The sequence below is a fragment of the Candoia aspera genome, chromosome 7 (genome assembly GCF_035149785.1).
Source record: "Candoia aspera isolate rCanAsp1 chromosome 7, rCanAsp1.hap2, whole genome shotgun sequence".
NCBI classification, from domain to species: Eukaryota; Metazoa; Chordata; class Lepidosauria; order Squamata; family Boidae; genus Candoia; species Candoia aspera.
In genome coordinates this window covers 12,267,122-12,339,210 of record NC_086159.1, presented here as the reverse complement: position 1 = coordinate 12,339,210, position 72,089 = coordinate 12,267,122, and the positions used below count along the sequence as shown (strand labels likewise).

Below are 72,089 nucleotides of genomic sequence, written 5' to 3'. Positions count from 1 at the left end.
GGTGGCCCCTGTAACGACTGAACCACCAAAACCAACAACAGACCCACAAGCTTCAGGTGTTGCACCAGCAGCAAAGCAAGCAGAGGAAGCCCAATCTGCAAAGGACAAGAAACCAGAAAGCCCTGGTAAAACCAAGATAAAACTCAAATTGCTTGCCAGGGGCACTCTAGCTCCCTTTAATGACACAAGTGGGACCATGCCTTAACACACACAGACTCTTCTGCTTGGCTTAGATCTTGGCTGACATCTTAGCCAACACGTTGACGAACTTTTGTTGAGGGTATTTTGGTCTTCTCCCTCTGTAAGTGCTTAAAAAGATATAGAAGGCACACAGCAAATTATTTCTATCTACAGGGGACTTACCTAGTGATGCCTGGCATCTGAGGGAAACGTGTCATACCCATAAGACAGGGTGGGCAACATTTGCTGGACTGCAGGTCTCAGTTCAGCCTGTCAACCTTCTGAAGCATCTGATGATGTGATGATGCCACAAGAAGAGGTTGGGATGAACATTTTCATTTGTTTTGTGGAGGAGGTTAAGGGTAAAAATAGGAGTGTGTAACTTCAGGGATGAAAATCATTCCCATTCCCACTTGCATCCCAACCTTCACACCAGATGGTCCCAAAACACCACTTTGAGGCTGAGTTGGGGCCTTTAAGAGAGTTTTGTGGGATTTAAGAAAGAAATGATGACAAGCTCTTTCCAGAGGCCTCCTACTTGCTGGTAACCTTCTGTCTCTGTCCAAAATACACCATTAAATGGGCTGAAGTTGACTTCTCTCTACCATTCCTACTCTGAATTGCATATTTTAAAAAGTCATATCAACACAATTGTCTATTTTGCCAACACATTTCAGCAGCATAACTTTGTGGTGCTTGGTATGACTGCACATGGGATGATGGAGACCACCCCTTACATATTGTTTTATGAATAATTTGATTGTTTGCACTTTGCTTGTTGGATGAAATTCGGCACTGCTGCTGATTCCCAGGAAGGAAGGAATGCATTCCAACCTGATAAGAGGGCTTGTAGTCTAGAGAGCCTTGGTAGGGGTTCAAAGAGAGTCAGGGTAGCACCTCCCTAGACTCTCCTTGGTTAGTTCCCCATAGTTTAGTTAGGATAGCTCTAGTCTGGCAAGATTCTGTCTATACAGTGGGAACAATAAAGAACTAGAGTGCAGAACACATTGACTTGGCATCATTCTTGGTCTGGTCCTGACAGTTTGTAAGATCGGCATGCTCAAACATCTTGCAATTTCTCATCTACAGGTACTGTGAGTGACGCAAAGGTCCCTCCAAAACCTGTCAGTGATCAGCCCCCAGACAAGAAGTCCACTCCAGAACCATCTCAGCCTCAACAGGAAGTTAAAGCGCAAGGTGGGGTGGGGGGTTTGACATTCCAAATTGTCTGGATTTTCATTCTAACTACAGAAAACATGAAAGGCAGCATACCATCTCACAATCATTATTTTTGCTTCCTTTTCCTTTCTTTTCAAGTTTCAATATACAAGTCCTAATATATTTTTCTTGTGTTATTTCTTCTGGCAAATTCCCTTGGAAACAAATCCTCGAACAGCTCAACCACCGGCAACAACCGTCAGTCCCCAGGCTCCTGGTAAATCACCTCTAATCCCTTAATTGGAGATAAGAGCCTTCCTTCTTTTTTCTTTGTGGGTTGTTGTTATTCTTTGTGTTTTTCATCTCTATCCATCCATCTATTGCAGGTCCCACCGTTCCTCCTGTGGCGGCCCCTGTAACGACTGAACCACCAAAACTGACAACAGAACCACCAGCTTCAGGGGTTGCACCAGCAGCAAAGCAAGCAGCAGATGCCCAAACTGCAAAGGACAAGAAACCAGGAACCCCTGGTAAATCCAAGGCAAATCTCAGGTTGCTCTTCAGGGGCACTCTAGTTACCCTTAATGATACAAGTGGGATCATTAGCTAACTCATTAATTATCTCACTAACTCTCCTGCTTTTTCTTAGATTTTGGCTGACATCCTAGCCAATAAGTTGAGGACTATCTGGTGAGGGTATTTGGGTCTCATCCCTCTGCAGGTGCTTAAAAAGATGTGGAATGCACACAGGAAATTATTTCTATCTATGGGAGATTTAAGCAGTGATGCCTGGCATCTGAGGGAAAGTTGTCATACCTGTAAGACAGGGTAGGCAACATTTGTGGGATTGAAAGTCTCAGTTCAGCCTGTCAACCTTCTGGAGGGTCTCAGTAAGACATCTGATCATGAGATGATGCCACAAGAAGAGGTTGGAATGAATATTGTCACTTGTTTTGTGGAAGAATGTACTAGTGAAAAATAGAAGTAGGTGACCTTTGGGGTGAAAACCATTCTCATATCTACTTTCACTCCCAACCTTCACACCAGATGGTCCCAAAACACCACTTTGAGGCTGATTTAGAGCCTTTAAGAGAGTTTTGTGGGATTTAAGAATGAGATGATGACAAGCTCTTTCCAGAGGCTTCCTACTTGCTGGTAACCCTCTGTCTCTGTACAAAATATACCATTAAATGCGCTGAAGTTGGCTTCTCTCTACCATTCCTACTCTGAATTGCATATTTTAAAAAGTCATATCAACACAATTGTCTATTTTGCCAACACATTTCAGCAGCATAACTTTGTGGTGCTTGGTATGACTGCACATGGGGTGATGGAGACCACCTCTTACATATTGTTTTATGAATAATTTGGGCCATTGTTTGATTCTTTGTGCTTTGTAACATAAATTATTTGTAAGATCAGCATGCTCAAACAACTTGCAAGTTCTCATCTACAGATATGTGAGTGACACGAAATTCCCTCCCAAACCTATCAGTGATCAGCCCGCAGACAAGAAGTCCACTCCAGAACCATCTCAGCCTCAACAGGAAGTTAAAGTGCAAACTGGGGTGGGGGCCTTGACATTCCAAATTGTCTAGATTTCCATTCTAACTACAGAAATCTGAAAGGCAGAATGTTGTTGTTTATTCGTTTAGTCGCTTCCGACTCTTCGTGACTTCATGGACCAGCCCACGCCAGAGCTTCCTGTCGGTCGTCAACACCCCCAGCTCCCCCAGGGACGAGTCCGTCACCTCTAGAATATCATCCATCCACCTTGCCCTTGGTCGGCCCCTCTTCCTTTTGCCTTCCACTCTCCCTAGCATCAGCATCTTCTCCAGGGTGTCCTGTCTTCTCATTATGTGGCCAAAGTATTTCAGTTTGGCCTTTAATATCGTTCCCTCAAGTGAACAGCCTGGCTTGATTTCCTGGAGGATGGACTGGTTTGACCTTCTTGCAGTCCAAGGCACTCTCAGAATTTTCCTCCAACACCACAGTTCAAAAGCATCGATCTTCCTTCTCTCAGCCTTCCTTATGGTCCAGCTCTCGCAGCCATATGTTACTACGGGGAACACCATTGCTTTAACTATGCGGGCCTTTGTTGTCAGTGTGATGTCTCTGCTCTTAACTATTTTATTGAGATTTGTCATTGCTCTTCTCCCAAGGATTAAGCGTCTTCTGATTTCCTGACTGCAGTCAGCATCTGCAGTAATCTTTGCACCTAGGAATACAAAGTCTTTCACTGCTTCTACATTTTCTCCCTCTATTTGCCAGTTATCAATCAAGCTGGTTGCCATAATCTTGGTTTTTTTGAGGTTTAGCTGCAAGCCAGCTTTTGCACTTTCTTCTTTCACCTTCATCATAAGGCTCCTCAGTTCCTCTTCACTTTCAGCCATCAAAGTGGTATCATCTGCATATCTGAGATTGTTAATGTTTCTTCCAGAGATTTTAACTCCAGCCTTGGATTCCTCAAGGCCAGCTTGTCGCATGATGTGTTCTGCATACAAGTTGAATAGGTAGGGTGAGAGTATACAGCCCTGCCGTACTCCTTTCCCAATCTTAAACCAGTCCGTTGTTCCGTGGTCTGTTCTTACTGTCGCTACCTGGTCGTTATACAGATTCTTCAGGAGGCATACAAGATGACTTGGTATCCCCATACCACTAAGAACTTGCCACAATTTGTTATGGTCCACACAGTCAAAGGCTTTAGAATAGTCAATAAAACAGAAATAGATGTGTTTCTGAAACTCCCTGGCTTTTTCCATTATCCAGCAGATATTGGCAATTTGGTCTATACTTCCTCTGCCTTTTCTAAACCCAGCTTGTACATCTGGCAATTCTCGCTCCATGAACTGCTGAAGTCTACCTTGCAGGATCTTGAGCATTACCTTACTGGCATGTGAAATGAGTGCCACTGTTCGATAGTTTGAACATTCTTTAGTGTTCCCCTTTTTTGGTATGGGGATATAAGTTGATTTATTCCAATCTGATGGCCATTCTTGTGTTTTCCAAATTTGCTGGCATATAGCATGCATTACCTTGACAGCATCATCTTGCAAGATTTTGAACAGTTCAGCTGGGATGCCGTCGTCTCCTGCTGCCTTGTTATTAGCAATGCTTCTTAAGGCCCACTCAACCTCATTCTTCAGGATGTCTGGCTCTAGCTCACTGACCACACCATCAAAGCTATCCCCGATATTGTTATCCTTCCTATACAGGTCTTCTGTATATTCTTGCCACCTTTTCTTGATCTCTTCTTCTTCTGTTAGGTCCTTGCCATCTTTGTTTTTGATCATACCCATTTTAGCCTGGAATTTACCTCCAATGTTTCTAATTTTCTTGAAGAGGTCTCTTGTCCTTCCTATTCTATTGTCTTCTTCCACTTCCGCACATTGCTTCTTTAAAAATAATTCCTTATCTCTTCTGGCTAACCTCTGGAATTTTGCATTTAATTGGGCATATCTCCCCCTATCACTGTTGCCTTTTGCTTTCCTTCTTTCTTGGGCTACTTCTAGTGTCTCAGCAGACAGCCATTTTGCCTTCTTGGTTTTCTCTTTCTTTGGGATGTATTTTGTTGCCGCCTCCTGAACAATGCTGCCAACTTCTGTCCAGAGTTCTTCCGGGACCCTATCTACTAAGTCCAGTCCCTTAAATCTATTCTTCACCTCCACTGCATATTCCTTAGGAATATTAGTGAGCTCATATCTAGCTGATCTGTGGGTCTTCCCTAATCTCTTTAGTCTGATCCTAAATTGTGCAAGAAGAAGTTCGTGAACGGAACTACAGTCCGCTCCAGGTCTTGTTTTTACCAACTGTACAGATGTCCGCCACCTTTGGCTGCAAAGGATGTAGTCAATCTGATTTCGGTGTTGTCCATCTGGTGAAGTCCATGTATAAAGCCGTCTCTTAGGTTGCTGGAAGAGAGTGTTTGTTATGCAGAGTGAATTGTCTTGGCAAAATTCTATCAGCCTATGTCCGGCTTCGTTTTGTTCTCCCAGGCCATACTTACCTGTAATTCCAGGTGTCATTTGACTGCCCACCTTAGCATTCCGGTCTCCTGTGATGAAAATAACATCTCTTTTAGGCATGTTGTCCAGTAGGTGCTGCAGATCCTCATAGAACTGCTCTACTTCAGCTTCTTCAGCATTTGTGGTTGGGGCGTATATTTGGATCACTGTGATGTTAGATGGCTTGCCCTGAATTCGAACTGAGATCATTCTGTCATTTTTTGGATTGTATCCAAGCACTGCTTTCGCCACTTTACTATTAATTATGAAGGCTACTCCATTTCTTCTATGGTCCTCTTGTCCACAGTAGTAGATCTGGTGGTCATTTGATGTGAAGTGGCCCATTCCAGTCCATTTCAGTTCACTGACGCCCAAAATGTCTATAATCTTGACATCTCACCAATAACCACATCCAATTTGCCCTGGCTCATAGATCTTACATTCCAGGTTCCAATGGTGTGTTGATCCTTAGAACATCGGATTCGCCGTTCACCACCAGCACCGTCGGCCGCTAGCCGTCCTTTCGGCTTTGAGCTAGCTGCGTCATCACGTCTGTGGCTAGTTGAACTCATCCTCTGTTCCTCCCCAGTAGCATTTTGACCATCTTCCGACCTGGGGGTCTCATCTTCCGATGGTATACCGACATATCTCTGGTTGTACTGATCCATTTAGTTTTCACGGCAAGAATACTGGGGTGGGTTGCCATTACCTTCCCCAGGGATCGCATTTAGTCTGACCTCTCTGTCACGATCTTCCCATCTTGGGTGGCCCTTCACGGTTTAGCTCATGGCATCATTGAGGTGCTCAAGCTCCAGCACCACGACAAGGTAACGATCCTTTGCTGAAGGAAAGGCAGAATACCATCTCACTATCATTATTTTTGCTTCCTTTTCCTTTCTTTTCAAGTTTCAATATATAAGTCCTAATATATTTTTCTTGTGTTATTTCTTCTGGCAAATTCCCTTGGAAACAAACCCACGAACAGCTCAACCACTGGCAACCGTCAGTCCCCAGGCTCCTGGTAAATCACCTCTAATCCCTTAATTGGAGATAAGAGCCTTCCTTCTTTTTTCTTTGTGGGTTGTTGTTTTTCTTTGTGTTTTTCATCTCTATCCATCCATCTATTGCAGGTCCCACCGTTCCTCCTGTGGCGGCCCCTGTAACGACTGAACCACCAAAACCGACAACAGAACCACCAGCTTCAGGGGTTGCACCAGCAGCAAAGCAAGCAGCGGATGCCCAAACTGCAAAGGACGAGAAACCAGGAACCCCTGGTAAATCCAGGGCAAAACTCAGGTTGCTCTTCAGGGGCACTCTAGCTATCCTTAATGACAGAAGTGGGACCATGCCTTAACACACACAGACTCTTCTGCTTGGCTTAGATCTTGGCTGATGACGAGTTGACGAACTTTTGTTGAGGGTATTTTGGTCTTCTCCCTCTGTAAGTGCTTAAAAAGATATAGAAGGCACACAGCAAATTATTTCTATCTACAGGGGACTTACCTAGTGATGCCTGGCATCTGAGGGAAAGGTGTCATACCCATAAGACAGGGTGGGCAACATTTGCTGGACTGCAGGTCTCAGTTCAGCCTGTCAACCTTCTGAAGCATCTGATGATGTGATGATGCCACAAGAAGAGGTTGGGATGAACATTTTCATTTGTTTTGTGGAGGAGGTTAAGGGTAAAAATAGGAGTGTGTAACTTCAGGGATGAAAATCATTCCCATTCCCACTTGCATCCCAACCTTCACACCAGATGGTCCCAAAACTCCACTTTGAGGCTGAGTTGGGGCCTTTAAGAGAGTTTTGTGGGATTTAAGAAAGAAATGATGACAAGCTCTTTCCAGAGGCCTCCTACTTGCTGGTAACCTTCTGTCTCTGTCCAAAATACACCATTAAATGGGCTGAAGTTGACTTCTCTCTACCATTCCTACTCTGAATTGCATATTTTAAAAAGTCATATCAACACAATTGTCTATTTTGCCAACACATTTCAGCAGCATAACTTTGTGGTGCTTGGTATGACTGCACATGGGATGATGGAGACCACCCCTTACATATTGTTTTATGAATAATTCAGGCCATTGTTTGATTCTTTGTGCTTTGTACATAAATTATTTGTAAGGTCGGCATGCTCAAACAACTTGCAAGTTCTCATCTACAGATACTGTGAGTGACACAAAATTCCCTCCCAAACCTCTCAGTGATCAGCCCGCAGACCAGAAGTCCACTCCAGAACCATCTCAGCCTCAACAGGAAGTTAAAGTGCAAACTGGGGTGGGGGCCTTGACATTCCAAATTGTCTAGATTTTCATTCTAACTACAGAAATCTTGAAAGGCAGAATACCATCTCACTATCATTATTTTTGCTTCCTTTTCCTTTCTTTTCAAGTTTCAATATACAAGTCCTAATATATTTTTCTTGTGTTATTTCTTCTGGCAAATTCCCTTGGAAACAAACTCACGAACAGCTCAACCACCGGCAACCGTCAGTCCCCAGGCTCCTGGTAAATCACCTCTAATCCCTTAATTGGAGATAAGAGCCTTCCTTCTTTTTTCTTTGTGGGTTGTTGTTTTTCTTTGTGTTTTTCATCTCCATCCATCCATCTATTGCAGGTCCCACCGTTCCTCCTGTGGCGGCCCCTGTAACGACTGAACCACCAAAACCGACAACAGAACCACCAGCTTCAGGGGTTGCACCAGCAGCAAAGCAAGCAGCAGATGCCCAAACTGCAAAGGACGAAAAACCAGGAACCCCTGGTAAATCCAGGGCAAATCTCAGATTGCTCTTCAGGGGCACTCTAGCTATCCTTAATGACAGAAGTGGGACCATGCCTTAACACACACAGACTCTTCTGCTTGGCTTAGATCTTGGCTGACGATGAGTTGACGAACTTTTGTTGAGGGTATTTTGGTCTTCTCCCTCTGTAAGTGCTTAAAAAGATATAGAAGGCACACAGCAAATTATTTCCATCTACAGGAGACTTACCTAGTGATGCCTGGCATCTGAGGGAAACGTGTCATACCCATAAGACAGGGTGGGCAACATTTGCTGGACTGCAGGTCTCAGTTCAGCCTGTCAACCTTCTGAAGCATCTGATGATGTGATGATGCCACAAGAAGAGGTTGGGATGAACATTTTCATTTGTTTTGTGGAGGAGGTTAAGGGTAAAAATAGGAGTGTGTAACTTCAGGGATGAAAATCATTCCCATTCCCACTTGCATCCCAACCTTCACACCAGATGGTCCCAAAACACCACTTTGAGGCTGAGTTGGGGCCTTTAAGAGAGTTTTGTGGGATTTAAGAAAGAAATGATGACAAGCTCTTTCCAGAGGCCTCCTACTTGCTGGTAACCTTCTGTCTCTGTCCAAAATACACCATTAAATGGGCTGAAGTTGACTTCTCTCTACCATTCCTACTCTGAATTGCATATTTTAAAAAGTCATATCAACACAATTGTCTATTTTGCCAACACATTTCAGCAGCATAACTTTGTGGTGCTTGGTATGACTGCACATGGGATGATGGAGACCACCCCTTACATATTGTTTTATGAATAATTTGGGCCATTGTTTGATTCTTTGTGCTTTGTAACATAAATTATTTGTAAGATCGGCATGCTCAAACAACTTGCAAGTTCTCATCTACAGATATGTGAGTGAAACAAAATTCCCTCCCAAACCTCTCAGTGATCAGCCCGCAGACCAGAAGTTCACTCCAGAACCATCTCAGCCTCAACAGGAAGTTAAAGTGCAACGTGGAGTGGGGGCCTTGACATTCCAAATTGTCTAGATTTTCATTCTAACTACAGAAATCTTGAAAGGCAGCATACCATCTCACAATCATTATTTTTGCTTCCTTTTCCTTTCTTTTCAAGTTTCAATATACAAGTCCTAATATTTTTATTTTATTTTATTATTTCTTCTGGGAAATTTCCTTGGAAACAAATTCTCAAACAGCTCAACCACCGGCAACAACCGTCAGTCCCCAGGCTCCTGGTAAATCACCTCTAATCACTTAATTAGAGATAAGAGCCTTCCTTCTTTTTTCTTTGTGGGTTGTTGTTTTTCTTTGTGTTTTTCATCTCCATCCATCCATCTATTGCAGGTTCCACCATTCCTCCTGTGGCAGCCCCTGTAACGATTGAACCACCAAAACCGACCACAGAACCACCAGCTTCAGAGGTTGCCCCAGTAGCAAAGCAAGCAGCAGATGCCCAAACTGCAAAGGACAAGAAACCGGAAACCCCTGGTAAATACAAGATACAACTCAGGTTGCTCTTCAGGGGCACTCTAGTTACCCTTAACGATACAAGTGGGATCATTAACTAACACAGTAATTAACTCACTAACTCTTCTGCTTTTGCTTAGATTTTGGCTGACATCCTAGCCAATAAGTTGAGGCTATTTGGGTCTCATCCCTCTACAGGTGCTTAAAAAGGTGTGGAAAGCACACAGGAAATTATTTCTATCTATGGGAGATTTAAGCAGTGATGCCTGGCATCTGAGGGAAAGGTGTCATACCTGTAAGACAGGGTGGGCAACATCTCTGGGATTGCAAGTCTCAGTTCAGCCTGTCAGCCTTCTGGAGGGCCTCAGTAAGGACTCTGATGATGTGATGATGCCACAAGAAAAGGTTGGGAGGTACATTTTCACTTATTTTGTGGAGGAGGTTAAGCGTGCAAATAGGAGTAAGTGACTTCTGGAATGATAACCATTCTCATTCGTACTTTAACTGCTTTTTAACAGAGTTTTGCACGACTGAAGAATGAAATTGAGTCAAGATGTTTCTCATAGACCTCCCACTCTCATGGTCATTCTTTCTCCCTGTCCAAAATATCCATGAAATGAGCTGAAATTGGCTGCTTGCTATCGTTTCCATTCTGAATTATATTTTTAAAAAGATCATATCAACAAAATTGTCTATTTTTCCAACCCATTTCAGCAGCATAATTTTTTGGATGCTGAGGAGGCCTTCACATGGAGTTTTGGGGGCTCTAGGGTACCCACCTGTTCTTTAACAGGAAAACTTTGTCCGAATACCAGCAAAATGTCTTATTAAACTGCAGGAGGAAGGCTAAAATGCATTTAAGGCAGATATGCATCATTGCTATTAAGGAAACTGAGGGATATTTTTGTCTAAAAGGAACACCCACCATTTCCTGCAATTAAGGCTCCATAATATTATTACCCTAGGCAGAAAAGAGGACTTGTTAAGCCTGTCCTTTTCTGTTGAGAAAATAGGGACCTACTTAATGTCTGTCATATTTGAAGAAATCCTTTGAATTTAGTGGGTGCTTTTTTATGGCTATTCTGTTTGCTATGGCTAGAATGTGAACACCCTTAACCAGAAAAGGAAACTTTTAATCAGGAGTGCCCACACTTTTTAAAATTTTGATGCATTGGCAATGGAGGGTCATAGGTTCAGATCAGGAAACTGCATGTGTTATATACTGCAATGCACATTTTTCAATATCTTTCTTCATAATAGGAAAAGCTGGCAAGGTCTCTGGAAAGAAAGATGCTCAGACAGATCAAGGAACTGCAAAGCCAGACAGTCCCAAGACTCCTGGTAAAATTCCAAATAACTCCCTCTTTTTGGGTTGAGTAGCTGTTACGATGTATCCATGTGTTTAATATTTATTTGTTTGTTTATTTATGAAAAGACAAAAAAGTCCTACTATTACTTCTGAGGCAGGCTCTTCCATGACTGAACCAGCACTAAGAGACAGAAAAGACCTACAGGATAAGGATACTAAACCAGTAACACAAGAATCTGTGGACGACCAGGGTGCAAAGACTAAGAAACCTGAAGGCTCTCATAAACTTAAAACGAAACTCAACAATTATCAACTGAACACTCTGCTGCCCACAAATAATTATGTCACAGCTGTGACACAAAGGAAGCCACCTCATTTAAAAATAGAAATTAAATGCTAACCCTTCTACTACTGCTTATAAATAGGATGATCTCTTAACAACGTCCAACCAACGTGTTGAAGAGCATGGGATACTTGGGGCCCCTAAGCTGACACATGCTTCAAATGCTGAGGAACGAATGAGTCATTTTTCCTACTCTGAAAAATAATTAAGTGATTGTTCAATGGCCTAAGCAATGCTGGGGAAGATGTCTCAAGCAGGAACTAATGTGGTAGTGTACATCCTTTCTGTTTAACTGTCTACATTAGGAGACATAATTCCCATTTAGCAACATTTCATAATGATGTTTAAAGGAAAAATCCATTAGGAAAAAAAATGCCAGATTAGATCCAGTGGTAGGAAAGGTTATTCTGACTTTCTAAAATATTTGAAGAAGCAAAGGTTCTCTTCTATATTTCCTGAGCTATTGGAAAGAATTATTTGAAGATCTGAAGCTACTTTCCTAGTACTTCTTAGAGCAATCAAACCTTTTTGGAATGATCATACACTTCAAGCAGCGAGTAAGCTCAAGAAATGGACAATGCCCTTCTTGTTAATGCATGATCTGGCTTTGTTAAAACTTTGCTAAACCTTGTAATACCTATGTCATAGTTAGACAACTGCTGGTGAAAAACAGAGATGAATCTTATCACACAGATGAAAGCTAATATGTGCAATTATGAAAAAAAAAACTAGGAATATATTTACAATTATCTTGACCTTCCTGACAATGAATCTTTCAAAATTACTTTTTCTACACCTTTTCAACAGAGTTTGAAGCTTGGATTTCAAATTTGGGATATATGGATTGGTATGGTCCTAATGGTCCTGACAGCATGATGCTTAATAAGAGAGCAGAATGTCTTCCATGGTATATTATCTATCAGAATGGGTATATACAGTCCATATTCCCTTAAGCTCTCAGAATAGAAAGATATGGATGTTGGTTTATGTAATGTCCCCATGTACAGGGTTGTACATGACTTTGACATCTTGGTTTTGTAGGGAGGGGTGGATTTATCTGTTTTTCTACAATGTATATCCTATGTGGCATTTTCAGTTACGTTGCCTACCAGGAGGTGGCCAGTACATAATCAGTTTTGTCTTATTTTGGATTCATCAGATATAGTTCACTAGATATTATTCTATGAATTTCAAGCCTTCTGTGATGACTGGAGCACTCATGTACTCATTCAATTACAACTCATAAGCTTTTGCTTAGAAATCTATTTTAATGGTGCGAAGCATTCAGTACAGAGAAAAAGTTGTGAATGAAATTTCCCATGTGCTTCTACAATCAAAAAATCCCAACAAGTCCAAATTCCCCACACTGCCCCCTTAGGTATGTGCCCCCTCCTTCTCATGCCAGCAGATGGCTGTAACAGTTCTCCATGGATGACATGGTGCTGAAAGATAGTCCAAACAAGATGATTCACACTCCAACCATGCTCCCCCTCCCTGCTGGTCGACTCACAGGTTGACACGCATTGCACCAGAATGGATGCGAGCACAATAAGATGTTCTGGGAACATTTAATTGGGGAGCATGACACTTTCCCAAAATTGAACTCATGGACATTTGCCTGACTATAAACAGGGCAATAGAATAATCCAATAGAATAACATGAGGCTACCGATGTTGGATGAGTCCCAAATTGGATAAAATTAGTTATGTGATGCCTGCCTCCTGATAATTAATTTTTCTACAGTAAGTTCATCAAAACAATATTTTTAAAAATGCAAAACTGAGCTTGCATTTTGTTGACAGCAGGATATTTAAAATCTAAGAATAGCTTGCATCCATTAGAAACAGACCATATGTATAACCTCTAGGGGACAGATCCCATCAAGGGTTCATATCCATCAGGGACCAATCCTCTCAATACTAACCTCACCAGATTTTGCATGGACATATTTAAAGTTATAAAAAATAGATACCTTTTATCCTGTATGATAATCACCATGAGCAGACAAAATACAGTTGTATTTGGTATATAAGGAAAACATGGATCAACCCACCACCCCAAAGCCCATTCCAGGACCATCCCAGCCTAAACAGGAAGGTAATGTATAGCCTATGTCAGAGTTTTGATAATTTGACATTCGTACACTGTCTGTCTTGTTTAGAGAAATCCTACAGATAGAACACCGTTCTCACTCCCACTTGATTCATTTTTGCTTTGTTTTGTCTGAAGATGCAAAACCAATGCCTTAATATTTCTTTCTGTAACAGTAAAGCCTCATAAGCCTTAATGTTAGAAAGCAAAATCTCAAACATCTGAACAGTTTTCAGAAGCATGTAATATATCACTCATGGTCTAACTGAATGGCTGTTCTAAAACTACTTATGAATACCCTGGATCTGTCTCTGTTTTAATAAGCTTGTTCTGTACCCAAATTATTTGCATTTCTCATCCACAGATACTCCAGGTGATCAGAAAGTTTCTCCCCAAAAACCAGATGATCAATCCACAACTCAGAAACCTACCACAGAACCATCCCAGCCTAAACAGCAGGGTAAGTGCTCTAGATAGTGTGTTATTATTTGATTTTCTCCTATTTTCAATCTTGCTCAAAAAAATCTGGAAAGGAAAACTCTTCTCCATAATTAATTTTTTCTTTGTTTTGATTTATTTTAGATGTACAATGTATCTCTTTAAATGTGTTATTTTGTAATTATAAGATCTGATATGCTGTCTTGAAAAACAAAAATGCAAACAGCATCTCAACAGTCTGAAAGAACAATCTCCATCCTTCTGGTAAATCAGCCATTATTTTTATTATTAGCAAATAATAAAAATAATGGCTGATTTACCAGAAGGATGGAGATTGTTCTTTCAGACTGTTGAGATGCTTGCAGTTTTGTTTTTCTCAGCCACTCTTTTTAAGTCTATGCAATTCTTACAATTAGTATAAATAGTAAAAAAATGTTGATTTTTAAAAAATTCACTGTTACTTTTGAAGCAGGCCCTTCCAAGACTGAACCAACACCAAAACCAGGTGAAGAGCCAAAGTCTGCGGTCATTAAGCCAGCAACAAAACAAGCTGGAGATACTGAAGCTGCAAAGGCAAAAACAGGTACAGACCACTGTAAAACCCAAAGAAATCTCAAACACCACACCACAAACATTCTAGGCCAGTGTTTCTCAACCTTGGCAGCTTGAAGATGCGTGGACTTCAGCCCCCAGAATTCCCCAGCCAACCATGGCAAAAGTGGAGGAAAGAGGTACTTTGGGCTGTTCTAAAATAAAGTAGTCTGTGGATCAAATGAATGAATGAATGAATGAATGAATCACAGTAAGTTTATTATGTTAACCCAAGTTTAGAAGAAAACATGTTACATGAATCCAGCCACTGGGTCTAGCATGCTCTAAGATGGAACAATAAGAAATTTGGTCCAAGAAATGGCAATGTAATATATTTTTAATATAGAGTTATAAAATAATGGTATTTTTCTGATGCTTGGCATTTTGCCCATTTGTTTTCATATTATACCAAAATGCATCTACTCCAGAAAGAAAGTTAATTTACAGTGAGATGAGATTTCTGTGAGCCCTGCAAACATCAAACTGCTAAGGTGTTTTGAAATTCCTTGCAGGGCAGACTTGAACTTATTTACCCCAATATTTTGTGGGAACCCTGGTGATCTTTTGATCTACATTTTTCTACCATCATATGAGGTTCCAGGCTTTGTTATTATGTTCTCTGCAAGGCAACGTATTTGTCTATCTAAAAAGAAATCTAGCTCTCTTATAGATTCTTATTAAACTCATTCTTCATTAGAGAAAAATCATTCTCAGAGCAGCTTCTAGTGATCATATAATGTCCATCTTAGAAATGCATACATACATACATACTCATCATGCTATTCCTTTCATAGTAAACAACATGAACCCAAAGTGCAAAAAAAGCCTGAAGTTTTTTTCTGAATCCTTCTCAGACCCACACTCAAAGTTGGGTCTGACCAGAATAAAGTAGAACCATACTCTAAGTGAGGGAAGACCAAAATCAAATGGAACTATTACTCCCATGATTTGGAAACTACTAGCAAGTCCAGGGTGGAAGTGGCAATTGTCATCTGGGAGGCCTTGATACTTTCATGAGTTCTGTTCCACAAATAACCAGATGTGAGGCCTTTTGGGTTAAGCTGGGCTCTGGGGAGCATTAGGGCTTCTTGCTGCTCAGTGACAACCTTGTGTGGGCTGCTTGAGCCCTTCAGCAGGTTGGCAGTGGAATATCCAAGGCTGATAGATCTTGGGGATTTCAATCTTCCCCAGGTGACAGTGAGTCCGAAACAGTTAAGGACTTCATGACCACCATGGTGACCGAAATTATAGAAGGTCCAACACATGCACACAGTAGATCTGGATCTTGTCTGGGGTAGTTGCAATGTGATCTGGTAGTGGAGACATTGTCATCAGCCCTTTGCCATGGTTGGATCACTCTGTTTTGACTTGCTGGCTCCTCCACCCCCCACACACATACAGGGAGATGGAGCCTATTAAATCAGTCTGCCCCAGGCAACCAATCTGTCCCTCCACTCCTCCTTCCCTGCCTGGAGGAGACCTATTCCTACTGCCACACCTGAAGTATCATGCTATGTCTGTGCTATGAATTGGTGGGTTAGGGTCTAGGTGTTCGAGCAGCAGCTGTGAAACAAAGAGTTCTTTCAAATCTTGAAATGCTTTGGGCTGTTGAGTAGACCTTAAGAACTGATGACCCTTTTTTAGGAGCTGAGACAGTGACTTTATGTGGTCTACAAAATAACTTCTGCTAGAAGCTAGCAAGGCCCAGAAAAATGTTGCACATCTTTCATAGTGTGTGTGAGAGCTCATCCCACGATAGCATGGATTGTACCTTTGCAGGATCCATCTGTGTGCCTTCATCCTGTAGTCTAATTGAGGGGTCAAATGCATACTTCTCTAACTTAGCAAACGCTTGGGTTCATAGAGCCTTTTTAAGATGTTATTGACATACATCTCATTCCAGGAAGGATCCTCAGAAAAAAACAATGTCATCTAAATACACCACCACATACTTGCCCAAGAATATTTCATTCATTAATCTAGGGAAGACAGCCCCACAATTAACCAAACCAAAAGGCATCACAGTGTATTCCATTTGCCGTACCTTGTATCAAATGTGATTAAGTATTCATGTCCTTCCTTCATTCTGATCAAATTGAAAGCACTTAAATCCAATTTTGTAAAAATGCATGCCTTTTGGAGGCAGCCTAGATGTGAAATAAGGGGTAGCAGCTAGTGATCTCTAAGTCACCTTGTTCAGATTTTTGTAGTCATGAACAGTACTCTTGACCACCCCCACCAGTCTCTATTCCCCCCCACCCCTTTGCCGTCCTTTTGGGGGATAAAAGGTGGTGTGGATACTGGGGATTTGGAAGAGTGAATAATCCTTTTCTTATGCTGACATCCACATATTCTTTCAGAATGGCTAACACATGAGTAGACATGGGATATTGCCTCTTTGCAGGAATCTGGGCTTCTGGCTTCAAATTGACGGTACAATCGTATGCTCGATTGGAAGGCAATACAGTTGCCTCTTCTTCCCCAAATGTGTCTGAAAAGTCTGCGTATTTCTCTGGGAAGGTAGTCACTGCATTGTGCCATATTGGCCTGGGGATGGGGGAGGGAACATGCAGTGCTTGCTATCAGTGTTGCTGGCATTTTGGGGATGGGAATGAAACTGTCCCTCGTGTCCAGCCCACATCTACATTATGCAACCGCAGCCACTTGATTCCCAAGACTATGGGTACTTGCAAGGAAGCAGTTAAATAGAGTGGTATGAGCTCTGTGATCTTGGATTGTTAGCAGCAATGGATCAGTTCACTGCAAAACCAGCCCCACTTTCAGTGGCTGTCCATCTGTTGTCTCAACCATCATTGGTCTTTCAAGAGTCTGGGTTGGCAACTTTAATCTTTGTCCTGTAGCTTCATCTATGAAATTAGTGGTCAACCCTGAGTCCACAACAGCAGAGAGTTCTATTCTCTAGTTTGAATCTAAACAAAGAGTAATGGAAACAATAAAGTATGCTTATCTGCTGTCACCATATATTTTACACACTATATTTATACACCATATTTATCACCAAAAGAGACAGTAAAAAAGCAGCAAGAAGGAAACAAAGAGACAAGAACACATCCTCTCCAGCAGCCAACACCCAGATAAGCAGGGATTAAGAGCAGACAAACAATCAAGCAGAAAACAATGCCCTGATCAAGGAGCTACCCAAGAGAAAATGACACCCCCACCAAAATTGGCAGGGCAAGCTACTGTATAAACAAACCCTACACTCACTCACACTGATGATGTTATCTAGTTAGGTAATTAAATGTCTGCAACCAGGCAACCAAGCTCAGAGAGCACCAAGGACTCCAAATTTTATAAATTGGTTATTCATACATCCACTTGCTGCTGGTACATCCAACAATGCTGCAGTCAGGTGCTCGGTGGATAGCATGTGCCTTGAGGATCAGAGGGTATCTTTAGTGTCCAAGGTGACATCGTCTGCCTCTCTAGAAAGAGAATAGCAGACTTGCAAGAGTGGTGTTATCCCTTTAAGGTAGACCAAACTAAGAAACCCACACCATGTAACTCAGTACTTCTTTTATTGTTAACAGTTAATAGTAACAGAATCTTGCAAGTCTGAATGTGCTTCCTCCCTCCCTTCCTCCCTGTCTATGTGAACTAGGGAGGATCTATCTGAGACATTTGTTCAAACCAGTTTCTTGGAATGGAGTCAAGTCCCACTTGTCTCATTACTGCCTTGCCAGAGGCTCTTCCTCCTGTCCTTTAAGGCCATTCCCAGTTCCCTCTATATCCATAAAGCCCTTTATAGGACCTGCCTGCCTGAGAGACTGTATGTCTCCTTCAGTGTTTGCCCATCCTATTCAATATGACAGAGTTGATATGCTTTGCGTCCCATCAATTAAACATTTTCTTTCTCTCTTGTGGCATTTTTCCTCTGGAACAGCATCCCTCCAGAGATTTGCATTGCCCGTATCATGGTTATGTTCAAGTGGGCCCTTAAATCCTGACTCTTCCCCCAAGCCTTGAATTAGGTTGAGTAGTAGGCCCTTTGGGAGAATGCAGTGTGATTGAGATGTTGGTGTTATTTTCTCTGGAAGTCTACTGTATGTTTTTAATATGTACACCATGTAAAGTTGCTATGGAGTCAGGCAGCCTTACAAATGTGATAAATAAATAATATTTCAGTTGATGCAACATAAATTGCATTTCATTTTTAAGACTGGAGGGGGTTTTTTTCAGTCACATCACACTGCTGACTTTATTTAGTTTGCAATGAACTACTATTCCAAGACCTTATAGCTTCTACTGAAACTCCAGATAAGCTCATGTTCAGTTTTAGATTTAGCTTAATCCTAGACAGTTTTAGACTCATTTCTGGAAGTGACAATTAAGAAAGATCCAAAATGAAAAACGACTTTATTCTATTTTGGAAGAAATGTCAGTAAGCAGTATAGAGTTTAATTCATAAAACAAACATTTAAAAGAGCTCTTGTTTCTTCTGCAGTCTCATTTCCTGATTTAGAACCATCAACCCCAGAAGAATCTGAAATATCCCAAGAAGCAGCAGCTAAAGCAATGAAAATAAAATTCATATGCAATTTGCTAAAACAGTCCCCTCCAGGTGAACTGAAGAATGTTTTTGAAGATCTTCGCTTTCTGGTTCATGATGATACACTCATGAAGCATGGGGCTGCTCAGGTGTGTGCCAGTAACTCCAAGAAGAACTTCACAGCTGTGAACATAAAAGGGGACACTGTTCTGGTGACTCGCCATAATGACATGGGAGGGGATCGCTACTTTGATCCGCAGATCAAGCTTTCCTTCACATTCGATCACCTGAACAGAAGAGCTGACAAAATTCTGCTTTATTGTAATATTAGGAAAGATAAGGCAGAATTATGGAGAGAAACCCTTAATGTGACCTTGGAAGCCTACATGAAGAGACATTTCCTTTCAGGAACTTGTCGTGTCTACAGAAAAACAATAAAAAATAGACCATTTCTTGTGGTCTGCATGGAAAGCCATCACTATAAGAAATTCTGGAACTTTCTCTGGAAATCAGAGTGGATAATTGCAGTAACTCCACCTGTTTCAGAAATCAGAGGGGACCTTAATGTGAAGCTACATTATTTCAGAAAAGCTAACCTTCACTGGACGGCAAGTAAAACTGCTGAAAGTTCCATATATTTAATTCATCGGGACCAATTTGCCTTGGATTTTGAGAAATTGATTGAAGCTGAAGATAACCAATTTCAGATGGATATGGTGAAAGGCCTCCACGATTTGTCAGGTGAAACATGGAGACAATTTCGGAGAAGGCTCCCGGTCACTCGCACGTCAATCTCTTGGGATATACTGATGATGACTTAGAGAAAAGAGGTGAAGGCACCTGGAAATGATGGATCATTATAGTTGCTGCAATGCCTGTGTGAATGAAATAATGGCCAAATAAAGCAACATTTGTGTAGTACATTCCAACTGATCTCTGATTTATTGCCTGATGGTTCACAAAAACATGCAATCCTTCACAATGAACAACATCCAGGTCAGTGGTGTCTAGGTTAGTGAGTATTTCATTTCTTTCTTTGAACGTGAAGCAAAAGACAGGAGCTTCTTTAATATGGTGTCAAAGAAAAAGGGGGCTCTATATTTATACCACAATAAAACAGAGAAAACAACCCAAAGGACTTATGAATGACTATAACTATAATTCATTTTTTAAGGAAAACAAAGGTAGCTATATTGGGCAGGAGTAACATTTAAAAATCTGTATTTGGGTAATGGGTTTAATAATTAAACCTTAAAAACAGGTACAGTGTCAGCTTTAAATCGGCCTAATAATGTTATTGTTCTAGATGGATTTTGAAAATAAAAGAGAACACCAATCAGTAAAATATGGTAACAACAGCTAATTCAAATAGGCAGTAAAATTAAAACTGTCCTAAATTAAAATATTAGTCAGTCTCAAATTCCTAGAGGGAAAATCATGTTTTGTCTGGCATTCAAAGTAGTATAATGGGAGGTAGCCTTCCTAGGAGAAAGCATACAGTATACAAAACTTTTTCACTTATCAACTGTTCTGGCACTTCAAACCATTGAAGCACCTAAGTCAGTGCTTCTCAACTTTGAAGACTTTAAGATGTGTAGACTTCAACTCCCAGAATTCCCCAGTCAGGGTGCTCATTTAAGTTGCCAAGGTTGAGAAACACTGACCTAGGGCCTCAAATCACAATTTCCCTCTAGTCTAGGATTTTTAGTTGTAGTTTTCAGGGAACACGGTGTGTGTTCATGTGTATATGTGTATTTGTATTTGTATTGGGGTGTGGGGTACAGTGGAGTGCTTCTAGGCCTTGGAATTCTGTACCAAAGTTAATCAGGGAGATTATCTTGTGATGTCTTCCTGCTGACCAGCAAAAGCATCTTTATTTTGGCAGATTGATTGAATTTCTATTACCGCCTATCTGTCCCAAAAGGGGGACTCTGGGCAGTTTACAGTAAAATAAAAAATTAAAATCATATAAATTACTATATACCAACCAACCAATAAAGATAAAATAGATATAAAACCCAAAAGGGAAAGATCTTAATCACTGGGGAGAGATCTATGGTATTAGCCACCCCCAAGAAGAACTGGTGCCCCTCCCACCCTAGGCAAGACAGCAGAACCAGGTTTTCAAGTTCTTCTGGAAGGCCGGGAGCAAAGGGGCCTGTCTCACCTCTGGGGCCACAATGTTGCAGAGGGTGGCACTGCAGAGAAGGCCCGCCTCCTGGACCCCACCAGATAGAATTCCCTTACTGGCGTGGTTCGCAGCATGCCCTCTCTGCATGACTGGGTGGGACGGGTCGATGTTACAGGGGTGAGATGGTCCCTCAGGTAACCTGGTCCCATGCCATGTAGGGCTTTAAAGGTCATAACCAACACCTTGAATTGGACCCAGAAGCAAACTGGCACCCAGTGCAGCTTGTGCAGCAGTGGTGTCACACGTGCCGATCTTGGGGCACCAATAACTGCTCATGCGGCCGCATTCTGGACCAGTTGAAGCTTCCGGATACTCTTCAAGGGTAGCCCCATGTAGAGTGCATTGCAGTAGTCTATATGGGAGATGACCAGGGCACGAGTGACTGTTCGGAGGGCTTCTCGATCCAGGAAAGGGCGTAACTGGCACACAACATGGAGTTGTGCAAAGGCCCTTCTGGCCACAACTGTCATCTGCTCTTTGAGCAGGAGTCATGAGTCCAGAAGGACCCCCAAGTTATGCACCGGGTCTGAATGGGGCAGTGCAACCCCATCCAGAACTAAAGATGATAACTTCCAGGAAACCGAGGAGCCGTCAACCCACAGCCTCTCCATCTTACTAGGGTTCAGCTGAAGCCTGTTGTTCCCCATCCAGACCCGCACAGCCCCCACGCACTGAGAGGGCAGCTACCGCATCACTTACCTCACCCAGGATGGAGATATATAACTGAGTATCATCAGCATATTGATGATACCTCATCCAGTGCTGACACATGATCTCACCCAGCAGTTTCATGTAGATGTTGAATAGGAGAGGGGAGAGAACCGAACCCTGCGGGACTCCACACAAGAGGGGTCGAGGGTTGGATCTCTCATCTCCTATCACCACCGACTGGGACCAGCCCTGGAGGAAGGAGGTGAACCAGCGCAGAACTACGCCGCCCACCCCCAACTCCCTGAGCCGACCCAAAAGGATACCATGGTCGATGGTATCGAAAGCCGGTGAGAGCTCAAGAAGAGCCAGGATGGATGCACTCCCTCCATCCCGCTCTCACAAAAGTTCATCCATAAGTGCGACCAATGCAGTCTCTGTCCCATATCCTGGCCTGAAACCTGACTGCAAGGGGTCTAGATAATCTGTTTCATCCAGAATCCTCTGGAGCTGCAGTGCCACCACTTTCTCAACCACCTTCCTCAAGAAGGGGAGGTGGGAGACGGGATGAAAATTATTCAACACAGTAGGGTCTAGTGATGGTTTCTTGAGGAGGGGGTGTACGCTCATATTTTTGGCAATTTGAGGCATGCTAAGTGTTTCAGAAGTTTTTATGGTGTTGAAAATTATATTTGAATTGTTTTTAGCTGCATTTTAATTACTTTCATTTTTTTGTCTGCCACACTGAGTGCTGGCTGTTGGCAGACAGACAGATTATAAATTACATAAGTAAATACATTTAGAATAGACCAGTCTGATAGAATTTAAATCCTAAGGTTTTGAAATAAAATCCTTGAAATTAGCTTCTTTGCTTTCTTTTTGCCATATCTTTGCTGGTCATTGACCAAATAAATACACACTACTTCTACTACTTTTGCCATACCTTCTTGATTAATCACGTATGTCCAAAAATTAACATATTGATTAATTGAATGATACAGACCTAATGCTACTGCATGGTCAAACTTTCTCAGAGTAGTATCAGATTAAGCAAGCAGGGCCTGGCCTTGCCAGTTCTTCTTGAATAATAGATTACATTAAATTTGATAAAATAGATACATTTAAGTACATTAAATTTTATTTTTTGTATATAGCAGCATTTGAACATCTATCACCTCTGCCGTAAGAATTGGGTCATTGTCACACATATTAAATACATGTTTCATGGTTCATCATGGAAAGTAGTGGAACATTTTTAAGAGTCATTAAGTCAGATGAACAATATTCAGTTAGACAAAGAAAAGTAATACCCAAAGGGACATGGTGTAATAAGAACATTGTCTTAGACAATTGAATTATTTATTCATTAGTTTCTTTTCTCCTTTTCCTACTAGCACTTCTGCTACATTTGCTGAGTGTTTGCCTTGGAGAATATGTATGTGAGGAATGCCACTGAGTACAAAGAGTAGACCACTAATCGCAAGGATATAATAACGAGTTTTTCATGGCCCATTGTCATTTAGTTATCTTCATAGAATTACTACTCTTCTATTTGCAAATGGTTCTCATTAACTTCAACATTAAAAAGCCATCTGTATGTTTTACAGGATGAAATTTCAAAAGTAGCAGCCTTTCTCTTACAATAGGCAGCATCTCTCTTCCTAGAGGACGATTTCCAAATACATAGTTAGGCTAAACTCAGTCCACCTCTACCCAGCACATGAGGGCGAGGAAAATGTTAGTAGTATGTGACAACAACCCTTCTGAAAATGGAAGAATTCTGTTTGATCAGAACAAATAATTTTGTTCTTTTACTCCTCAGGAAATAAGATAGATTTGCTATGTCTGAAAACTGTTTCTATTATAGGTTAGGTTAACTTACGACGGCAATTGGGACCGGAATGCCCATCACTACACGATGCAGTTGTAAAGCGCAATGGCATTGCTTAGCTATGGCAATCCCTGGTTGCCATCGTTAACCGAATCCCACAGTCATTAGGCGAGGCAACTTCCTGTCAGCTTCCCACAAATGAGGTCAGTGGGGAAGCTGGCAGGAAGTTGCAAGTCCCAGGCTGGCTGGCAGGTCAGCGGCTGCTACTGGGTGGAGGAGGCCATGCAGGGATGCCTGAGAAGTGCAGCACGGGTTGGGGAGGGTGCCTGAGGGTGCGAGGGTGTGTGTGAGAGGCACGGCATGATTTGGGGAGGGCGCACGAGGGTGCAAGTGGGTGTGCGGGAGGCGTGGTGCAGGCCAGGGAGGGTGCACAAGAGGTATGGCGTGGGTTGGGGACAATATGGATATTCTGTTGGAGCCATTGGAGCTGAAGGGTAATTGTATTGAAGGAAAAGAAAAAAAAACAGGTAAAGAATGTTTTGTCATGACAGAACTGAGATGTTTCTGTCACCCTAGTCCGCTCTTGAAACTAATTAAAGTCTCCCTGAGGAAAGCTAGTTGAGCATTAATATGCCTCAACAGAGCTGATGAAGTCATGAACTATTTACTATAGGAAAAGAAGGCTGGTTGTAAAGCAAATACCAACCATGAAGAAGAGACCAACATTTTTATTGTAAACTGCCTGGGATAAAGCTTTCTAAGCAGGTTCTTATGAGTCATCATTCTCATTCATTTTTGAGCCTCTGAATGATCCAATCGCTTTTCCTATACACTTTCATCTTGTTCCCCACCCACCTAACAGAGTATTTTTCTCCTGGATCACATTAAGGATGTTGCACAATTTCCCCCCAAACTCACATCTGATTCTTCTGTTCTCACCACTCACAACCAACCATTCTCAACTATCACTAACCAAAGGATTCCTATTTTCATACAAACCCACAACTATATGACATCAATCCATACTTTCTGACGTACATTTTAGCCCTTTCATTTTAATTAAACGTACACCTTCACTTTCCAGCATCTATTCAACTCCACAAAATTAGACCACCTTTATTTACAATCTTAACCTTTCTCAGTTTCAGATACATGTCATATGTTTTTTTTTTCATTAATTTCATTTGTTATTTCATGGTGCTTATCATTTACTCCACTTCCATTCACATTCACAATCTTTCATATGCCAGAGGGCAGCCATGTTAGCAATAAATTATAATAATATGAAAATGAAGACACACAGACAGTAACATCACACAAATGCCACTATTATGTACTTGTATGCCAACACCATGGCATTTTACAGTATCATAGAATTGGAGATGACCACAAAGGTTATCTAGCCCAAACTCCTGCTGAGTGCAGGATCCACTAGAACACCTCTGAGAGATGACCATCTGGCCTTGATTTGAAAACTTCTAGCAGAGGAGTTCACCATGTCATATGGTAGCCTGTTCCACCAGCTGACAGCTCATACAGACAGGAAGTTCCTCCTGATGTCTAGCCTGAACCTTCTTCCTTGTAGTTTGATTTACAAGTTCTTAGTCGTCACCCATCATGGTTTACCCCCTCCCCCATTCTGTTGCAGAATCGCATGCCATATGGGCCTATAGCTATTGATCTCTGTTGCCCATCATGGCTTTGGTTAATCAAGGCTGTCATATAACACTTTTGAGTAAGATAAAATGTAGGTTGCAAGCTTTAGTTCTAGCTGCACCATATGCAGATTTCCTGGTCAGTTTTGGCACATTTTGTCCAGTATATAGTAAGCACAGCCAAAGTCTAGCTTTATCTCAAGCCTGCTCATGATATTCTATGCAAATTAGGATCTGTAATCTACAGACCAGTTTACAAGCCAAAGTAGTATCACTTGTATTCCATCACTTATAAGGTATACACAGTATCCTGATACACATTCAAGATGTATGTGGAAAAGGTAGATAGATAGATATGATAGTTAATAAAAACTTACATAAAACCACATTATTTAATTGAATTTTAAAACTTAAGATACATAATTGATAATTGGTTTTGATTTAAAGCAAAACAAATATATTTATGGAATTTCAGGATTTATCTGAATGTTAAATTGCTAGGGGCAAATATTTATTTATTTGTCAAATTTATACAGCGGCCCATCTCATGGGAAGTGACAAATATCAAGGAAACTTCTCATCTTTCTAGTGCAATCGTTTGAAAGGTGTCTGTTGGAAATATAACAGGGAGACATTATTCTTACTCAGCAAGGTTTATTTTATGTGGCTTTAATGCATACTCAATACTATTAATTCAAGAAAAAAACATAACACCGAATGCTTAATATAATTAAACCACTGAATCTTTATTGAGGAAACAGGCAGAATTCCTAACCGACATTATTTCTTGAGTATGAAACATGTACAAAGAGTGAAGCAGGACGTAGGCTGACACCAAGTTTGGAAAAAAGTGGAACTTGACGATAACCTGCAATGTGATAGCAATCAATTAATGTATTGTATACACAATGATACATGCACAATAATACACATATAACATAGCTCTGTGGTCTGTGACTTTCTATAATTATCAAGAAACAGAAGCTGGAATGAAGCTTTTTTGAGTCCTCAATATACCCACTAAGTTAGGCTGCAACTTGTAAAGCATTTGTTTGAAAGTGTCAAACTTGTTCCTCAAAGAATCAGAAACATCAAAACCGGGATGAAAGCTTGGTTCTATCAATCCTTATTTGATCCAGTGTAAGAATGACTGTCATTCATTTTATAGGAAAAACAGAGCAGTGCAATTTCAACTGTAAATATATTTGTACAGAGCTTTGCACAATTGTTTATGTTGTCTGAATTTGGTCACTTGTCAAAGAATGCCAGAATGTCTCACACAGTATTACTCAGAAGTCATTTCACCAATAAACAGAGCTGTGAAAACCTACTCTCTACGGATGACAGAGATTTTTCAAACATGACCATAGAGAATTTTGTTCTCTCCTTTTAAGGTAATGGATTTTACAATGCAATATTCCTGGATCAAGAGGCCCTCTGAACAGTCACTTGTGCCCTGTTCATCTCCCATATAGACTACTGCAATGTACTCTACATGGGGCTACCCTTGAAGAGTATCCAGAAGCTACAGCTGGTGCAAAATGCAGCTGTGCAGGCAGTTATTGGTGCCCCAAGATCGGCACATGTGACACCATTGCTGCGCGAGCTGCACTGGGTGCCAGTTTGCTTCCGGGTCCAATTCAAGGTGTTGGCTATCACCTTTAAAGCCCTACATGGCATGGGGCCAGGCTACCTGAGGGACTGTCTCATCCCCATGACATCAACCCGTCCCACCCAGTCATGCAGAGAAGGCATGCTACGGACTCTGTAAGTAAGGGAATTTCATTTGATGGGGTCCAGGAGGAGGGCCTTCTCTGCAGTGGCGCCTGCCCCCTGCAACACTGTGCCCCCAGAGGTGAGGCAGGCCCCCTTGCTCCCAGCCTTCTGGAAGAACTTGAAGACCTGTCTCTGCCGCCTTGCCTGGGGTGGGAAGGGGAACAGTTCCTCCTGGGGTGGCTGGCGCCATAGAGCCCTCCTCACCAAATCAGATCTTATCGCCACTTGGATTTTATATCTATTTTAATCTTCTATTTATATTATTTATATTTGCATTTTTATATGTTTATGGTTTTAATGTCAATTTTATTGTAAACCGCCCAGGGTCCCCTTTTCAGGGGAGATGGGCGGTGATAATATATTTGAAAAATAAATAAATAAATAAAGTTAGATATTTGTAGAAAAGTTTAACATGTACAGTAGTCACAAACTACAATAGTTCAGTGTTTATAGACAACCTTGGAAGAGACATAGTTTGATGGTTTGAATGTGTCCTGCATAAGAAATGTCCTCCGTTCAATTTATGAAAACTTTTATGTAGGCTTGGAAAAGATCTTTGGAGAATCATGCTAGGCACTATGGACAATATCTGACTTGATATAGGGCAACTTCCAGTGTTACCAATCAGGCAAAGGTCTTCATCCCATGCTTCTTAGTGAGATTGTTGAACACCTGATCCAGACTCCTTTGTTCACTCTTCCCATTTAGTTCTAAAACTTCCTTCTCCTGATCCATAATTTCAGAGATTATCCCACCTCAAAATGTCTGTGGAAGTAAAACTGAAAGAGGAAAGCAGTAAACATACTGCCCCTACACCCAACCAAGCAAAGTCAGGAACCCACAGGATAATCACTAGAGATTCAGTGTTGAAAAAATGCCTACTGCTATCATGGGAATCAAGATGACAATCAGCTATCTATATGGAACTACTGGTCCTTCCAAAAGAATCTCCAAACAGTGGAGTCCTTGGCGTTCTCTGAGCTTTGTTTGCTTGCAGATATTTGCTTGCAGACGTTTCATTACCCAACTAGGTAACATCATCAGCACTGATGATGTTACCTAATTGGATAATGAAACGTCTGCAAGCAAACAACCAAGCTTACAGAGAACCACGGACTCCACAGTTCAACCCTGAGCTACCTATATTCTCTTCTGTTGGAATCTCCAGATTGTATGCACTGTGTTGGTCCATATATGCATGGTTTGACCCTTAAACTGACCTAGAAAAGAGAAACAGTAAACAATATGTGGAAGTGTGCATTAACATTCCTGTTATTAACATAAAGTGAGTAGCTTCCAGACACTGTGAAGGACTGCACATGAACACTAGCATTTTGATTTACATAGGAAGGAAAAGTGCATAGCTCTCAACTTTAACGTCTGAAAGTTCAAAAAATATGGAGGTTAACACACCATTCAATCACGCTTTGCCATAAATTAAGGGTAGGGCAGTTATTTGAACAATTCTGATGTCAGCAATGATAGAATCAATATTACAATGTCTTGAATGCTGTACCTTATATATTAATCATAACAGATGTAAGATTTGGAACACTTTTTTGTACAGAAAAAAAACATCTATGTAATACCTTTATTTATGCTTAAAAGTGGCAAAGTATATTGACCAAGGAAATCATTGGAAGCCAGAGAAAGCTGATCTTCTACCACAAAACGAACTAAGGCAAGCTCTGGAACACGAACATCAAATGTGAATGTTTCATTCCACCTAGGACACAAAGCTGCAATAAAAAAAAAGCAGTATAAGACAAACAATGATCCCTAAAAAGCCTTACCTTCCTGAGTTTTAGTCACAATTTCTCCTTATTTCTTTTTCTGGTGATTCCAAGTGACTACAGGAATACAAAACTGAACCATTCACAAAATGAACAAGAAGTATATAATGTAACAAAGCTGACTCCTTTGGCAAAAGCAAGAGGCATACAATCTCAGCTATTCTCTTTAAAAGGCATGGTGATGTTCACGTGGAGTTCTAAAATTAATGTCACCTTTGCAATGGCCATCTGCCTACTGCACTTCTGCTGAAAACCCATCACTGTTTGCAGTTGTAAAATATAAATGCTGCTGATGGGAAGAGAAACTATGTTTAACATATATTAGCAATGCCTCAAGAGTGTATTTCCACAATTCTACTGATCGGCTTACTCCATCCTGCCTTATGGATTGTTCACTCACATTTCCTTAACGAAAAATATAGCAACGTACATCAAATCCCTACCCTCAGACATAAGTTTCCTCAAATTTATCAAACTGCTTGTGTGGTAGATTTACAGAGGTAAAGTCTGAGGAAAAAAAATCAGTGCTAAAGTATAGGAACCAAATAAAATATCTGCATGAGCCCCTCAATGAACACAGTATATAGTCTCTTAACTGAAAACACTTCCCCAGTTTCTCTGTAGGTCTAGAGCAGGTTTTTCAAACTGTGTGCCACAGAACCATTAGGGTTCCACGAGAACTTGAGGGAGTACCATGATAGACTAAGGGGGAAAAAAAAGAAAAAAGTTAACTTGAACACAGCCATGGGAAACCATAACAATTTCTTTAAAGTACAGCAGAAAGGCAGGGCTTGTCAAGATCACTTTCAGAAGCTCCAACACACCAGAGGATGTTTGTGCTCATGGAAACTCATTGCTTTGCCTCTTGATCAGGGAGTTATGTAATCTCTGTAGAATGCTGAAATTATTAGAAAGGCATACCATATTTTCCCAAATTTGGTGCCACTCAGATGGGTTGAAATTCTGGGGAATTGTGGATTCAAACCATCTGGAAGGTATCAGGCTAAAGAACACTGCCTGACAGAATCAGCATGATCCACTTACCATTGCCCTTTATAACACAACTCTGTTGTTTTGCCTGGTCCTCTGGAATGCCATAAATTTCTAGTACAACAAGAGGATCGGCTTTGTTAGTCCTAGAGAGGTTGCTAGGTGGTAACTGATGGCCACTAATCAGCTGAAGAGACGCAGAAAAAGATATCAGTATTAACTAGAACACTAAGCCTTAAGGTTATTATTATTACTGGCATTAATATTTTTCCTAAGACAGTATCAAAGCCTATTATGCGGGGGGGGGCAGGGTGGAGAACTATATAGCCTCCAGAATAAAGAGGGGGGAAAATCAGTGCATTAAACTCTGTACATTGCTGTTTTTTTACTGCAATCTATTTTTAACCAAACTTGTACCCCCACCCCCACCACAGAAATTTTGGTGGGTTACAAAGTAAAACTGTACAATAGAGTATAAAACACAGACATAGAACAAAAGTTCAACACAGAGCATGGCATCAGGCCCCAAGAGCCCTCTGGAAAAGCTTTGTCTTCAGGGTTTTTGGCAGGAAGACCGACAGTGCTGGAGACAGATGACTCTCCAATGGGAGGTCACTCCTGAGAGCTGGCCCCATTACTGAAAAGCAACACTTATGGGCTGTGCCCCCCCAACCTCCCAAAATTTCTTGCACACTTGCTTCAGAGGGTGCCTCACTGGGAGTATGTGAAAAGAATAAGGGTATAGATCTCTAAACCTCTTTGAACTGCAATAAGAATTCAATGTTAGAGGTTCTTTTCTATCTTTATCTGCAACTTTTCATTGCATTTTCAGAAGTGATTTGCCACTGCTTTGTTCCTAGGGTTGAGAGAGAGTGACCGCCCAAAGTCACCCAAATGGCTTCAGTGCCTAAGGCAGGACTAAAAATTGGGCTTTTCAGCTCCTAGTTCAGTGTCTTAACCAGTCATCAAACTGCTACAAGCTCTCTCACTTTCTCTCTGCCAGAATTTATATATTAAGAATAATAAACCAACCTAAGGAAACAATAAAGGGTAAGAGAAAAACCACTTTGTTCTCTGAAAAAAGTATGATATTGAATTGAGACCACCATGTTACCCTGAATTCATACTTTTAACTGGTACCCTACACATTCAACCAGTATCTTCTGGGACTATTCCAAGCCAAGACGAATTACAGGAATTGCTGTACTTATTTGAGATTATTGCTTCCTAGACATATATTGTGTATTTTTTTCTCCAGAGATCAAAGGGCTAATTTAACCTCACAACAAATAAAGTCAGTGTACTTTACAGGTCATTAAATCAGATTTTTCATATCCAAATTGAATGATCTAGCCACCAAGACTCTCCAGTGTACAGTTCTAAGGTGGGACTTTGTAAAGGCAAAGGCAAAGCGAACAAGGTAACGAGACAGTGCTGAAAGGCACAAGTCTTTCCATCTGAATCCTTATGCATAAGACACAGCACACCACCAGTTTAGAAGCCTGGCCATCCATCCATTTTTTATTTGTTGGAAAAGTCTGAGGATGAATCAAAGAACTGAGATGGCTTCTGTGAACACATCAACCTGACAGTACTCATACTCACACAGACACATGCACACTTCATCACTTCCAGAACATAAGTACCATCTTTGATCCTAGACTTATTCCACAACTGAATCTGCACCCGAGTCCTATCATACATAGAGTTTAGGACAGAGCTAAATAGAAGGGGGCAGGGGGGGGGGGGGAATCCAGACTATCCCTAGCAAAAAGATACCAAAAACGCTCTCTCTTTCTTGCTATCGAGTCATCCAGTTTTTTATAGCCCAGATACGATAGCTCTAGCGTAGAGGCTACCAAGCTTAACTGATGATCTGCTTGGGTTATATATTTATATCCATGCTGCATTATCTTAGCCAGGACTCATCTTATCCAGCAGCCAACAGCGTATTTAAAAGCAACCCAATTAATGTATAGTACTACCTGTGTCTGCCTTAAATCTTACTCTTTTCAACTGCATTTACATCGTAGGTTTGTAAAGCAGCCTCCCTCAATCTGCCACTTGACAAGGATTGAGATTTGAATTCCCAGAACTCCTAGCTTTTGGCAGTACTGGCTGCAAATTCTGAAAGTTAGAAGTCAAGACCTTCAAAATGCCAGGCTGGGAAAGGCAGCACTGATTAAATAAAAAATATGTATACAAATAAAGTGACAACCAGCAGCCAGTATACAGAAATAACAAAGCAGAGCAAATAGTCAGATCCAACCCCAGTGGTTCCCTAAGCAAGCACTAAATTTTTTAATCAGCTTCTAAAACTCAGTAATGTAGTAGGCCCTCTCAACTATTCAATTACATCCACCAATACACATTCCTAAGCAGCAAGTTCAAATGCTGCTTCTGAATGCAACGTTAATGGAATCAGCAGGAGTATACGTGCAACCATCCCTATCTCCTGATTGCTCATTTTTAAATGTAAACACTGAATCAAGTTTATACTTCAGAAACATGCTATTATGTATTACCATAAAACTCTCTGAAGAAGATAGCAAGTGTATGCAAATAAATAATACGGGGATCATGCTGGGACAATGATGCCAACAAGTTTTCGAGCTCAAGTTCCTTGAACCGCTTATTAAGAATTCAGGCAGAAGACTCAGAAAGCTGCAGTAATAAGCACTTATAAAAGCAAATCAGCGAAAAGAATAATATAACCAAAATAAACTTACTTTAATTGTAAGTGTAACTGGTTGATGGTCTGCAGATATATTACATGGAGTAAATTGTGTGTCTCTATTTCTCAAGAATTCTGGTTTTAATATATAGCCACAGCCACCATTATCCAAAAATTTCCCAGTGTAGAGATCCATTTGTTCTCCAGGTGTTTGGAAGTTTAAGGCCACTGTATGAAGATGAGCATTTACAAAAATTGGTTAATTAGAAAATACAGTTTTAAATACTGACTTGTTCTTCAACATTGGAAACACAAATTTATAACCCCAGTGATTCAACAGACTAAAGGCCTGGTATTACTCGCAGCTTATGAATGCAGTGCTTAAAACTACAGATCACGTATGGATGATGATAATGAAATATGGCAATCTTATATATATAGTGATTTTCCTACACAACCATCCTAAATATACAGCTCTCAGAATAAGCATATTACTTTTATTTTGGTTTTTGATTAGGGTCAATAAATTCTTATGTAATGAGTACATTTTTCTCAGATGTAGATCACTGGCTACAAACTAATATAATTGCAGACAGTGCAGAACAAGTGAAAACAAAAGAAGTAAAACAAATTCCAGTGCTTGTAATTGCACTATTTTTGTAAAATAGGTTTAATATATACATTGCATAAATAAATTATAATGAGCACAAGTTTTGTTTTGTTTCTACCAGTAGGGCTTTGACTTTTAATCAGGGGCTCAGGGAACTTTTTTTTTAATAGCTCCACGGTCAGAAAATCTTTGAAAATCTCTATTCTAGGGTGGGTGAAGCCCTGAAATTGACTAGCCTGTCCCTGACTTAACCCATGTAATCAGAAATATAATTGTAAGAACTAATCTCTTGTACTTCTGTGGCCTGCATAGCAGGGGATTTTCTCCTGATGGCTGCTGCTTTCTCTCCTCACATAATATTCTTAAGGTTCATAGCATAGTTTACAGCTCTCACACCAGTCTCCACTGCTAAATCCTTTCTCATATTCCAGTTCTTCAACAGCTGAACTTTGGAAAACCACTGGATGACAGCCAAGAGATACCGGGGGGAAGAGAGCGGACCCTTCAATTCTGTTGCCATCCAGCGGTTGATAGGGTGAACAGTCAACCAGTCAAGCCATTATTTCAAGGTATAAAAAACGAAAGTTCGGTTAGGTGATGGTATGATGGGAAAGAAAAAAAAAAGTGCATGGAATGACTGAAGTATTAGGCATGCTACATTTTCACATAGTGAGTTATGTTGAGTGGAGTTGGCACGTCTGTCAAAGGAACCACAAATCAAGGCCCTCAGAATGTTGCACATTAAAGCCGTATGGACAGCAAAGCAGGGCAGTTTCAATCTGAGTGTGCAGGAACTATGCTTTCTGGGGGCAGCAACATTTAGGGCTGCATGATTTCCTGCTGGCGTCTATGTGAATGTGGCCTAAGTTTCTAGTCCTCTGATCATCTTCACTGTCCTTCTGAACCTTGCAGTTTCCCCAAATCCTTCTTAAATTGCATTGCCCAGAAATAGAATCGTTGAGGTGGATTTTGACCAATGCAAAATGTAGAATTATTGCTTCCTATGATTTGGAAGCTATATTTCTGTTAATGCAATTTAAAATTGCATTTCCCTCTTTTGCAGCTACATCATACTACTAATTCATATACAGCTCGAAACCAAATACATCTCTATGAATTTTTTCACAAGCATTATTGCCAATGATATACCTATGAATATTTCCATTTTATACCTGTGCAATTGATTTCTATTTCCTAGGTATATAACTGCATTTGTGTTTTATTAAATTTGTTATTTTCACCCCATTTTTTTTAACTTAGGGGTTCTCAGATGGTAACCCACTAAAATGCTGGAATGAATTTATGCAACTGCCTCTCAAATAAAACTAATGATTTCATTGGGTTTACGGTTAGGCAAGAAATAAATATAGTACTTCGAACAATTAAATTTAAGCTATGTATCAAATATAAAAATCATATTAACTATACAATTTTACAAAATAAAACATTTCATTGGAAATAAGTAACCCCCTCCCAATAAAATTTAAAACCATATTCTTAACAAGAAAGATGAGCATGCTTGCTTTTGTCTACTTCCTGAAATCTGGGTTTTATTTTGAAGACAACCTCTGTCATTCGCCAAAGTTTTTTTTTTTTAAAAGGGTGTTTCTTCCCCTTTAATCAGCATGTCTTAAACCATATTTAAAACATTGCAGCTTGCAGAACACTGGCAGGCTGTTAGCTGCTTCCAGTGCAGTTGCACTGTGACAACAATCACAGCTCATCTTCTTTTCCTCCCACTGTTACTCCTTGTAAATCCTTCTCCCTACTCTTGCAATTTCCTTGCAGCCCTCCTCGCTTCCCCTCAGTTGTAATTCTCTCTACAACCCACCGGCATTTTTAAAAAATAAACCCACCACTGCCAAATGTCACCCCGCCAGGAAGGAGCTGGCACCCCAAAAGACATGCTGCCAGATGCCTCTGAACCTCACCACCACCACCAGCTCCATCGCTACCGCTGCTCCACTAGCCACTGAACAGCTGGTCGGCACGCCAGCTAGTCCTTTGTGGCCCGTGAGGATTTCTAGTTTATCAATGTGGTCCTTCCCCACTATGAGCTGTGCAGGCTGCTCTACAGACAGACAGCTTCAGGTCTGCACAGAAGCCTCATCTCCTCTAGGACTGATTAATCCTCCTCTGAAGGCAAATGCGGCGTTCAGGAGGAGGAAGCAGAGGACCACACCACCCAGGCTTTATATGGAGCTCTAGAACTGTCACTTGCAGATCAAACTGGTAAGCCTGCTTGGAAAGAGGTGGAGGGAGGGCGCTCTGTGGTGACCAGGTCGGATCTCATTAAGTACAATGCAGTTGTCAAACAATCCAAAGTTGGATAAAAATGCAAAGTTCCACGTAACTTCGAAACTTTCATGTATTCAAGGAGCCTCTGAATTTATTGCATGTTCAATTAGAAATGAATATTTAGGATGAAGGATACACACACACACACACACACACACACACACACACAGAGCACTGTTAGAATTGTGTGCAAAAAACTTGCACACAATTCTAACGGTAACATAGTTAGAAATACAATTGTATATAGTACAATTGTATTTCTAACTATGTTTATGTTAGAATTTTGCTATAGTTTTGCTATAAAAATACTTAACACACTAATTCTTTAACATTGTTGCAGTTTATTTGAATTATATCTTGTCTTTTATTCAAGGCAGTATATAATGTACTTCTTCCTCCTATTTTTCCACACAACAACCCTGTGACGTAGGCTCAATTGAAAAACAGTGAAAGGTCCTAAGGCACCCATGAAGCTTCCACGGCAGCAGGTGGACCTGGACCTGGATCTCTCCAGTTCTAGTCTAGCATCTTCACCACTGCACATTGGTTCTTATAGTGAGGAGTATCTATTTGTTTAAACTTTAGGGAATATCTCAAAACATATTTTGAATGTTATGAAAGTTTTTCTTTTACATCAGGTAATGATATCTACTATAATACTTTCATTGTGAACCACCCAGGGTCCCCCGAGTAGGGGAGATAGGCGGTAAGAAAAATCTGATTGATAAATACTTAAAATTATTATCTTGAATTTTCGCCTTGTGCATAAATCACTTTTAATTCTACTTCATAAATAAATGAAAAGCATTTCATTTAGTAAAATCGCTGGAAGAAACATTAACAATCTCAGATATGCAGTTGATACCACTTTGATGGCTGAAAGCAAAGAGGAACTGAGGAGCCTTATGATGAAGGTGAAAGAAGAAAGTGCAAAAGCTGGCTTGCAGCTAAACCTCAAAAAAACCAAGATTATGGCAACCAGCTTGATTGATAACTGGCAAATAGAGGGAGAAAATGTAGAAGCAGTGAAAGACTTTGTATTTCTAGGTGCGAAGATTACTGCAGATGCTGACTGCAGTCAGGAAATCAGAAGACGCTTAATCCTTGGGAGAAGAGCAATGACAAACCTCGATAAAATAGTTAAGAGATGAGACATCACACTGACAACAAAGGTCCGCATAGCTAAAGCAATGGTGTTCCCCGTAGTAACATATGGCTGCGAGAGCTGGACCGTAAGGAAGGCTGAGAGAAGGAAGATCAATGCTTTGGAACTGTGGTGTTGGAGGAAAATTCTGCGAGTGCCTTGGACTGCAAGAAGGTCAAACCAGTCCATCCTCCAGGAAATAAAGCCAGACTGCTCACTTGAGGGCATGATATTAAAGGCAAAGCTGAAATACTTTGGCCACATCATGAGAAGACAGGACACCCTGGAGAAGATGCTGATGCTAGGGAGAGTGGAGGGCAAAAGGAAGAGGGGCCGACCAAGGGCAAGGTGGATGGATGATATTCTAGAGGTGACGGACTCGTCCCTGGGGGAGCTGGGGGTGTTGACTGACAGGAAGCTCTGGTGTGGGCTGGTCCATGAAGTCACGAAGAGTTGGAAGCGACTAAACGAATAAACAACAAAAAACAACATTTCATTTAGATGTTTACAACTTATATTACAATTTCATGTGGGAAGCATATTTATTTTTGTTGACTATAAGGTTTTATGGTTAATAGTTAGGGACATTATTGTCCAACAGTTTTCTAACAAAAAGTGTTTTTTTAATGTTTATGATTTCCACACACTAATTTTCAGAGTATATATTATGGTACTGTTTTTATTATTGTGGATATGAAAGCTTTAATGTTGTGTCTGAAATATCTTCAGCATCACATATTTGTCTTTTTATGGACCATATTTATTCTGTTTTTACCCTCCAGTGTTACAATTACTATAAATGGCTTCTGCATTTCTAAAACAGTAAGTGGTATATAAATCTTTTTCATAAATAAACACACAGCTATAAGTAGATCAGTATTTATATAAGGCTGTTGAGCAGATCTGTTACATATAAAATTATAGTTTATATCACAGACACATAAAAAGCAAAAAAAAAGTTATAAACTACTTTAAAAAATAAGCCCAATATAGTTTCTTGAAGATTTGATTATCAGTTTCTCTTTTTTTGCCTTCAAGTCAGTGTTGACTCCTGGTGACTGCCTAGACAAATCCCTGTAGTTTTCTTGGCAAGATTTCAGAAGTGGTTTGCCATTGCCTCCTTCCTGGGGTGAGAGAAAGTGACTGGCCCAAGGTCACCCAGCTGGCTTCGTGCCTAAGGCGAGTCTAGAGCTCACTGTCTCCCAGTTTCTAGCCTGGTGCTTTAACCGCTACACCAAATTCGCTCTCCAGTTTCTCTTACTAGGGAGAAGCCTCAATAAATTCAGTAGGATTTCTGGATTCTGAATAAACAAGTTTAGATTCTTCTTCAGCAGTTGCAACAGACATCTCTACAGGCAAAGTGGAAGAAAGAACAAACATGCTAGCTCTGCTCTCTTTCTGTTATCCTACATGTGAAGTCATTGACTGGCAGCAGCTGGAAACCTCTACTATGATTATTGTTCATGTGATTTAGAATCAGGGAAGCTTGGGGAAGCTTCCACTGCAGACCATGAACAGGGGAGCCTAACATACTTGTGTTTGATCTGTGAAATTGTTATATAGTGCCTTGGTTCTTTTTTCTCTGTATTGGACATACTTAATTTTGGTCATGGGGGTTATTTTATTTCATTTTGTACAGTATATTGATTGTTTGCCACCCAGATTTATGTATGAAGATGGGTGGCCATATAAATTTTCTAAATAAATTTATACCCAATAGGGCTGTTTAGCATTTCAGATTTGATAGAGCACACAGGAGCATAAATGTAGGCCAGACCAGTGAAGTGGCCATAGCGGACTTGTGACTTTCTGTGAGGATCGTAGGTTCAGATACCTCAATATTAATAAGCTTCTCCACAAGCCTCTTGGGATATAGGAAAGATCTTTATTGAGATAGTCCATTGTCCTGTAAAGTCACAAGTGAGTCAGATTCCTTTGCCCCTCGCATTAAGTCTGTTGGGTTTTCCCACCTCCCTTTTGAAATTGAAGGCCTACAACGTCTTTCAGTTTTACAACTCTGTTCCCAGGCTCCGCTCTTTGAGATGGTGTCATTTGAGATAAGGCAGCCGCCACAATTTCCTCGGTGCCTGCTTGTGCTTTCTCAGTTTCCAGGCAAAAAATTATACCTCCCCCCTCCCATATATACAACCCATGGCAGTGGAGATGTTCCAGAAGCTATTAACTATTGCTTCTGGGATGATCCTCTGACAGCGACTCAGATAGCCACCTCCCTAATTCAATAAACTATATGTAGGAGGACTTACACCACAGGTAGACTTGCTAGGTCCTGTTATTAGAGCCAGTCATAATAAAAGTAGTTTTAGCCTTCCTTGGAGTTTTGTTTTATTTATTGATTGAATTTATACGCCACCCATCTCACTGTATAAGTAACTCTAGGTGGCTTACAAGTAAAAAAGAGAATAAAAAATATTACAAAAAATATACAAAGTTAAAAAGACAGAGAGAGAGAGCATATTCAACTGAGTTGATTTCTTGGTCTGGTCTACCTGGCAGGGTTGACAGTGGTCTACAGTGCTGAAGCAGCAATGTTCCCCTAAAAGACTGAGAGCCTTTTAGGTGGCACACGCCAATGCTACAAAAAGCTGTGAGCAATTGCATCTCTTTACAATATTTTGTTTAAGTGATTCTAACCATTTTTGCATCTAGGTAGGAGATTTATTCAAATACTGGTTTTACAAAAAGCCGCAGGTAAGGCTGTAAATAGTGACATCATATAAGCAACAGTAAGCCAAGATTTCCTGGAAGCCTGTTTGGGGTTATGTTGATTTTTGGGGTGAGTTAGGTCTAAAAGATGGTTTATGTACTTTTATTTTCTGCTGAAAAATGCACTCTGTTTATCACTGATGAGGAAATGGGCCTCTAAAATAACCAAAAAAAAAAAAGCTAGTTAGGTTCTACATAGCTCAGGGAATATAGATTTCGTGCAACTGCTTTAAGGTAATTGTCTAAAGTTGCTTGGTAAGTGGGCAGCCATATAAATTGAATGAATGAACAAGCGAGAAAGAGGGAGGGAGGGAGGGAGGGAGGGAGGGAGGGAGAGAAAAGGTAGTCCTGGTGCCAACATATTCATAAAAATAAGTATGTTCAAAATCTAATTTGTTTCAACCATATTATATATGCCGTCAATACATTATGAATCCATACTTAGATCTTCATCGGCCACAAGGCAGAAAAGGCTACAAAGTGAAGTGAAAGCTCCATGGAACCTAGACAGAAAAGGAGAGCTGCAGGAACAAAGATAGATTCCTTTCTCTGCTCAATACACTTCTAAGAAAAGAATAAATCTGCACAGAGAAAGGTCAGCAAAGTTACTTTAAATATAGAACTCTTGCAACTTCATATTCTATTCAACTTCATATCTAAGAAATGGATTCTTTAAAGCTTAGGATGAAATAGGTAAGGACTAATGGCTGTCTGAGAGTTGTCTTCTTAGGCAAAATATCTGCACTAGTTATGTTCTTTCAGAGGCATATTCTGAAGACTTTAAAGATAAATTGAGAAAGCAATTCTAAATCCCTGGTATTACCTACTAGATGGAGTTAGATTTTAGTGCTGGAACCCTCCAATGATCTCTAAAGGCAGAGAGGAGGTTCTAATTGGTGGGAAGACCAATCACTCCAGACGTACCAACTATGACCATAGAAATCACAGCAAATGGAAAAGGGAGCTCCTGATGTTCCAGCCATTTGGAAAGTTCAGGTGCCCAAACAGGGAATTCTATATACTAGGCATGTTCAAACTGACTATAGGTCTATTAGGTACACAGTTGTTACAGCCTCCTAAAACAAACCCAGTTTGGGGGGCAGAATTATGCCACTGTTTAGAAGCCAAAACTAAACTTTAAACACCTATCTTTCATTTTGGGTAATACAAGCAAGCAAACTTTCCATTTTTACCATAAATCCATCATGTTGCCCTGTTCCATCTGCAGATTCCCTCCCTCCCTCCCTCCCTCTGTAGATTTCCTTCCTCCCTCCCTTTTTTTATTTGTGTTGGTTGTAGAAGAATGTTAGAAGATTCTGTTAGCACTGTTTCATACTACTGAAAAGTGATTTAACTACATTTAAATTACATGCAGTATGAAGAAAAATGTAAGCAAAAATAATAATAATCTTAAAACACTTACCCATCTGACACCCAACATTCCAAAATTCCTGAGGATTATAATTAGAAGAGTTGGTTCGGATCCCTCTAGGATATATTCTTGTGATAAATCTGACTGTATGTTGAACAAATCCATTTGCTATAAAGAGACACATTCAAAACTATTGAAAAAGACATGGAAAATAGCCAGTTTCATAAAATCAATTTAAAATAATGTAGGGACATATTTAAAATATTTTGATACCCATTAACCACAAATTCAACAAAAAATATTGGTGTGAAAAATTTGAGTATTGAAAATATTGGTTAATCCAAACTATTATTTGTAATTCACAAACTGATTAACAACATAGAAACATTCAATCCATGTCCTTGCTATGTCAAGATTTATATTTATTTTTTTATATTTATAATTGTGCCTTCATCTCCAAAATTAAACATTAATGAAATATTCTAAAATCTAAACATACTCAAGGGACTTAATCAACTAGCTTAAAAGCACATCTACATCTACACCTGTGCATAAACACAAATTGCCTGAACAAATAAAAGATGATCACTAAAACTGAAGACATTTTATTCATCTCAAATACATGTTTTAGCTTTATTAGATGCTTCTGAATTGATTATAGTATGATCCCTCCATGAGGTTACCATAGCCAAAATATATGAGTCATCAAATCAATCAGAGACTGACCTCATGCAGGATTCATCAGAGACTATACATATATAATCATACTTGTTTGAAGAGGTAGTAGTTGTAGGACCCCAACCTTGAACTTGCTTCCAGTCCAGACCATGGTCTCACAACTCCTACTGAAGAAGCTCTCCCACACTGTTATTTGCCTCAGAGGGTGCTATACACTGCAAGCAGCTTTTACGACAACAACAGAAATCCATTTGGCAGGGGACTGATATTATCCCAGTCATGAGCACATCCAGGTTTGGAATCCAATTGATGCTTTTCTTCAAAATAAAGTGCCCTATTTAAGCATGCTTTTTTACAAGTACAAAAATGTAGTGCAGTTAGCCCATAACGTAATATATTCCTCATCTCTACCAGCAGATACTGTTATGGAAACAGTAGAAACAGGGCTAGTAGAACAAAACAGCCATAATATCATATGGAGTCTTATCTTCATTACATGCTTGATGCTTTGGCTTTGGATCAAAAGAAAACCTAAACTAAAATAGAAATTCTCAGCCTGAATCTAAAGCACTTTAGCCAGAGTTAGCAGCAGGCAGGTGATGATAATCTAGTTTCTAAGTATATAAATTGGATAAGGGAATAGATGCAGAAAGAAGTATAAGGAATGACAACATTCCATATGTTCTGAATTGTTTCCAGTTTGAACTGGGCGTAATAACATTGTTCAGTGCATCACATTAGTTATGAACTAATAAGTTTATGTTTAATTATTTAAAACTAACAAAAAAAGGCACGGTCTATTTATTTAGCAGAGGCAAATTGTAGCAGCCAAGTAGGTACCATGAAGCAAATCTCCAGCCACAGAACTTATAGTGGGAACTGAACCAAGACCAGAAACTTTCCACTTCCTTCCAGCCCAGGACAAGTTGTTTCATAAAGTTTATTAGTTGTTCTGATAGCTTAAGCAAAAGAAAACAGCAACACCATCAATTTCATTAGTCTGAATGCCAAAAATTACCTATCAGTTTTGCTAGCTTTCGGGCTTTTGCCTCACCAATTGAATTATTTTCATAAAAAAGCTGATTTTCTCTTGAATCTTCAAAGCTTACAAATTTCCGAGATTTGGTATATATCACGAGTTCTGACAGTGCCAAGGCAATCTTTACTTTCTTTATCTGTAAGTAATGAGACAGTAATTGAATATTTATTATTTTTATAAATAACTCAAGGTGGCGAACATACCAACTACTCCTTCCTCCTCCTATTTTCCCCACATAATTACCTTTTCACCATTCTTATCAACATTTATATGAGAATGTCAGATAATTTTGGTTGAAAACCCTTAAAGAGAAAAAATAATACTTCTATTCATATTGTGCCTTCCCTCTACATTATACCTCCCCAACATAGTGCCTTTCAGACTTGGGGCTTACAATTTCCAACATCTCAGGCCAGCATGGGCAGTTATATCATTGTCTTCCTTTGTCTTAAACTGCCCAGAGACAGTGACAGACCCAATGGACTTTGTGATTTAATGACGATCTGAACTACCATCTCCCAACTCCTAATCTAGTTCTTTAATACTACATAATACCAGTTTCCACTATCTATATAGAGTTCTGCAAATCTTCATGGGGGCCCTTCATGCTAAGGAAGGAATGGAATGGTTTATCACTGAAATGATAAAGAATTAGTAAATGTACAGTAGTATGTAATCTAAACAGTGGTTTAGAGCATCAGCTGTGAGCCAGAAAATCCCAGTTCAAAATTCATCTCAGTTGTTTGACTGGGTGGCATTAGGCAAGTCCTGCCTCTCAATTTCCCCACCAATAATAGCCACTTGTTGAGATGGGCAGCTATAGAAATGAAATGAAATGAAATGAAATAAAATAAATAAAAAATGCTGACATTATAATACTGGCCCCAAAAACATGTTGATAGGAATGCCACATATGTATGTGTGTACAAAAGTGTGTGTTATTGTTTATTTGGAGCATTTTTACCCCAATCTTCAACCTCAAAAAGATCCCGAAGTACCTTCCAAAGTTCTCAAATAAAATGCCTGCTCACAGGTTTACAATCTCAAATGCATGATACAAATGAAGAGCCTGAGAGGAGAAAGCAAGAAGCAAATGTGAGCTCTGGTTAAAGTGTTCAGGTGATCACTGTGCTGAAACTAAGCACTATGGGCTGCTTTTTCCTCTCCCTCTGCAGTCTCAGCAGTGGCAGTTGATGGCAGGTAGCTTCAGCTGGAGTTATATCCAAGCACTCCAAATAGAGTATGTTGGAAAAGCTGGAGTAATATTTGTAGCTACCATGACAAAGGTCTCTTTGGACTCCAAAGACAGAAAGCACTTGGTTTCTCTGCTACCATGGTAATCATTTGCCTCAAGAGCTATCCCGCTAAAGGGGACATGGAGGCCCCAATGTTCTGATCCTTAGGAGTAGCTCTGCATCTCTGCAAAATCCTAATTCAAGGAACTACCACCCACTGCAACTTGAGTTTCCTTACAGAGAATTTCAGCTCCATCTCCTGAAGATCCTTTAACTGCCAAACATGCTCTCTTCAAAGAAATGGGGCTTCACGTGACAGTTGAGCATTCTTCCTCCTTCTCAACCTCTACTCCACTTGACAGTCATTTCCCACAAGGGTAGGGAAAGAATGCTGGAGGCAGAGGAGGAGGAGGGCTTCATGACCTGCAGGAGGGCTACTTACTTTACAATAGGGAAGGCTTTTTTTAACTATCAGCAAAACAAACAATGATGTAAACAGCAGCTTCAATTATTCAGGTTTTTTTTTAAGTTATCCATTTCTTTATGCTAACTATCCCCTACCCCACAATTTATCCAGTTCTACAATGTGTGAAAAATTACCACCCATGCCTCAAATATGACTAAGAAAGCTGGGCTGAATATTTCAACCCCGTGCTATTTCATATACATCTAGGATTTCTTACACCCTTGGTTTGTCTCTAAACGAGGGACAAAATAACACTCTGTGCTCACTTAGAGTCTTCTCTATCTGTGTATCCAACTACACAGTAAGCTACCTGTGGTTCTGACAACTTCCTGTGTGACCTAAATTCTTGCCATGCCTGACCTGAATGCCCCAGACTTCAGCTTGGAGCACAGAAGGTTAGACCATGAGAATGAACCTATTTGAATTCAATTTTCCAAATTACATTCTCAATCCATTCCATCACAAAAAGCCTGGGATCAATTAAAGCCCAACAATCATCTTGCTATAACCTTAAATGATTTAGGAAGCACAATTATTTAATCATCACTAATATATTCTGAGGTATTTTATACAAAGCTAGGTGTACACTAAAAGGACTCCTGTAAATGTAAATATAACAACAGGCAGCCCTGAACTTAAAAGACAAGAGACATGCAGAACAGAATAAGTTGTATATCTGGAATCCAAAGTGGTACGTTCCTAAATTAGTTCATCACTAAGCAATACTGAACGTACAAACTTTCCAACATTTCTTGACCTTCACATTCTTCTTCATACATCTCTCTGCTCATAGCCCTAAGAGAAGCAAGTTGCATCAGTGCTGGTAAATGAAAAATAGCAAACCTAATTGAAATAAATACTAATGCATGGCTTATAATTGCACATCTGTCATATAAACCAACTTGAGGCAGAACTTTTCTAATCTTTGAGGATCAAGAAAGATCTTCAAATGTGAATTAGTCAATTAAGGAAGATCTATTTTTGTCTGAAAACTTTATTTCACATACATACTTTTTGTTTTTTTCTGGGGGGAGCAGAGCTTTTCCAAAGTGCTCGTCTTTTCTTAACCGGAGGTTGTTTAGGGCGTTTAAGCTCATTATCTGGCTCGTCATCACTTGTTTCCTCTTCTTCAAACTCTCCTGTTTGACCGTGGCTGTCCAGGCCTTTCCTTCCAAGTGTTTCTTCAAGTGTTCCAATTTTTTTATTTTTTATCATAATTCTGAATTTTAGTGCCTATGAAAATAAGTTGACATTATTTTAAGTCACATAACACTCCACACCAACATGTGGAATATAATTTTAATTTCAACAAGAACATTTACATATATAGTACAAAGGCATCCAGTTCCCCCTCAAAATATTTGAAAGGTTTGCTATCTATCCTAGAGGTGCTCTGAAAATCCATGAACATAAGAATGCCTTAATTTTCCATATCCAGATATTGAAATACTGTGATAATAAATTCCAACCTGGATGGTCTACCTGTATTAAGGGAGACAGATATACATTATATATTCATAATTCTTGTGTTAATATACTGTACGTGTTCCAAAAAAAAAATCCTTATGTATAAAAAGAGGTTTCCATGAATAAAGCTTATTTGATATGCAAACTTTTGTTGCATACATAGAAGAGAGTAGAAGAAAAAGAGAGAAACACATTCAGCATTGGGTATTGCTTTCATACCTCCATATAGATACAGAATTAATGTACCTACTCACATTCATCCTTTGCTAGCATTGCTTAGCTTATATATATTTATCATCATGGTATATTAGTAAAAATAAACACAAATAAAAAGCGTAAAAACTCAAGAGTGCAGAAGAACAATCATTTCACATCTTGCAGGCTCACCATGGGATCCCCAAGGTTGATGGAAAAACCAAGTTTTCAGGGCTTTCCAGAAAGCTGACAGGGATGGGACCAAACTTACCTTAGGGGGAATGATGTTCCAAAGGGTGGGGGCCTCAGCAGAAAAGTCATGCTGTCTGGGTCCCGCCAGATGGAACTCCTTAGTAGATGGGACCCGCAGCATACCTGTCCTGCTTGACTTGATGGGACAGGTAGATATGATTGGAAAGGGGCGGTCCCTCAAGCAGCCTGGTGCCATGCCATGTAGCGCTTTAAAGGTCAAAATCAGCACCTTGAATTGCATCCAGAAACAAACTGGCAGCCAGTGCAGCTCATAGAACAGAGATGTAACATGCCCAGTCCTAGGGGCACACATAACTGTCTATGCAGCTGCACTCTGAACCAGTTGAAGCTTCCAGATGCTCTTCAAGGGCAGCCCCATGTAGAGTGCATTACAGTAATCCAGTCTGGTGGTGACAAGGGCATGAGTGACTGTGAGTAGAGCCTAATGGTCTACGAAGGGGCACAACTGGGGCACAAGAAGAAGCTGTGCAAAGGTCCTCCTAGCAACAAATGCCACCTGCTCCTCAAGCAGGAGTTGTGAGTCTAAACCCCCAGACTGCACATAGGGTCTGTCTAGGGTAGTACAACCCCATCCAGAACTAAAGATGGTAAAGTCCCAGATCCAGAAGGCCAAAAACCCAGAGCCACTCGTCTCACCAGAGTTCAGCTGAAGCCTGTTTTTCCCCATCCAGACCCCCACAGCCTCCAGGCACCGGGACAATACATCAACAGCATCACTTAGTTCGACAGGGGCGGAGATATATAACTGGGTATCACCAGCACACTGATGATACCTCAACCCATGGCAATAAATGATCTCACCCAGCGGCTTCATGTAGATGTTAAACAGGAGTGGAGAGAGTACCAAACCCTGCAGAACCCCACATAACAGGGATCAAGGGCATGGGCTTTTACTCCCAATCAACACTGACTGGTACCAGCCCCACAGAAAGGAAGCTAACCAGCCAATACTGTGCCCCCCACTCCCAACCCATGGAGCCGATCCAGAAAGATACTATGGTTGATGCTATTAAAGGCTGCCAAGAGGTAAAGAAGAGCAAGGACAGATGCACTACTCCTGTCCCACTCCTGTCAGAGATCATCTAAAAGCACAACCAATGCCATCTCCATCCCATGCCCAGGCCTGAATCCTGATTGAAAAGGGTCCAGATAATCCACTTCATCCAGGGCCTGCTGAAGCTGCTGTGCAACCTCCTACTCCACCACCTCCCCTAAAAAGGGAAGTTAGCTACTGGATGAAAATTATCCAGCATGGTAGGATCCAGCAATGGGTTCTTGAGGAGGGGACAAACCAAAGCCTCCTTAAGGGGCAGTGGAACAACTCCCTCTCTCAACAAAGAATTAACTACTGCTAGGATCTAACTACACGACACCCCCTGGGTGGCCTTAGCTAACCAGGAGGGGCATGGATCTAAGGAGCAGGTGGCTGAGCTCACCGTCATAAGGACCCTGTCTACTTCCTCAGGCCCAACAGGATCAAATTGTTCCCAGATGACAGGGCAAGACTCTGCCCTGGATATCTCCATCGGACCTGTATCAAAGCTGGTGTCCAACTTGGAATGAATCTGAGCTATTTTGACCAACAGATGCTCTGTAAATTCCTCCACCCAGCCTTGTATACCTCTGAGTCCTCCTTTCCCAGAACGGCTCATGTCACCTTAAATAAAGCTGCCAGATGGCTATCCGTGGCCACAATAAGAGCAGAGAAGTATTGTTGCTTCACCACTCTTACCATCACAAGGTAGACCTTAATATAAATATACATTGATCTTTTCCAATTTCTAAGTCCAGGGGCATCTACAGGAGCTTAAAAAAGGCAAGGTAGCAGATGACTGCATGATCAAAGCCCTGTCCCTTTTTGCGCATGCAGTGATGCATGTCAAAGAGACAGGGCTTTGATCATGCAATCATGCCAACAACCTTGAGGTTTTTTACCCCCTTGTGGACACTCCTGTCTAAGATGTAGTCTTGTTTAACAGACTAGTGACAAAAAGCTATTAACACTTTAACTGCCTCTTCTCTTGCAGCTTTAAATAATTTGGTGGATATTTCATCTCCTGGTGCTTTCCTGCTTGATCTATTACCTATTACACCTCACTTTCTAACAGTCTGTTCCTGAAAATATTCCCTTTCTACAAGTGTTTCTGTCACGATATAATTCTGTTCATAAAGGATTGCAGCATAGTCTTTCCATCTTCCTTTAATCTAATTTGCCTCATTATTACTTCTGAGCTTTCCTACCTTAGCTGTACATTTTCCTGTGATTTCTCTGAACTTCTTAAAAAGATATCTCATTTTCCTTTTGGGGTTTATATTCTTCCATATATTGACATGCTTGAGTGAGACATTGCCTTATATTTTCTGAAGCTAATGGGAATAGGAGCTCCTGGAAAAGTCACTTTTGCTACTGTGGTTGAAGGTTTGCATTCAGTCATTGGACATTCTTCTTGTTGTTCAATATTTCTCCATCTTTCCCTGGCTGTCCTGACAGCTTGTTATGAAAGCCATTTGGCTATTTTCTTCCTTAAAATGTTGGGATCACCAACAACAACTTGTGGTTTTCACAATGTTTCTTATCTCTTCCAATAGCTCCTTGTGTTCTCTTTAATGTAAGTTTAAAGTATTGAATTTTACACAGATTTCATATTCTGACTGTATTATATCAGATCTACCACCACTACCCTCTTCTAAGTTTAATTTGTATATTTGATGCCAATAATTCATGGTCTGTTCCTGAAAGTGTCCTGATTGACTTCACTGCACATTTTCATCTTGTTTCCTACGTTGTCCATTTGGTGATTTCCAGGTAAGAATCTTTAAGTTGCTTGAAGTGTATATTAGGATGGAAGAATTCTCTTCACAAAACTCTATTAACATGTCTTCTGTGTTATTCTTTTAACAAATCCAAATCTTTTTGTTTTTTCAGATTCCTTAATTTCTCCAACTTTTGCACTCCTATCCTATGCTATGTCCTTTCCTAATTTTGCATTTAGTATCACTTGTAGTTGCCACAGAATTTCTCAATGTCATCCTTCATTTCATCTGTAGTAGTGGTATACTTTTTTATAACACTAAAGTTTACTGGATATCCACTGATACTAAGAGATATAATCTGTCATTTACTGGGTTATAGTCAAGCACATGCTTAGCAATTCCTTTGCTGTGTATCATCCCCATTCTATTCTTTTGCATGGACTTGTGCCTATATCATGTAATCATCTGGCCTTTTGGTCTACTGGTTTTCACTTACTCCTAGGAAACCTAATTTGATATAGTTAATTCCCACTCTGAGAATTTCAAGTTTTCCTTGGTTTCTGATTCTGATAGTCCATGTCCTTATTGTATGTGTCCTTGTGAAGTGAAAAACTATACAATTCAATTGAGTTACCAGAATTCTTTGCAGCTTCAGTCAGGCTCCATCATCACCTCCAGAACCATTCATGGAAATTCTATACTCTTCCCCCATAACTACAGAACTACATCTTAGCATGTCATAATTGACACCTAACTCATTTAAATGATATAGCCATGTACATATAGTTTTGTTGGAAATACAGAAGTGGTTTGTCATTCCCTTCTGGATTTGATTTGGAGTTCTTTCTCCTAGGAAGGTTGCTCCCTCATGCCTGTACCGCCTCGCTGACCTTCACCCATTGTGGATTACTCTTAGATTCCCCCTACTCTTTCAACCTTATTGGAACGAGTAACAGATAAGCATGGTTTTAAAATTGGAAGAAGAAACATCATAACCTGTGCTGTGCTGATGACACTACCCTGATAGCCAAAAATGCAAAGGATCTGCAAACCCTAGTACTAAGTCAAAGAGCACAGTGAAAAAATGGGATTAAAATTAAAAATAAAGACCAAATTAATGACAACATATAGAACAACCAGCTTTAGAACTGACAATGAAGATATCAAAGTGTTGGAGAGCTTCTGTCTTTTAGGATCATCAACAGCAAAGGAACAAGCATTCAGGAAATACACCACAGACTAGCACTCGGTAGAGCAGTCACGAAGGCCTTGGAAAAGTTATTCAAATGCCGTGATGTGTCTATACTTACAAAGATCAGAAAGCCATGGTATTCCCTGTGACACTCTACAGAAGCAAAAGTTGGACTTTGACGAAGCAGGATAGGAAAAGTATTGACACCATTGAATTTTGATGTTGGAGAAGGCTCCTGAGAATAGTGTGGACAGCCAAGAAAACAAACCAATAGATCATCAAACAAAACAACCAAGACCGAGCTCTCTGGAAAAGGCTCTAATACTGGGAAAGGTAGAAGCAAAGAGAAGAAGAGGATAACCAGCAGCAAGGTGGACAGCTTCAGTTTTAATGGCAGTAAATGCACCATTGGGAGACTTAAAAGAACAGGTTAGAGATAGACTGTCATGGAGAAAATCTATGTATGTGGTCACTAGGAGTTGAAAACAACTTGATGGCACATAATCAAGCAATCATCACTACCATCAGCTCCCACTCCCACTAGCGTCTTTAGATTAGCAAAATATTTGGGTTGGACCAAATAAACTGCAGAAAAGAATCAAAGAGTTCGCAACTGGAAGAGAGATGTATTCCTAAAAATGCTTCATGTTGGTTACAGTTGATTGCTTCTTCAAATATTAATTTGAGACAAATCTATGCATTAAAGGTAAGAAAATATTCCTGTAAATATATTTCAGGATCACAAGTGTGTGGGCCTCTTCACACATTACTATTATTTATTTAATATATTAAAGCCATCAAAGTCAAACTGCCTCAGTGTAGCTATGTTCCTTCCAACATCACAATTATGCTTAGAAACTAGGGGCAAACAGACAACAGGTCTTACATATTTGTTATTCCTTAACAAATCTTCTCAATATTACAACTTGAGATGTCTGCAAGGAATGAGGTTCCATTCTGGTAATGTCCTTACACCCCAATTCATATCAATTCATACCAATTACAGAATGATTTGTGCAAAAGAAGTGATGATTAATTTGGTTATTTTAAAATATGCTTTAAAATAAAGTGAGGGGTTAGAAGCTGAGATTCTGTAATACTTTTAAGCATTTCTAAAAGAAATGTTTTTATACAAGCCACTTGTATCATTTTTTTTTTAACAGCAAGTACACACTAAAATTAGGTATCAAATAGATATACGATTTTTTTGTGGTTTCAGTTTTAGGCTGAAACCACACATACTGGAATTCAAGAACCAAAATATATTACATTGCTATGTTTCCTTTTCCTCTATGGTTTGAACTTCTGATACATACATTTTCTTCTTAATAGGAGCATATTAGTTATTTCCTATTTATGTAATAACTCTAAATGTAATACAATACAATACAATGTAAGTAATTCTGGCTCAGCAATTAAGGTATAGCAATGTTTTAGAGGAATATCATGAATTCTCAAGAAATAGCCACACCAATTACATTTTTTGTATTTTTTTTAAGCGTTACCTCAGGAGAAGGTAATTCAGTTGGCATGGTCTCATCTATTGTAAATGTAATCAGCTGGTCACCCAGAATATTTTTTAGATAATCCACCATAACTTCCTGCTGCTTAGGACTACAATGATTCTCCAGAGACAATATCAGAGGATAATCAGAAACCTGGAAATGCAATTTCAAAGTTATTAACATCCTTAATTGTACAAATAGGAAATATATAAAACTAAAATGAGCAATATTGCAATTACAGATATTTTCATTAAGACACAAAAAATACAATGGCATCTTAAAGTGCTTCCAAGTAAGCAGCTCATAGTGCTTCTGCTATAAAGTGCTTCCTTACCTATCAATATGGTTTTTCTGCACCACTGGGAGGAACAAAGCCATCTTGGTGGTGAAGAGAGCATTCATTCCCTCCTCTTTCACTTATTCCTTTCCACGGCACTGGCAGGCATGGGATGGGACAGAGCATTTACTTGGCTCTGCTCATTTTTAGGAGGAGAAAAGTTTCAGCCCAACAAAAGCTTCGTTGTTCATGCAGTAGGGGCCTACTGTTTTATGTTGAAAATGATCTTGAGAGGAAACTACTGAATTCTCATCATCCATCAAAACTCTGAAGGCATGTGGGGAATTAATTTGAAAGAGTATCTTAAAATATCTGCCATGTATGTTACACATGTACCTACCAAAAAGGCATACTTGTCGATCACCTGGATGACAGTCTTAAAACTAATTTTGCTTGTTAGTGTATATCCATGATAAACTACAGGATCATTATTGGGTCCATCCCAGCAGTCAATTTCCAGGCACCGGCATCCTTTCATTAGAGCACTTAAAAAAAAAAGTTAGAGACGGGGTCATAGATTAGCTACTGTGACACTAAAAGCAAAAACAATTTGCAGGCATTCTTAGACTGGTGCAAAGCTAATGGAATTGATGTCCTCTAACACAGCTGGGAGAAAGAGTGTAAAAAACTTCCACTTCACATTCTACCAAAACTAGGCCATGGACATTGTGCCTCACAAGGAATTGCGATGTGGGTTCAGATCATTTAAAACAAACAGAGCTACTTAGTCAACATTGTTATTAAAAGTTTTTCATGCCAGTGCCAACTTTCTTTTGCTGAAGTTGTGAGGCAATAGTGTCTTGTGCAAAGGAAAGCCCTTGGTGCCTGGTCCAGCTACACAGCAGAAATTCAATTTGTTTCACAAATGTTTGTTAACCTACTTTTGGTAACATCCAGAGATATTGCTCCATATGGAAGCAGATTTTATTTATTCATACATACAATTTATACGGCCGCCCATCTCATTCTCACAGCTCTGTATGGCTGACTACATTTTGACAGATTCTCATGCTACAACATGTTTCCAGACATTCTGAAATGGCACATCATAGGGCTATATGTTCTGTTTGAAAAATACTCTTAGAAAACACTCATAACAAAACCACCACAAATGATTAAAAAGTTGGCTGGCTGCAGTGGTGTTAAGAAATGCAAGCATAAGAAAAAATATAAAGCATATTATATGTAGGTCATTGTAGATCATTTATTTTAACTTGACTAGTTCACTCAAAAAATCCTCAGGAAAAAAGTTTAGTTTCTAAAGCAAGTATTTCTCTGTCAAAAAATGGACAGTGGGCTATCCAATAGTATCCCCAAAAATTAATGTTGTGGCACAACTGCTGTAGCATACTATGCAAATTTTACTTGCTACAGCTTCTGGAAAGTAAACTATGTATCGCTATTAGGAAAAGACTATCACACTGTGAGCCCTTGAGGGACAAGAGTACTAAGATCTGTGCCCCAAAGAAAGGACATAAAACTAGGTTTCATTAATTTCAATGGGTCTTAAGATCCCAACAAATGCAAAAGTCATTACACAGCATGATTTCCTGGAATACTTTAAAAGGCAGATGAGGAATCCATATATTGAATATTAGCCAACTTTGGCTTTGATTTTAATTTTAATTTTTGTTTTAATTTAATCAAAGATAGCTTTAAAATCACAGACAACTATTCTAATAGATAATTATTTTGCTAGTTTTGCTAGTGAATCCATCCCCTGATCAGTGCAAGAAACCATATTAAAGCATCCCAGACAGGGATTATCTTCACTCAGTTTGTACATATCCAGGGAAAAGAAGCATACCACTTCTGTGGGTACTTTGGTCCATTGCTGAATTGCTCTGACTGGCAGGAATTTTTTTTTTTAACATTCAACTGGATGCTAAAAGTATCTTAACTTAAATCCATTATTCCATGTCCTGCACTCTAAAATGTTTGGAAATAGGTTCTTGACCTTCTGAGAAACAACTTTTCAGATATTTGGAGAGCGCTATTGTATTCCCCCCGTTTTCACAAGGCTAAGGGGACTAGAAGGACTAGCTGCTTCCAGTCCTATCTATCTGTGAATCTTTTCCAGTTTACCTGCTTCCCCTTTAAAGTAAATTGCCCAGAAATGGACACAGTACTCAAGTGCTTTACCTTTTCCACAGATATATCACACTGCTTAGAGTCAGTTGTGACTGAAATGACATATGAGCCTGCATAAATAAATATTCACTTTGCAATTAACTACTATTCCAAGATCAGATTCAAAAGTATTACCAACCAAGTAGTTTCCTCTATTCTACACTTGTACATTTGATTTTCCATTTGTCTGTTTAATTTTATTATGTTATTTTCAGCCCATTTCTCTAACCAATCAAGAGTTTTAAATTTTATTGTTTTCTAGGATAACAGCTATCCCACTCCATTTTGTGTCCTTTACACGGAAGTGTTGTGGTATTTGATACTTTATTCCAGTTTAAGAAGGAACCACCCAAAGGCACTCTTTGAATACAATTTTTGAACCAGCTCTATAGCAGTGTTATTATTATTCCATTCAGCCCACTTAACTAGAATGTCATGGGGTACTTTGCCAAATGTCTGGTTGAAATCAATATATGTCTACTGTATTCTCACAGTCTACTAAAGAAGTCACCCAATTAAAAATGAGATAAAGTTACCCTGACAAGATTTGTTCTTGATAAATGTATGATGACTTCTGGTAAATACAGTATTATTTTGAGATACTAACAGATCAATTCCTTTATGATCTACTGTTCTGGTAGCAGACTAACAGGTCTTCAGTTCACTAGATCTTCCTTCCCCATTGTTTGAATAGGGGTACATAGGTAATTAAACTCCTTAGCAAATTATTTTAGGATGCTGGGATGTAATTCACGGCCTTCTACAAAGTAAAGAGGTCTTCTCTGACTGTGTTTCTATCAGTAATGAGCTTCAATCTTCCCACTCCATCCCGCTGTTCATAATTTCCTAATGGAACACATACTTTCTTGTTGGAAAACAAAAACAAAATAGAAATAGCTCTACCTTTCATTTGTTACCTGTTATACTGTTTGCCATTTTCAGTTAGCTTAGTATTTTTTCCTTCTATTTTGAAAAGGAGCCCATTTATTTTTCTAGCACCCTCTATAGTTTCAAGCTATCTATATCTATTCTTCCTTAGTGACATGCCTCTCTCTTACATGTACTCTCTTTTTTGTTTTCAGAACTCTGATAAGCTTTTTGTGTAGTTATATTGGTTTCTTCTGTGTCCTCCATTTTTTCTTCATTGGAATTGTTTGCAATTATGCTTTTAGTATCTCCTGGAATTCTCATCCATCTTGAACTTATTTTTCCATTAGCTTCTTCTGCAATGGAATCTACTCAACTTGTTCTGAATTTATTGAAATCCGCTTTTCTGGAGACCAAGATACGTGGTCAATTGCATTCAAATTTAGTTTCCCTTCAAATTAAGAAAAACAGTATTAAATGGTTATTCCCAGTTCCTACTAATTCTACTTCCTCAACTAAGTCTTCTCAAGTAGGAGGGGCAATGCTTTTGTGCATTCCTCCACCCCCTGAAAGATAAAGTTTTAAGTAAGACAAATCAGGATTTTCCTGGCAGAACCATGTTTGGCGAAGTTTTCTCTCAAGAGATGTCAGGGTAATTAAAGACTATCTTTAGTACTATTTCATGCCTCATACCTTCATGGAAGGTAGCAGTAGACATCACTAACATTATTGCTTCTCTTTGTTCTACCACTGTTTTTTTTAACCATGATGCTTTCTACAACACTGCCAAGTTTAAATGGCATCTGGATTTCTGAGCAGGAATAGATACTAATGTAAAACCTGACTTCTCTTCACTTTCTACTGTTTTGGTTCCTTTTGAACAAACTGTATTCCTCAACTGCTATATTCTAATCAAGGGACTCATCTTACCAGAATTCCATTATAACTATTAAATCATATTTGCCTTCCTGTACTAAGAATTGCAGCTTATCCTGTATATTTCCTGTATAGAAGCAATAGACAATGAAGGCCATTAGTTTTATGGGCTATTGTTGCTATCTGTTTTTTAACAGAGTGGTTTAAAAGGCCCCATTACAACAATACTCTTACTTCTTTATCAGAGTTCCTTAGTTTAGTTTTTGCCTCCTTTGGATCCAACCTGCACAATATACAGACCTTCTAAGCAAGTATATGTCTTTTTGCCTAATACATTTTTACCAGTCCTCGTGAGATGCAAAACATCCTGAACAAGCAGAACATCATCTAAACAGTTGAAACCATGGTCTCAGAAACAAAATTTCCCATCAATATCATTTGTTGATTCACACATTCACTTGGCTTCAACTCAATCACATCTCTGATCATTGCTCCTGGCAGAGAGCAGACTTCACAAATCAATGGATTCAGTTAACATATATTTGTTTTAATTCTTCATAATAGTGAGTTACCAATTACCAAGACTCTTCTTTTGTCTTCTCGTAAAGCAGAGCTGAATCTCCTTTATTCTTCAGAAATCTACTATTTTGACTCTTGATTCACACTGTACCTTTTTCTTTTAAGTCAGAACCTGTTCTTCTGGGGGAAACGCCCCACCCAAACTATTTTTGAGTTCTAGTGGTACAGAGTAACTTGGACAGTATATCTCTTAATTCTTGCTGTTATTCTCATCTACTGGTTTGCTCCCTTGATTGTCTTCTCTGTAGAGAGCTACTTCCACTGTCAGTTTTTGTTCTAGCATCTCTTTTTTTAAATCTGCATCCTATTTCATCAGCAGAAATGTCTCTATTTCCTGATCCAATCTTTTGATTTTTTCTTCCTTCAAAGACTGCTATAAACTTACATTTAGTGCAAATGTTAAGTTGGGGTATTCTCAGACAGGAACACAAACATGCCACAAGCACTACAGGTCAAAATTAACATTCATCTTCAGTCTTGTTTTTGAAGGCATAAACAGTAGAAAAGTCTTTTCTCTTGATCCCATCTCAGGGTTTCAAATTATGCAGATATAAACTCTTGATTTCAGGGAAAATTTATCAGGGATTCTTCCTTAGTCCCCACTGCTCTCGCATGGAAAAGTATTATTTAGCTATCTCTGTCCATTCACTCAGTGAGTTCATTTCCTAGGCCCTGAATCCCTTATATTCCTCCTGTAGTCTCTGCTTAGCAAGAAGGAGTCACTCAGTTACTCACAATGAGCAATCAATAGCTCTCAGGGCACAGCTCTTGCACTCAGCAGCGATTCAGGAGATAAACTTTTCACCCCTCACAACTGAGTATACAATCCTTCAAAATACACAGATTCTCTGTCCTCTTCTCTCTTTTTCTGCCTCTATATTGAACTCTACTGGCAAACTACTATTAGCATTCTTTGTTCACTCACTTTGTCAGACAGAACCTTTTTAAATAAGGTAGCTGTACATGGTTAAAAAAAGTTATCTTAAAGACAAATGTAACAGGAAGCCCTACAGACTTAAGGTAGTCACCACTTGATGGCTAGGGCACAAACATTTATTTTAACAGCTTTCCTCAGAAGAGACAAAGCTAGAGACAGCCTCTTAGCAACACTATTAGAAGTCACAACTGATTCCTAAACAAGTTCTGGAGTGATCCTTAGTTTGCTTTTCTTCCCTGTACCCAGCCTCTGAAACTCCACCAGGATCTACCCAGGAGAGCAATTAGCTACTCTTTTGTGAAATCTTTGGAACTTCTGTGGAGCTCCAACTCAGAACAGGATAGAAGGTCCTACAAGAACAGTCAATGTTGGTCCATTCCTCAATTCTTAAACTAATCTGTGAGACCCAGAAAGATTTAAAAGGCTTGTGGTTGCTTAAACAAGCCTTCATATCCTGAATTTTACCTTTAAGCAATGCTCAGTGATCTTCCATAAGGATCCAGGTGCAGGCCCATAGCACATTTATCTGGGGCTAATACAAATATATTCCTACTCTTACCAGAGCCTTGTGCTATGAAATAATGACAAGGCTTCAACAGTTTTAAAGAACTGATGTTCTGACTCATGTCTTTTGTTTCCCTCTCCCCCTTCTAAGCCCCTTACATTGCTAGCGATCCATATGCTTTGTATGTCTCTATGTATGTGTTCATCATACCCAAGTGACACTTCAGACGGACAACAGCACCTCGCCATCTCTTGGTTGATCTCAGAAAGCTAAGCACGGTCAGACTTGATCAGTACTTGCAGAAGAGACTGCCATGAAATCTTAAGGCTAGAGCTCTAGGCTAGCCTGGAAATTGATGGCAAGCCACTTTCATATTGTTGCCAAGAAAATTACATGGATGCATCCACGTAGTCAATATTAGTTCAGCTAGGCTCAATTAGATTTTTTTCCTCTCTTAAGTGACAAATTATCTGTAGATACTGTCCCCAGGCCCAGGAAACTAATGTTCTTGGGAGGTCTGTCTCAACGTATGTTCCTTAAACTTTATCTTTGGCATTGGCTCCCAATAACTCTGGGTTTTCAACGTCTGCTTAAAGTGCTTGTTCTACCCGCTTGCTACCAGTCTCCTGCTATCTGTTCTTGACTACTTCCTTCCGTTCACAGGATGTGTCCACATAAATTAAAGAACTCTTGGAATTGGGAAAGCACAGCACATAACATGATACAGTTCTGGTTCTTTAATGAGAAACCCTAGAGTCCTAGAAGTTCCTACACTCCCTTTTTTCTCTGAAGCTTATTGTTCATTATGTTTTTATGGTCTGCCTCAAAATAGCTCCAGCAAATCTTAGAAACTCTGAGCACTCCACATATATACATAAATATGGGGAAATGAGTTTGTAAATCATGCGTTGGAATATTTATGCAAAGTAAACGTTTTTACCCTAGCGTGCATTGGCACTGGTTATGTGGGTTTCGTGGGTAAATTTATATTTTGAAAGTGTATATTCTTCCCTTTAAATCAAAACCTGATGGCAACACTGAAATATTTATCTGTCATATTGAATTGTACTCTAACTACTTTGCTTTCTATTTGTGGTTTTCAGTGGCTTCTAATTTTTTAAAATATTTTAATTTATACTTTTGGATATTTGATTCAGTAAAACAGGAGATGCTGTTTTACTGAACTACTTATTCTATTAAACTAATTATTCAAAATGGATACAAATACCTTGCATAGCCCCATAGGTGACTTGGCCCTATTAGCTGATCAGATATGAGGTAGGTGTTGTGTGAGGATGAAATAAAGTATTCACATAGCGGACGGGACATATCCTGGTAAACAGTTCTGTGCTCACTTTTAAATATCGCGCAGTCCTCAGAAGTCACATATCTTATAAATCCTTCAAATGTCATCTCTCTATTTCTCTTTGCTGAAAGCCAGAACATTATAAAAACATATATATCTCCAGCATGGATATAAACAAAATTAAGCAGAAACTGAAAATATTCCAGATTAAATACATTAATGTAACGGGGAATGTCAGATCATACGTGAAAATCTAAATTGTTCTTGCACTCAGTGATGAGGAATTGAAAGAAAATGAATCACATATGATAGGTTATTTGATGTACTCATATAACTTATTTATCAACTCAGTAATTGAGTAATATCGTTCATGAGCTTTGGCTGATGCACCATCTGTATCTTTGTCTGGCCAGAGACAAGCCATTAGTACTAAGCCTGTGACTGTTTCAGATTGTTCATCAGGCATCATTGTGTGGTTTGTCATACAATGGGTCGGATGCCAAACAAACAAAACAAAGCACTACCATCTTTCAAGTTCTCATTTGAAACTGTCAAAATCACAAAAGATTTCATAATCTTATGAGATTTCTACCTCTTTTACTTTAGTGAAGTTGTGATAAGATGGTTGCATCTGGGGCTGTGCTTGATTCTGTGGCCTACGGGTACAATTTTATCAACCCCCAAGTCAGAGTATAAGCCTTTTAATATTTTGTTCAGAAAATAGTTCAGTGGGACTCAACTAGGGACTGCAGTCTTAAGTCCCACCCATGCTTAAATTATTTTTACTAACACAATGAAATTTAAAACTCTGTTCTTAGCTGAATTCTGTCCTCTGATTCTAAAACAATGCTGCAGCTCTTATTTCCGCAAAATATTGTTTTTGACTTAAAGGACTTAATTTCTTAAGTCACTGGGTATTTTAACACCCATTCTGTATTTGACACCCAAATGTCTTTATTTTTGCCCTCAGAAAATAGTAAATCTCAAACTTCTTCAAAAGCCTTGCTCAAACACATGGAAGTTAAGCATCATTAAGATTGTTTTGTCTCGTTTCTATCACACAATATTGATATAAAGATATAGAAATAAAATAGCAATGTACTATAGATATGTGGTATATCTCTATGCACGTATACACATTTTATAAACCCTCAAGGGATTTTTATCATTGAGAGTTCGAGCTTCCCAGCATCCCTCTGGCCTGTATTTGAGCCTGAATGTGCAGGGGTTCCCCGAGGCCTGAAAAATATTTCAAGGGTTCCTCCAGGATTAAAAGGTTGAGAAAGGCTGCACTAGAATATCATGAAATGCTGAAAAAGAGCAGATAGATAAATACATTTGCTGTTAATAGGACCGATTTTCCAAACAATCTGCTTAGGTAGGATATTAATATTTTCCTTTCTTTAGATTTTTTTTTAAAAATATCATGGATCACATAAATTTATCTATTGGACTTTAAAAAACCAGAAGTATGTATAACATGCTTCTCTTTCTATACTATATTTACTCTTGCATTTGGGACTTACAAGGTTGAGGATAAAGTAATAGGCTCTTTAAAAAGATGAAAAAGGCAGAATAAAATGGGGGTTTCAGAGAGTGTGAAGTGCGTGACTGACTTCATTTCCACCCAAAGCATACTTTACTTTTGTTGTTCCCTTTGATCCCAATTACTTCCAAGGCTCATTTTCTTAGGCTACAAGTTCTTTGGAAAGAGAGAAACTATATTTTTCAAGAAGAAACCCTTTTCTACATCTAAGCCCCTGGGATAAGTAAGCTGTAACTAATTAAATGACTGCATTCATTGTTATACTTCAAAATGTTAACAAAGCATAGGCTACGCTACTGAACGTAAAGGTAAAGGTTTCCCTTGACATTAAGTCCAGTCGTGTCCGACTCTAGGGGGCGGTGCTCATCTCCATTTCAAAGCCGAAGAGCCGGCATTTGTCTGTAGACACTTCCATGGTCATGTGACCGGCATGACTACACAGAATGCCGTTACCTGCCCGCCGAAGCAGTACCTATTAATCTACTCACATTGGCATGTTTTCGAACTGCTAGGTTGGCAGGAGCTGGGACTAGCAACGGGAGCTCACCCCGTCACGCGGATTCGAACCGCCGACCTTCCGATCGGCAAGCTCAGCGGTTTAACCCGCAGCGCCACCGCGTCCCACACACTGCTGAAGACAACACACCATATCCCATCCTCCTATTCCAATGCTGCAAGCAGAACATATATCCAAAGTACTGTCTATTTGTTTATTTATCTACTGCATTTCATACTGCCACACTCCACAAGCATGCTGTTATTGATGTTCAAGCAAAGGTCCTTCCCAGCAGGCCTCTGCTACACAACAGATTTGATGCTATTGTTGCTAAGTGCTGAGAAGCTAAGAAGACAATAGGACTAAATATACTACTCTCAAATGCAAAGGTTATGAAGACAAACAGTAATTAAAGACTCTATTTCAGATGTTTAAGGCAAGAGGATAGTTTAACTGTTGCAGCTGCCAGATCAGAGATTGGCTTATTATCTTTCACAAGTATGCTTCCTTTCAGAATCTGGTTTTGGCTCTCTTCGCATACTCAACCAGAAGCAAAAGACAACTTATTTGTGATCCCATGCAATTGTGGGATACTGTACATAAGCTGCATCTATGTAAGCAGAACCATCACCTTCATCTAGCCTACCCATGACCCACCAAATTCTGCCAAGCAAATGACCCATACAACGAATCCACTCTATCCACCTGGATATGATTATTTATATTCAAATCTTAACTATGTGGGGCAGTGATACTCCTTGTGTACAAGAAGTGTATATTCCAGATATTTTTAATATAAAGGGAAAAAATTTAACCTAATTTTTTTTTAATCTGTTCAATCATGTCCGATTCTCGAAGACTGCCTGGACAAGTCCCTGCAGTTTTCTTGGCAAGGTTTTTCAGAAGTGGTTTGCCATTGTCTGGTTCATAGGGGTGAGACAGAGGGACTGGCCCAAGGTCACCCAGCTGGCTTTGTGCCTAAGGCAGGACTAGAACTCATGGTCTCCCAGTTTCTAGCCTCGTTCTTTTAACCACTCCCCAAAACTGGCTCTCAAAACAGCCTTCATCAAATATTACCAAAAAACCCAAAACGTATTTTTTTCTCTCTCCATCCTCAGAGCTATACATACAGAAACAAATATATAAGTAAAATAATGTACTTGTATGCTTGTAGGCTTATAACTTAATATATTTTCTTCCTAAGCTGGCTTGCAAGATTTACTGAGTTTACATCAAGTTTCTGTTCAAAAATTCTTCCTGGACAGAGCGCTTTGAAACAAAAATCTCCACTTCTGAAATCACTTGCAAAACAGCTACTAAACAATAAGTCAATCCTGGCAAGTGCGCTAGACATGTAGTTTCATGCTATTTAGCCATGAGAAAAATTTAGCAATTTTAGCATTTAATTTAGCAAAATTAATTGCTGAGGGATTTTTTTCAAAAGAGTGTCATGCAGTGATGGAAGGTTAGCTTTCCTGTACTGTAGTGCATTTTGGTGATTTTGACATGTTTTTCTAAGCCACCACAGAGCAAATGTGGTAAGTTTTCTAGAACATATGGAAGACAGCAATGGCAAATCACTTATATACTGTCACTGGAAAAACTACGTGGACATGTCCATGAAGTTACTAGGAGTCAAACTAAACTTAGACTACACACACATACACACACACACACGACACAGAGACATTCTTAATTATACCTAACAAACCTAAAATAACAAGAATTTTCTTAATACAACAGCTTATTGTGTATTCTCCTTACATATACTAGTTGCCTAGTTTGATGTAAGTATGACTTCTAGTACATTTGTCTACAATTTCATTATTTCATTATTTGTCTATAATTTCATTACTTGCCATTGAAGTTCCATGTACAATCTTTTACTTATAACCACAAGCTAAAACACGAAGCATCAAAAAAGTCTCTCCCCCAACATTTTCTGGAGTATGTTACTTATTAATTATATGCTAATTGCAGGACTCTTATTAACTTCCACTAATCCAGGCGTGGACAAGTCCTGAAGAGATAGAAGCTGTAACTCAGCCTCTCAGTCTGAAGGACCAGAAGAGGCCATCTGCTAACATTGCTATTGTCAGTGGAAATAGGACAGCTGACATTTTTAAGCCTGTTTTCAGAATAGGAAGGGAAATGACAGGCCTCTGGGAAGCAAACTGCTACCATTTCTACACTTAAACCCACCCAAAACCTGAAAAAAACAACCCAAAATATGTTGCCAAAATTAAACATTTGCTGTCAAATTTTGGCATCAAGCTCAGTGTAATGGAGGCCACACGTGGCATAACACATCCCATCTGTGCACTAAGTTTTAAAAGAAAAACAATGTTAATAATTTTTATTTAGTAAACTTAATTAGTATATTATTCTAATATATTAAGATTATGCAAAAAATCAGTTTCAATTTATATAAAATTCTCAGGTTAAACTCAACACTGAATTTATTAGTTTCTACTAATAAAACAGCACATTCCCATTCCTCCTCCTACCTATATGCCACGCCAAATTTCTAGCCAATTATTCTTTTGGAGCAAACTCAAGGAGCACCTAGGAGCTGCAGAAAGGAGAGGTAATTCTGTCTTGAAGGAGAATCTATTCTATTGCCTAAACACAGTAAAGGTAGGAGGAGGAATCTCCTGAAAGATTCCTACTGCCCAGTACAGGTAGTCCTTACTTAACAACCATTTGTTTAGCGACTGTTTGAAGTTACGAGGGCAGTGAATAAAGTGACTTATGACCAGTCCTCTCACTTATGACAGTCACAGCATCCCCACAGTCATATGATTGCAATTTGGGCATTTGGCAACCATCGCACATTTATGATGGTCACAGCATCCCGTGGTCATGTGATCATTTGCTACCTTCCCAGCCAGCTTCCAACAAGCAAACGTGCTCTGGAAAGTGGAGTGGGCAAACTCAGTGTCCTTTAAGCAGGCTCTGCTTGATACTTCTCCTTCAGCTCCCAGCGTTCTACCTGCAAGTCGCCCACAGGGTCCCTCTGGATCCTGCGAGTTTACTCGTGAGGAGCTGCCTTCTGGAGCACAGGTGGGCAGTTGCACAGCTTCTCCTTCTCCAGATAAGCTCCACAGGTCTGGGCTCACCACCCAGCCACCATTCTCCGCCTCAGCATCACCTTGCCCCAGTCCCAAAGGATTCTGGGCAACATTCAACATCAATAAAATGAAAACCAAATATATACAGTAATAGGAAAATCTGAACAATGTCAACGATAAACAGTAATGACACAGAGCAAAGATAAACTCCAAATAAAATACCAGATTGGCACTCAAGAATTGGTCAGTTGGGACTAAAAATGTGTTGAAATAAAACTATTTTATACCATCCAGGAACTTTGGTGATGGGTGGCCTCAAACTAAAAAAATAAAGATGGTAGATAGACAGGCAGACAGACAGACCAATTAGCCTAAGTATTAAATGGCCACATTCATTAGCAGCTAAATGTTTCATATCATCATCTACATGGCACCACATGTACTATACACTGTAGTACTCCAGTGTCTAGGCAAATAGTATAACTGAGACTAGTCCTGTTTTCCCTAAGTGCTGTATCAATTCAGGATGGTAAACTAATTACAGCTATTTATGCTTTCAGTCAGTAAGAGGATTATTCGGTGGTTCTGGATGAACACCACCCCATTCAATTCCATCCTCTAACTCGATTTTATTTCTCCTCCTTCCTGCTATTGTATTATTATTAATCAGTAAGATAAGACAAATGTACATGTCAGTTATGAAAGGTGTAATAATATGCATGAACTGAGCTCAGTCAGATTCCTTTCTTTCCTTCTTTCCTTTCTTTTCCTAACATGGCTCCTTCATTTGAAATTGCCCACTGATTATCATATCCTCCAGCCCTAATTTAGGCATGTATTAGATTTCCATTCTGCCTTTTGTACAGGAGCTCAAGACGGCATACATGATGCTCCCTCCTCCTATTTGTCCCCATAACTAGAACTAATGTCTTCCTGTTAGTAAATTATTACAGAGTTAGGAAGTTTGTGGTTAGAGAAACATTGATATCGATGCCTTGACCATCGGACAGACAGCCGGAAATACCAAAGCTTTAATTCTGTTCTATGTGTGAATGGCAGCCTAGTCAGTTATCACTATCTTATCTCCTTCTTGGTTTTTTTTCCCCTAAGCATATGTAGTATACCACTTTATCTCACTCATATTTTAGTATCAGGTACAGAAATGAGACCACAACCATTAATTCTCTTTCTGACTAGTGTGAATAATTCATCTCCATTCTCCTTGCAACATTTCCATGTAATAGCCAAAAATGCATTAGTAAGTAATTTTTTCTTGTCTGTTTCTTGGGTTTATTTAATCTGTTTCAGGAAGATGTTCCTTCTATCTTTTGTTTGTATGTGTATAGGTGGGTGTGGTTTTTTTCTTTTGACTTTCTCCAAAATTGAGTTTTTTAAAATGCAACATCCACAACTAAATAGTATGACATAAAATGCATAGTAAAATAGATCTGAAACAATTTCATGTTCACATGTAGGGAAGAAAATTATTCTTGGAATAACCAAGTAACTGTTGATGAGTGTAATACTTAGAGTCAGATAGAAATCTTTCCAGTCTGTGATCCTCTTTGATCAGCATTAGCATCATACAAGCAACCCTAATTTCAAGACAGATGCCCTGTATGTCTGCTTTAACACTTCAGGAATTAGCATACACTTTCTGAAATAAAGTAGTTTTTTAAGCAATGCTTATGAGCTAAATATAATGATGCAATTCCAGTTAGAACATTGTAGGGATTAAGGCCAAGTACACTAATTTCTTTTGACATACTCAGAATAGACAAATGTAGGATTTGGCTATGCTTGTAACCTGTATGGACTACATTAGCTAGAAAATTAAAATGTAGATTCTGTATTTTTAGCATTTCTACTCTTTTCATCCTTTTCCTAAGGCTGATTATTCATGTTCTTTTAATGTTTGTATATCTAGGGGTCACAAACATTACTCCTTTCTGGTTCTTTTGTTTCTTTTGTTCTTTTAAATTTGAGGGTTGATTCTCATATTGATAAGAAGTCTAATAGCAAAACAATAAACAGAAACAGGGAGTTCTCTTTCATACCAAAAAACAGGCTTCTAGCCTCCTGCATTTGTAACAGCACAAGAAAATGGAAGATAGTTTTGCCATCTTATTATCTATCGGGGCACCTATAGCTACAGTCTAAAAATGGCAGACACAATCAGGTAATCAAAGTCCGCCCCCTTTTTAATGCACATTGCAAGCATTGCAGGACTATAAAAAGGGGCAGGGCGGACTTTGATCACCTGATTGTGTCTGTCATTTTAATGCACATCGCAAGCATTGCAGGACCATAGAAAGGGGTAGGGCTTTAGTCTCTCTGTGATTCCCACCATTTTGATGTCAGTGACCATTGCTACCGAGACCCTGTTGTCTATGTATTGGTGCCTCATTTAAGAGTAAAATGCTCATTTGGATTCTTGTGTAGTAATCTTAACCTTCCTTCTAATAAATATTACTAATCAAAGTTCTGAAAGACCTGTTCTTTCAATTTTTACTGTCCAGATTGCTAGGAGAGAAGTCTGAGATTAAGTATGGAGGGCCTTAATTTCTCTGATGCCTTAATATCAAACTAAGACAATCTTATTCTTTCAAGCCTTTAACAGAATTCATAATTAACATTGTATCATCTATACCTTTTTGGAGCTCTTCATTTTATTTGATGCTGCTATTTTAGCTTTGTTTCCGTAGAGTCATATTATATTTATAAATTTATTGAAGGCTACTTTGTGGATCCTTTTAACTGGAAAATAGAATATTAATCTCCAAAATAAATTAAAAATTAAAAATTTGCAACACATTCAGGCTATGAACAAACCATAACTTTATATACGTAATACATAAATGTTTAATTGCGTTAGTAATTCTAAATCTTTTTGAGAATGAATCTATGTAAGTTTAATCAGGATTAGATTTTTCAAAGCACATTTCAGATTTACCAGCATTTGATTACATCTCTCATTTTACTCTCTACTCCCTTTAAGACTTCTCTGCACAGCCTGCTTTCAATTACAATTGCAGGTTGGATATCATCACTTTTCCCTATGCCATACAGTTTATAATCTGACCATGTCATAGTTATATTAACTTAAATCTTAACCAGAGGCAGATGAGAAGAATTATCACATTAGTCCAAGTAAATATATCACTGGCCTTTGAAACATTGGCTATACAGTCCTGATTATTGGTCTATGGGACCTGGCAACTGTTTATTAAATTGTGGGATCTATAAATTTTAATTGAATTATTCATTAATGGAAGAAATACATATATCAACAGATGTCAGATACTGACATATAAATTAGGAATAAAACTGCAAATTGCCCACAGACTTTTTTTTTCCAGAATCCATTCTCTTGGACCTTTCATTTATATCTTCAATATGTAGATACAGCAAAGACGGAAATGTTAAAGCTTCTACAAAATATCTGTCCCTTATTCTATGCAGTTTTCAATGCAACATGCATAAAATGGTACTCTCACAGGGATCAATTACTGCTGGCTTTTATTTTAGATCATCACTGTTAACTCCTTGCATTTCACTGGGGATTGGGGATTTATCAATTGTAAAACATTTGAGCCCAGCAGCAGACATTTCTCAATCCAAACCACTATGAAGTGAAGGGAGGCACACTGTGCTCCAGCAGCAACTGACTTAAATGAAATGAAAAAAAAAAAAAACCCTACATGCACATATTGGCCTTTTCTTTAAGAAAGACCAGATGAGCAGGTTGTCTTTGTCTAAAGCAACTTCGGAAAGCAGGGCAAAATAGCACACAATTTATTATTCCCCCTCTACCATCCCAATTCCATGAGGAAATGGCACCAGGTAGAAGACTTTTTGGCATGACAACTGAAGGACAATTCCATCTTTGTCTTCACTGAAGTAATTTGTGTTGAAAATCTGATACTTCAGTGTTTATTTATACTTCAAATTTCATCACTGCCCATCTCAGTCGATAAACATCTCATGTTAAAAGTGTCCCATATTTTTATATTAGAAAACTAGATTCCTAAGAGTAGGTTTTATTTCTAAGTTAATATATACATATAAAAAGATATAAAAAGAATGATTAATATTACTGAACTCCATTTGGTAAAAAAAACTGATACTCAAAAATTAAAGACACAGCATACCTTCTTCAATGGGCTCAAACTTTATAACAAGTTGAGATGCAATTGTTTCATCAGCATTAGTCTGAGACTGTTCATTTCTGAGAAAGGCAACTAGATTTGGTAGCGAAAGTATTCTGCCATTTGGAGAGTGGATTGTGAAGAGCTCGTGAATTTCACATCTGTGTGCTATAGCACGATATATTCTTCTAAAATCCTCTATAGTAATAGTTCCAGCCTTCAGTGAATCACTTGCCTGCTTAAAAAGAAAAAAAATGCATAATACAATATATACAACATATGACACTTAATATAAAAAGAAAAATGATTATATACATTCTGGTATTATTTTTTGATACTTCTTGAACTAAGAAGGCTCTGTGGCCCAACAGACCAACCTCTTCCCCACACTGCAGTTTGTCACCCAACCTTATAGTTATCCCCTAAGATTGTTAGCAATGTCCACTTTTGTCTGAACTTCACCAAGCTTGCATGGGGAGTTTCTGGCTGGCCAGTTCACCAAGCACATACAGTATCTTCCCCCTTGGAGAAGACAGACACCAGGTGAAGTAGATTCCTCTGGATTGGGGAGCTCAGGTAGAAGGCTAGATTTAGTAATTTAGCCAAATCCAATTCCCCAATCCTGTCTTTTAAAATCAAGTTCATACTTAAAATTAAACCTTAACGTAAGAAAAACCCTCTTGCAACAAGCCATCACTAGTTTTTATTTCAACAATAGCCAGTCTCATACTTTCAATAGGACATCAAATCAAGCAGCTATGATACGGAGTGATTTAAAAAAAAAAAAAAACAGAACCAGAGCAAAAAGCAAGTCATGTTTCAGACATTTCTCAATCTTGAAGGAATGGGCTTCAGTAGAGGAAGGGATATTTTGTATTCCTTGCCACTGAAAAGCTTTATTTGAATGCATACCTATGTAAAGTAGTATGGTAGTTATTATAGCCCTGGACTGTCATAAAGCAGACTTGTAAGCTTCTAAGACAACCAGTTAGGAAACCAATACTTATTTCAACTTGTGTTTGGTTTTTATGCGATAGTTTACTATATAAACAGGAAAAAAGCATGTTCCTGGGCTAATAACTTTTATTTATAAGCCTCTAGCAAAACTTTCCACATCTTTTCCATTTTTTTGTTCACCAAAATGTTTTTGTCTACCAATGAGTTTTGTGCACCAATCAATTACATCTGCTTATTTTGGCTGTCTCATGCTTTTTCCCCCACCAAATAGGTTAGGGTTATTGATTAATGGTGGACAGTCACCTCTGCTAATTTATGTACCCACATTAATCACAAGGATATCATACCAATAGATTATGTCCAGTTTTTGGACATGAGAGTTTAACACTAGTGGCAAGCAACAAAGGAACAAGAGCCAACTTGTTCTTCTAGTTATTTAGCTAGTTTATACATTTCAGATATATTTTGGTTTTTTTTAAACATTTATTTATTTTCTATCCCACCGTTATACCAAATACTCCTTCCTCCTTCTATTTTCCCCACAACCACCCTGGGAGGTGAGTTGGGCTCAGAGAGAGTGACTGGCCCAAGGTTACCCAGCCGGCTTTCAGGCCTAAGGTGGGACTAGAACTCTGTCTCCTGGTTTCTAGCCCGTTGCCTTAACCACTAGGCCAAACTGACTCTCGTTTGTACTATATAAACTATATAGTATATATAAATGTTTGTATTATAATGTATCTGTTTCATATACAGCCAACGAACATTATCTGCATGGTATTCTAAAGAATATTATTTGCAGCTAGAGGAAATATTTTACATTCCTGCTAATATTGTATATCCTACTATAAATTACACAGAAATATAGAACCTTCCTTAAATTATAGCATCACTCCTTTTCAGACAATGTTCAGTTCGTTCAACTGAATACAATTTCAGCTAGTCCTCATGGATATCACTGTGAAGAATTAAACATGACTTCTCTTTAGGGGTGCACAGTATTCAAACCTGAAATGGGAAAGATGCTTCAGTCCCAGCATGGGCACCTCACAGTATTTGGCAAATGCCCCCATTCCAAATCTGAAGTACCTTTTCCCCTTTGGACCCAACCATTTGTATATCTCTTCTTCTCCTGTTAAGGTATGTTATTCATAAATCTCACTATATTCAGTGTTTATTCCCAGGTTATTGGGCTGAGGTTTGCAATCTAAAGGCTCATCCTCACACCCTGTGGCATGAAAGTGTCCCAGTAACTAATTTTATATGATTATGTGCCATCAAGTCGTTTTCAACTCCTAGCAACTGCATAGATTTGCTCCATGACAATCTATCCCTAACCTGTTCTTTCAGGTCTCCCAATGGTGCACTCATCCCCCCTCTGAGTGCATCCACTTCACTGCTGATCATCCTCTTCTTCTCTTTCCTTCCACCTTTCCCAGTATTAGAGCCTTTTCCAGAGAGCAGGGTCGTTGCATAATGTGTCTGAAGTAGAATAATTTGAGCCTGGTCATTTGTGCTTCTAATGAGAACTCTGGGTTGATGTGTTTGATGATCCATCAATTTGTTTTCTTGGCTGTCCATGGTAGTCAGGAGTCATCTCCAACACCAAAGTTCAAAGGCATCTATACTCTTCCTATCCTTTTTCAAAGTCCAACTTTCACTTCCATAAAGTGCTACAGGGATGGCTTGCACAATTGTGATCTTTGTAGATATAGACACATCACGCCATTTGAATATCTTTTCCAAGGCATTAATGGTTGCTCTACCAATTGCTAGTCTGCGGCATATTTCTTGGCTGCTTGTTACTTTACTGTTGATGATTGATCCTAAAACACAGAAGCTATCCATCACTTCGAGACCTTCATTACCAATTCTAAGGCTGGTTGTTATGATGTGCCATCATAACATTGCCTATATGGGTATCCCTAGCCCATAGCTGTGCCAGCTTGAAGTTGTATTTAGTTCTCCCTTTTCTCCCAACACAATTTGGCTGGGATTTGGTCAAGGGTTAGGATTTGCCCTACTTCTGTTGACCACTTTAGGCTGCTGTGAGCACACCCCTTCTTCCAATCCCAGGGGACCATTTTCCAGGAGCATTCTGCTCTGGGCAGGTGGCAAGTCCAGTTCTCTCAAACTGCTCTTTCCCTTTCCCTGCTAAGTCTTTGAGCCATCCTGGTTCAGAGACCTGGCTCAACCCAAACAGCAGCTATTTAGTGACATGTTAGAGGACCCTGTATAGTGAAATGTGATAGTATACAAATTTTATCACTTCAGGACACATCTCCCCACTTGTGAACATTAAAGTTAAAAGTTATTCAATTTTATTAATATTTACCTGCCATATCTATGAATGCAAAATACAGTAATTTGGGATAGACAACTTTTTTCCTGCCAGATCTACTATTGCATAAATCAGCTTCCTGGAGTTGGAGACTAGGAAGAGAGACTTCGCTCCTCCTCTCTGCTTCCTATAATTGGAGACTTAGAGGATAAAGAGCTGTCTCTCCTGCTTTTCCTGCACCCATGGCAGAAGGAAGAAAGAGGCGGCAGTTGGCTCTTCATCCACTAGGTATCTGATCCTACTGAGGGATAGGATCAGATGCAACCAGAGATTAGGCAGCTAAGAGCTCTCTCTCCCAGATTCTTCTACTATCCCACCCAGCCCTGCACCAATCCTATGTTTAAAAATAGCTCAAAAAACAGGTGACTGGTATGGAGAAAAGGTTGTGAGGTAAAGTGCCAAGGAGCTGACAAGCACTAAAGGACACAGAAGTTGACTTTCCAGTACTCCTGACATATCTCCCAGCCCCAATAGCAGAGTGCCAGGGTTGGGACAAATGGCAAGAGAATCTGGAGTCTGCTACCACTCGCCAGTTCTTTGGTATGTATCAAAGGCATAGGACTTCACCAGATGGACAACACCGAAATCAGACTGACTACATCCTTTGCAACCAAAGGTGGTGGACATCTA

General features: G+C 39.5%; 1 protein-coding gene across 1 annotated transcript; it reads right to left on the bottom strand.

Moving 5' to 3' along the window:
- Nucleotides 1–25,906: 25,906 nt before the first annotated feature.
- Nucleotides 25,907–68,395, bottom strand: LOC134500868 (1-phosphatidylinositol 4,5-bisphosphate phosphodiesterase zeta-1-like). The gene is made up of 10 exons (XM_063308324.1): nucleotides 68,168–68,395; nucleotides 52,044–52,188; nucleotides 51,367–51,519; nucleotides 44,992–45,213; nucleotides 42,259–42,415; nucleotides 40,614–40,730; nucleotides 32,470–32,642; nucleotides 29,795–29,927; nucleotides 28,547–28,696; nucleotides 25,907–26,049 (listed from the first exon to the last, which is right to left on the bottom strand). Exons 2-10 carry the CDS (start codon nucleotides 52,179–52,181, stop codon nucleotides 25,952–25,954), a joined length of 1,341 nt encoding a protein of 446 aa, XP_063164394.1. The 5' UTR covers nucleotides 52,182–52,188; nucleotides 68,168–68,395; the 3' UTR covers nucleotides 25,907–25,951.
- Between the last annotated feature and the right edge of the window lie 3,694 nt (nucleotides 68,396–72,089).

Excerpts from the sequence above, each read along its gene's own strand:
- LOC134500868 (XM_063308324.1), bottom strand. The coding sequence starts at position 52,181 with ATGAAAGGATGCCGGTGCCTGGAAATTGACTGCTGGGATGGACCCAAT. Across the intron at positions 42,416-44,991 it reads CCCCCAGAAAAAAACAAAAA|ATAAAGAAAGTAAAGATTGC; the intron begins GTATGTATGTGA and ends CATTACTTACAG. Across the intron at positions 40,731-42,258 it reads AAAGCTAGCAAAACTGATAG|CAAATGGATTTGTTCAACAT; the intron begins GTAATTTTTGGC and ends GTCTCTTTATAG.